Source organism: Trachemys scripta, chromosome 1 (assembly GCF_013100865.1).
Source record: "Trachemys scripta elegans isolate TJP31775 chromosome 1, CAS_Tse_1.0, whole genome shotgun sequence".
Classification (NCBI taxonomy): Eukaryota; Metazoa; Chordata; order Testudines; family Emydidae; genus Trachemys; species Trachemys scripta.
The window spans coordinates 311,939,551-312,011,639 of record NC_048298.1 but is presented as its reverse complement, the minus strand read 5'-3'; positions in this window follow the sequence as shown (position 1 = coordinate 312,011,639).

Genomic DNA, 72,089 nt, shown 5'->3' with positions numbered 1-72,089 from the left:
GCATGTGAGCAGAGTTTAGGTGGGGATCATCTTCCAGAAATGAACAGTGACCAATCTTGTCTCCCCCCCCCAACTCCAAATGAAAGACATCAGGGGATACATAGGTTCTGTGAAACAGTTCACTTCTTTTAGTAATAAGAAATATAATTGAGAATGGGCTCTAGCCACAAAGTTCAGAGACATATCTGAATGTCAACGGTTCTGGGGGTAACTGAATCCTGAGTTTTGGTTTGGAGTTAATATAAGTGACTGAACCAAAGATAATGATGATAAAAAAAAATTGGACAACACAAAACAACATACCTTGAACAACACTTTTATCAGATACTTTCCCATTTTGATTTACAAAACTTCAGTCTGGATGAGTTTCTCTTCAGAAAGGGATGCTATTTATCTCTGTGACCTTTACACAGCCCAGCTAGTATATAAGATTTGTAGAGAACCGATAAGGGCACATATTGTGTGTGTATTGTGACAGAAGTCTGAGTGGCAAATGGTTAGGAGCAACAATCTAGGCTCATTGTATAAACTATATTATATTAACATATTAAGTTATGTAAAGAGCAGGTTATTATGATTATTTATATTAATTCTCAGCAACGTGCCTGGTGCTGCACAGGACACAAAATGTGACACGTCCTGCCCCAAGGACCTATAATCTAAAAAAGCCAGACTTGCGGAAGGCAGATCCCATTGGGAAAAGTAGAAGCAGAAGAAACCTGATGTGGAGGCAAAGTTTGGGATTTTTTAAATCATATTAGATCACTTGGTAGCTCTCATGAAAGATGTGAGCTTTTAGGAGATGCTTACATGAGGATATGAAGATGGCTTGTCAAATTGGGATGCTCAAGGCTTCTAAGAGTTACCCAGGATACAGGCGGCTGATGGGCCAGCCAAGAATCTAGCCATATGCTCTGCTCCACTCTCTCAAACTCTTGGCATATCCCCAGTATCTGCCCAATGCCAAAAGGCAGGATAGGTAGCATTGAACTGGCTACCACTGGCTTTGCATTATCCAAGGAGTTCCCTTTGGCTATCCCTTTAGGAAAACTTTTAGTCTGCTTTGCAATGATTTAACAGCACAAAACAGACAGAGTTTTGCCAAAAATTGAACCCCAGTGACTAGCAGTACACTACTCTGGTGAAAAGTTTGTGTAGTGATTCTTAATGACTATATAATGAATAATTTGTACCTTTTTTAATGCTTACCTCGAGGCTAAAATGCTCATCCCAGTTACATATAAAGTATGGTAAAATACAGTCTGTGAAATCACTATGAACTGAACATGGTTTGTGTCAGCCATTTCAAAGTTCAAAGGAGAATTTTTATAATCAAAGGAAACATTTTCATTTTCAGAAAGGAACATTAACATTCTTTCCCCCTCTAAAACATGGATATAACAACACTGAGATGGTAAAGTGAAAGTGATTTTTTTCAAAATATTTTGCTGTCTCATGGTCAAGGATCCGATTCACCCACAAACTATAATAATAAACAGCACTTCTCATTAAAATATTTTACACACTTAAATTAATTAATCCAAACAACAACGTTGTGATGCAGATAAGTATTTCAATCCCCATTTTACAGATGGGGATATTGAGGTATTAATGATAATGGCTTGCAGAAAGCATAGAGTAATCAAAGCCAGGATAAGACTTCTGGAGTTTGTAGCTCCAGTTCTTGTATTCAGAGAAATCAACAACATCGCTCTCTCTATTGTTCATTTCTCAAATACACATAAATGCTAGTGTTTGGACCAGCACATATAATAGTGAATTTAGAGATGGAGAATTCCAAGTAGGTTAGCTAGTGCCAGTACACAGTTGCTTCCCACTTTATATTCCCCAATGTTTCATGCAGTCTACTTTTAAATAAATGAATCTTCCTCCACTTCCCACAACTGCTTCAGCATTTGCTACACTTCAATTTTATATGATATTCAGCCTAAATACTCCTTTGTTTAGTTTCATCCTATAATAAAGTTGAACCGAGGATTCAGATGCTAACTCAGCAGTGCAGGAAAATGCACCAAATTGCATGTACAAATTCACTGAATCATCTCCTCACTATGGATCCCTCCAATGAGTATTTCTCATCCTTATTATTGCATTCTATCTATCTACCTCTGAATAGACAGAGGAAGATCTTACTCTGATAACTGTCTGTCAGAGTGATGAACTGTTCACTGTGAAGTGTGGAGAAAGTAAATAAGGAAGTGTTATTTACTCCTTCTTATAACACAAGAATTAGGGGTCACCAAATGAAATTAATAAGCATCAGGTTTAAAACAAACAAAAGGAAGTATTTCTTCACACAACGCACAGTCAAACTGTGGAACTCCCTGCCAGAGGATGTTGTGAAGGCCAAGACTGTAACAGGGTTCAAAAAAAGAAGAACAGGAGTACTTGTGGCACCTTAGAGACTAACAAATTTATTAGAGCATAAGCTTTTGTGGACTACAGCCCACTTCTTCGGATGCATATGCATATAGATAAGTTCATGGAGGATAGGTCCACCAGTGGCTTATTAGCCAGGATGGGCAGGGATGGTGTCCCTAGCCTCTGTTTGCCAGAAGTTGGGAATGGGTGACAGAAGATGGATCATTTGATGATTACCTGCTCTGTTCATTCCTTCTGGGGCACCTGGCATTGGCCATTGTCGGAAGACAGGATACTGAGCTAGATGGACCTTTGGTCTGACCCAATATGGCCGTTCTTAACTATAACTTTTTAGCTGGCAGATGAGGAACAATACCCCAAAATGAGAGACATAAGAAATATATGAATTAAGGAAGCTTAATGTTAGATGGCATTAGTTACCTTAATACAAATAAAAAGCTACAATCTCATTTTCCTGAATCATGATTTCTACATTAATAATGTACTGTATTAAAGGTGAGAACACAAGGTCTGGTTGGGTGTTAAATGCATTGAAAATGGGAGACAATTAAGTGTGCTGTGAGCAGCCATCTATTCCTGTAAAACAAACTGCTCACAAAAAGGCAGACGTGCATACAGAAATAGGAAGCCTGTACAATGCTGCCACTGAGAGCTTCAAAGCATTAAAAGGAAACAATCACTTCCCTGTACTCGTTTCCCCCCTCCCCAGTGTCTACATGACAGCCAGCCACATTTCTCAGAAATGTGTCTGTCACAAGTACAGCCAGGGCAAGGATTGGCTTTTAGAACCTTTTTGAAATCACTTGAGGATCATTTCCCTACTCAGTAGAAAATATGAAGAAATTAAGCAGGAACATGAGGCACAAGCATCTACACAGATATTAAATCCACTCTCACTTGTGAAATGCTCTAGTTGAGAAACAAAGCACTCAACAGTCAAGACACTCCAAATATCAAGGGGTCTGATTCTCCTCTCATTTACTCCATTATAATCAGGAATGACTGGAGTCAGTGAAATTCCTCATTGGTTTTATACTAATGGAGAATCAAGCTTAAGTTTTCTACTACTACTTTTACTCAGCACCATAGCATAGCCTCTATATGTTACTATATGTATTAAATAAATATGGTTGTGAGCTGCCAACACTGTAGTGTACCCGTTAATGAGGCATTCTTTAGCGAGGAACCATTAACAGAGAGTACTGAATTCAGGAAGTTATAACAGGTGTTCAGGAAAGCCCTTTTCAGGCCACTTTAAATCACTGTAGACTAAATGCCAGTTTTGATGTTTATTTAATGCATTCTAATAGGCATGAGTGAAAATGTTGTGTTTAAAAGTTTATAACTTTAGAAATACTGAGACAGATTCATTCCTGCATTCTGGCCCCATTGCACTGCTCTGGGCCATTAAACAGCTGGATCTGTTCAGCTGGGACACTCCTCAGCTGAAGCAGACCCAATGTAGCTGACCCTGCAGTCCCTCCACTATATGGCCCTAATATAGGAGGAAGAGAGAAGCATGACTGAGAACCATTATCAGTTGTTGTAAGTCAGAGCACCCTAAACTCACCTCGACATGTTGTAGTACAAGGAAAGCTGGTGCACACAATATATCGACTGCAGAAATGAACTGGTTGAGGGGACCACTGAGAGTTTTGAGACTGCAGATAATAAAAAAACGAAGTGATATGAAAATGGCTAGGGCAAGAGATGACACTGTTATAGAAAAAAAACCAAGAAAGACAATTGTGATGGTTTGGATATATGCCAAGAATGGATTAGGAAAGGATATCATACATGGAGATACAAACCCAAGTGCAAAGAACTAGAACTAGAGGAAGACCAAGGATGCCTTGGATAGACACATTTAAGAATGACACAGAACAAAAAGGTTTAAAGATGAGCAAAGCGGGGAAACTGGTACAAGACAGAAAGTGCTGGAAAGACTTCTTTGATTCCTGTCTGTCAGCTCAACAGTGACAATGGGACCCAATGAAGAAGAAAGAAGAAAATCACATTGGCCCCAAGAATCACGGAGCTAAAACTGACTCCCTGTTGGAGCCTTGTTCTGCACTGAATGAATCTTTGCATGAGGAAATTCTGGGCTACTATGCCAATTTTCTTCAAACTTGAATTGCTTCCTTCCTGGAGACTATGAAACAGACAAAATCTGAAGTTTCTAACCTACCTAAGAGAATCTGGACCAATCATCCAATAAGACAACATGCTCTGAGAGCCATCTGGGCCACCATACTACCTCCAAGTGTATCTCCATGGTATCACTTACAATGGGATGAAGTTTTAAGCCACAATTTAGCCTTGGTCACTTTAGTTAGAATTTAAAAGCATAAGAACAGACATACTGGTTAGCCCAAAGATCCATCTGGCCCAGAGTCCTATCTTCTGACAGTGGCCAGTGCCAGATGCTTCAGAGGGAATGGACAGAACTATTTCAAGTGATCCATCCTCTGTCATCCAGTCCCAACTTCTGGTAGTTGGAGGTTTAGGAACTCTTGGAGCATGGAATTGCATCCTTGACCATGCTGGCTAATAGCTATGGATGAACCAATCTGCCCTGAATGTATCTAATTGCTTTTTGAACTTTTGGCCTTCAAAACATTCCCTGGCAATGAGTTCCACAAGTTGACTGCATTGTGTGAAGAAGTACTTCATCTTATCTCTTTTAAACCTGCTGCCTATTAATTTCATCAAGTGACTCCTGATTCTCATGTTTTGTGAAGGGGTAGATAACACTTCCTTATTCATTTTCTCCAGATCATTCATGATTTTATAGACCTCTATCATATCCCCCATCAGTTGTCTTTTTTTCCAAGCTGAACAGTCCCAGTCTTCTTAACCTCTCTTCATATGGAAACTGTTCCATACCCCTAATCACTTTTGCCATCCTTCTCTGTACCTTTTCCAATTCTAATATATGATTTTTACAACAAGGTGACAAGAACTGCACTCAATAGTCAGTTGTGGGCATACCATGGATTTATATAGTGGCATATGATATTTTCTGTTTATTATCTATCCCTTTAATGATTCCTAACAATTTGCTAGGGGTTTTTTGACTGCCACTTTACACTGAGCAGATATTTTCAGAGAATTATCCAAGATGACTCCAAAATCTCTTTCTTTAGTGGCAACAGCTAATTTACATCATTTTTATGTACATCATTTTGTATGTATAGCTGGGATTATGTTTTCCCAATGTGCATTGCTTTGTACTTATCAACATTGAATTTCACCTGCTATTTTGTTGCCCAGTCACCCAGTATAATAACACCCCAGGAAGTTGTCCCAGACAGTCAAAGTTAGATGTAGTAACATAGCATTTGGTAGCATGTGTTCTCAAGCCATACATGGGAAAAACAGAATCCAGTAAGTAGGGACATAAATGTCATGGTGAATCTAGCCATTACTCCAAAGATGTCCCGCAACTCCTTGCATTCTAAAGCCTTGCCAACATATCAGCATGATATGTGTTCATATTAGTTAATATTTTTTATTCAGATGAGGCAGTCAGATATGAGAGATCCACAGTTAAACAGCATTTCATTTATTCAAATGTCAGCAGGTGTAGGAGTCTGGAACTTGCTTATCCTGAGTGCTGTGAATTTTGCTTCACAGCTATGGAGATCCCCTAGTGACTTTCTATACACCAACACAAAATGTCATCTAATTAATGCTGTATTAGAGTTTTGACTCTAGAGCCATATGTACCTTACAATGTTTCAAGGCCATGCTCACCTCTCCCACATGTTTCCTTCTGCTCTGGAGATCTGACTCAGTATAATTTCCTCATGCAGACAAACACATAGTTGCTTTACTAGTCTTCTACTTTAATGGGTCATTGCATTCACATTGCATTTGTATTGTATTTCTGAAATATGCAAACACAATACCCTTTTTGCAAATACAAAACCTAATAGATTAGGAAAAATAATTGAAACTTATCTTGCTTGAGCAGGACTGGAGTTATTAATTCTAAACTGATCTTGGGGAATGTGTTTATCCTATTCTAGGAACATAGGGATAAAACGAGAGATTAGATATTTGTTGATATAACTTGTCCTTTTGGAAACAGCAATACAATTATGACCCTCCTGCGGCTCTGCACGTTCCTGAGGCTGATGTGGGGCTATACAACCTCTTCTTTTTTAAACTCTTGCAGAGGAGTAACCACATTGTTATATCATGAAGGAGGTTTGGAGATAAATGGCACAAAGGTTGCCAAGCACTTATCAGCTCTTTCTCACCATGAGCTATTCTTATTCATTATTTATATTGCAGTAGCACCTAAAAGCCCCAACCCAGATCAGGGCCCCATTATGGTAGACTGAGATGGACTACAGCATTGGCAGTAAAGGCCCATGCCTTGGGTCCCAGCTCCCAGAGTTGCATGATGCGATCAGAATCTAAGCTTTCCTTTAACAAAAAAAACCCCCAATATATTTCTAGACCTCCTGGATGCAAAGAAAAGTTTCAAAATGTGACTCAAGCATAATTGATGCTTTGCAGCCAGGCTGAAGCAATAGCACCAAGAGGTGCAAAATGCTCTATTCAGTCTTAACTCTAAAACCTGCTGCCTCCCCGAAGGGTAGGGTCACATCACAGGGGCCAGATCATGACACCAGGATGCCCTATATGTGTTATGTCTAGTCCCCCAGCTTGCCTTATTTTAACCTTGGTGCTAGGCATTGTACAAACACATAGTAAGAGACAGTCCCTGCCACAAAACTTTTATAATCTAGTACAGAGCCAAAAAAATAATAAAACCCATCTCTTCTAAAAACGAAAAAGAAATGAGAATGAAAAAAAAAAGCAAAATCTTGAGATTAATGGTTGTACATGGTGGTTTTTGCATGCAGAAAACTGTCATTTTTGACAAGCTGTTTCCAAGATGAATTTCCAGCCTGGGCAAATAAGGACAAATCTAGATTTTCCCCCGTGGCTAGAATTTTCACATGAAGACATTATGCTGTGTCAGCAGGTGGAAAGTCACCATTTTACTTTGGATTAAATACAGTGTGATTCTCAGTGCACAGCTTCACTATGGAGCAAAATCAGCGCTGCTGCATCAATTTAGCAGGCCTGGTGAAGGCGTGATAAATCAATGGGAGAGCACTCTCCCGTCGATTTCTGTGCTCCACCTCCCCGACAAGGTAAGTTGGCAGGAGAGCAACTTCCTTCGACACAGCACAGGGTAGACACTGCACTATGTGGATCTAGCTACGTCGACTTCCGTTATTCACATAACGGAAGTAGCGTAGCTTAGATCGATTTACTGCGGTAATGTAGACCAGGCCTCAGACAAAAATACAGCTCCTTTCACATGCACTTTTACCTTTAAGTTCAGTAATTTTCACAGCACTCTTCTATTCACATTTTAGCGTACATTGATTTTAGCTACAATTGTGAGCAACCTGCTGTGAGATTGATTGGAGAAATCTGATCACCAATTCCTTTTATCATCTGACCCTCATTTCCCCAAAGGATTAAAATATTATTATACATTCACCTTGCTGAGGGGAGTAGTTCCTAGTGAAGGTAATGGAACTCATCATGCATAAGGTAAACAGGATGTGGCTCGTGTATAATCCATATGCATTGCAGTATGTGTGTACAAATTTAGTTGTGATCTAGGGTTCATTTCTTCCTTCTTGTGTGTAGTAAACTACCACATGTGAATCCCACCTCGCTGTTAGTTCCTGAGCATGTAATATATATATGTATGGCTTGATCCTGCAAGATACCCTCAGTTCCTTGGAGGTGTAGTGCTCTTATTATTGCTGTACTGTTTCATAGCTCTCAGGAGTGGACAATGCCCATCATAGTAAATATAAGACCCCGAAGGGTGTACAAGTTAATTTCAGACATGATGTAATAAAAGAGAGTCACTAACACAGTAGGAAGGGACTGAGGGAAGACAGACAAGACAAGAAATATTATTGTATTTATTTAGAAAGGACTATAGGAGAGTGTTCTGCAGCCTAACACTGAAGGAGCTTGGCTTATTTATACCAGCAGAATATTCAGCCCTCTGTTTAGCATTTATAATTTTGTAAATCAGTGATTCTTAAACTTTAGTCTATAGTCCATTGGAGGATGGTAGAACACTTCCAAGTATCCTGCAGAACCATTCTTGTCACAAGGTGAAGTATCTTCATTTAAAATATGGGATTTGATTCCACAAGGAGCTGACCAACAACTGTGACGTACTGAGCATGCTCAAATCTAAATGAAACTCATTTCCAAGAAACGGGTAAATCAAATACATTGTTATTTAATGACAGTTTTATTTATACTGGAAAAGAAATTGCTTCACTATACACTATGTTGGCCTTTGCAGAATAACTACAAAATCCTACTGTTGTAAACTTAGTCCTCCTTATCCCAAGTTGATGGAGCTATGCTGATTTACATCAACTGAAGATCTGACCCAGGAAGAAATGTCTTCCTGGGAAATATACAGAGCTAAAGAAACTGACAAGACTTATTAGATTCCTCATTTCTGAGGGACCTTCACTTTCGTGTTCTGAGATGTGATGCATTTTTATTAAATACACTGTCATATCACAGTGCAAACTTGTATCCGAGTCGCTGCCTCATTTTGAAATAATGTTTTTCCATATATGTCCTTCCTGTTTGAATACAGTGTTGGTATTTTGGATTATTCCCTGTGGCATTCTGTACCTGAAAGCAGGACTCTGGAACCCCCGTAGTCACCACTGTCATATAATTATGATATATGCCATACAAAGCATGCCATGTAAGATATCATATGAAAGGTCATAATCTTCTGAAACCAATTGTTCTGTCAAAATATGTATATCATCAGTGTGTATGAAGTTATGAGATGTTGCTATATGATTATAATTGAAATATGTTGTAAGTTTGAGAATTATCTACTGCCAGTTCTCCAATGACAACAAAGGAGGTGATCCACTCCCAGGAGGGTGCTACATGACCATGAATCAGCAGGGGAATTGTAAACAAGGGATTCACATGGCTGTAAGAGAGGCACCACACAATGGGATTGTTCAAACCTGTGACTCAGCAAAGCCAACCAGGACATGTCTGGGCTAGTGTCCACCAGGCACATGGACTGAGGATATAAAAGAGGGGACAGTGGCATTATGCCTTTGACTTTCTCCTCCCCCACCCATGCTAGAAGCAACAAGAACACTGGAAAGACAGGTATCAGGGGGTAGCCGTGTTAGTCTGTATCTACAAAAACAACAAGGAGTCTGGTGGCACCTGGTTGCATCAGATGCAACTGAAGAAGTGAGGTTTTTACCCACGAAAGCTTATGCCCAAATAAATCTGTTAGTCTTTAAGGTGCCACCAGACTCCTTGTTGTTTTTACTGGAAAGACAAAGACTTGAACTGAGGAGACTGGTACCAGGCTTAAAGGGGGGGGGGGGGGGGAGAAAAACTGCTTGATCCAAATACTGTCTAATAAGGTTTAAGATTTAGACTGTGCGCTTACCTTTTATTTTTATTTTTTTGGTAACTATCTCTGACCTTTTGTGCCTACTATTTATAATCACTTAAAATCTACCCTTCTATAGTTAATAAATCTATTTTATATTTTACCTAAAACAGTGTTTTGGTTGGGAAATCTCAGCTCAGTTTACAAAGGCTAGTGTGTGTCCTCTCCACATCAAGGGAGGGGCGGACTGGGTAATAAACTTTTACTGATCAGGTTTCTGACAGGGCAAGATGGTATATTCCAAGGTTGGGGACTTGAGAGATTTGCTGGTGCCTTTCTCTGTGTGATTTGTGAGTGGCTCAGGTAGCATTCATGCAATTTAGATGGGTGTGGGGCTTCACATGCTGTTGTACTGAACGATTACAGTGCCCAGAGGGATTTGCTGCTTGTCACTAGCAAAGCAATGTGAGATACAGCCCAGGCTGGAAATTTAAGGGAACAGAGTGGTACCCAAGTTCTAGGTTGTACCCTGGGAATCCCATCACATTCCCCTTCCTTAACACATCTGCAAATTCCAGATTGAACCATAGTTATGTAATAATGCTGGTGAAGACATCACGTGATGCAACGAAGCAAATGCAGGGCCATAGAGCACTGGCTTTTTTTCATTTCCTTCCCAAGGCTGTTAGAATTTCCTGAATACTTCACTGTTCCAGCATTTTTGCATTCTCTGAACAGACTCTTCTTGACTCAGAAACTTCCCTAAAAATATCAAGCAGCAAAAGAGAAAACAACCCACTTGTACATCCATGGGAGTGGGCTGAAACACTGTCAGACAAGCTATTTGCTTGGACAACACTCAATATGCTCAACCACCTGCTGTGTGAATGAGCTCAGACACTGAGAACTTCTCTAACAATGCGCATGATCGTAAAATAAATTTTTAAAGGCAATCTCAGCATTTCTGAACAGATGGATGAAATAAAAGGACATCTCCTCAATCAAGAAATCCCTGGCTGATTTATTCTTAGTAATAATACTTACCACTTACTTATCTTCAAAGTACTTTGCAAACATTAACTAATGCTCACAAAAACCCCTGTGACATAGGTAAGTATCATTATCCCCTTTTCACTGAAAGGTTACATGACTGAAAAGCCACACACAATGAATCCTTTCAAAGTCAGGTTTAGGATTATTGCAACCCAGTCTTATACTCTCTCTTTATATGGAGTGATACATCAGTTTAACAGATGACAGATATGAGCACTAAGGAAATTGAATTGTCGTTAGAAAAAAATGATTATTTACCGTAAGAAGTGCAAGAAATCTATGAACAGCTAAGAACTTCAAAGTTGTCAGAAAGCTGCATACTAGAGGTGGCCAATAATTCACTGTGAATAATATTAGCTGAGAATTTTGGCAATTTTTCCTTGAATAATTATTTGTGAATACATTTAGTGGTGAATTCTCCACTATACTGATACCTTTAAAATCAAGATTAGATTTTTTTCCCTAAAAGGTATGCTCTAGGAATAATTTTGGAGAAGTTCTATAACCTATGTTCTACAGAAGGTCAGACTAGATGATTCCAATGGTCCCTTCTAGCCTTTGAATCTATGACTCTATTTTTTTTCCAGTGCATCTGACTGCAAATGAGAAGATAAGGTGTTATTTATATTATGGTAGCACCTAGAGGCCAAAGTCAAAATCAGGGTGAGTGGAGCCAAAAAGAGAGACAAAGCAGGCTGCTTGCTAAAACAGAGAGCAACAACTCACCCCACCTAGCTCTAGGCTCACTTTCTGTAGATTAACTCAGATTGCATGCTTCCCTACAGAGCTTCCTAGCCTGCAAGCAGGGCCAGGAAACCCATTAAAGTGATAGCTTGTAATAACATGAATAAGAACCAAACAAAATAATTTTCTGATGATTTGGAGGCATGAAATAGTGCACTGGCTAACTGCGTATGTAAGTGTGTATGATCATATCCTTGTCCTCCCCTCTCCTGTCTCTCCTAGGGTTTGTCATGCTCACTTGTTGTGCCTTGTTTAAAAATTAGATTATGAAGTCTTTGGGGGAGGGACCATGGCTTACCACATTAAGAAAGGCAGAATTTCACCAGATGATCGATCGACTCCTTGTGGAATAAGGGATGAAACGTAAAGGCTCAGCTGAATGTTTCTGGAGGTTTGTGTTGTGTGTTCTGTCTCTTGTTCTTCCCACATTAGATCTTAATGTCTATACCTGGGAACAAATGCACTCAAATTGCTACTGGTTGAGGTCCTGATCCAAAGTCCATTACAATTAATGGGAGTCTTTCAAATGACTTCAGCAGGCACGGGACCAGGTCCTAAATGAGTACTAACTCCATACTGCATTTCCACTGCAGTAAGCAGGCAGTAAATCTGATTAAACTAGATCTTTCTCACAAATAAGCTCCTGAAATGTAACCAACATCTCGCTTTTGTTGAAACTGATCTGTACTGGCCCACAGCTGGGCATATTGTTATCAGTACCAGTGAACATTTGGATTCAATTTGCTCAATGCACAGCAGTTTATTTGAGAAAGAATCACATAAGCAGTAAGAGGTTATATAATATGTCTCCCTAATAAGCCTCAGTTCCCCAAGCATAAACCCTCAGTAACTATGTTGGCCTTACACAGTATTATGATTGGCAAACAAAGCAGGTATAGCTACCAGTCCTAGATGGGGTTTTTCTTCTCTTCTCTTTTCTTCTCAAGTACTTGATCTGTCAAATGTCATCCTTGGTTATCCCGAGGCCCTATGGTTCAAAAGTCCTACAAAAGTCCCTCGTAGCAGGGTTTTGGCTACCCTGAGACCTTCTGTCTTACAGTGTCATGGACCTCTTCAGATGTTAATTGGGGAATTAACTGACTAACTCTGCTTAGCATTTATACCTCTTGTTCTCAAAGGAGTCACATCCCTGCTTTCAGGGGCAGGAATTGTCTCTTATTCAGTCTTCGTACAGTGCCAACACAATGGGGCCCTGTGCTTGGTTGGCCCCTAGTCACTATCATAATAAATCAAATAAATTCTCCTCCTCCATGTCCTACATCACCTTTTGAAGTCTACTCATGGAGGGACATCATAGCAAAGTGTGAGCTCCTACTGCTAAGAAGTATTTTGGGATTACTCACTAGCACTTGGTCAGTCAGCTAGCCCAAGTTCAGCTCAGAACCAAATGAAGTGTGAATCTGAACTAAAGAGCAATCTGAAAAGAATTTACAGAGATATTTAAGCATACCAAAAACAATGTGTCAAAAGTTGGCTGGCCATTTTAAAGGGATATCGGTCTCAGCCCACCTGTGACTCAGCTGATTTGCTTCCCCAGGCAAAGAGAGTGAAGAAGTCACATGATAGATGGTCATGTGACTAAACCAGGCCTCTGGGGGCATAAAAACAGACCTATGGATGTTCAAAGTTAGGACTGCAAAGTGAAGCTGCCGGATGAGAGAATCTCCTGCAGTGGTCTCTGCTGAAGGATGTCATGGCTTGATGGAAAGCCCTAGCTGGAGGTTTTGTTTCCCTTTTGGGGAGGAGGCAAATGAGACAGGCCAGGCCAAGCCAGGTCACATTCTCTTCTTCAGAGGCTCAGAGAACACTAAGAGCAGTACCTCAGGGAGAAGGGGCTGTGCTGATCTTAAGGCTGGGGTGGAAGGTTTTTTGTGTTTATTTTTTGAAATTTATGTTACTAAACTGGACCCTAAAAAGGGATGTTATTGGAATTGTGGAAGCATTTTTGTGAGTTTATTGAGAAACCCAAAGGGGAAACTGAGACAGGAAGCTGCAGTATCAACTCTGACCATGAGAGGGTGAGTAGGAGGCAGCTGACCCTGTTACACAATGTTACCACAATGTCTATATTGAGCAGGCTTAACAATATTTTTGGCACAGATATAACACAGTATGTTCAGTGTTTGTAACACAACCTAGAAAAAAGTCTATGACACTTATTAAACCTGACATCACTAAAGGCCTGATCCTCTAAAATTAAGGTAGGACTTGTTCTGCCAATTCATATTATTTTTGCACAGAAATGGCCCGCACAATTGATCTTTTGAATCACCAAAATTCATTGCACTATTCAACCCTGCATGTAGATTTAGGTCAGAAGTAGGCAACCTATGGCATGAGTGCCAAAGGCGGCACGTGAGCTGATTTTCAGTGGCAGTCACACTGCCTGGGTCCTGGCCACCGATCTGGGGGGCTCTGCATTTTAATTTAATTTTAAATGAAGCTTCTTAAACATTTTTAAAACCTTATTTACTTTATATACAACAATAGTTTAGTTATATATTATAGACTTATAGAAAGAGACCTTCTAAAAACATTAAAATATATTACTGGCACACGAAACCTTAAATCAGAGTGAATAAATGAAGACTCAGCACACCACTTCTGAAAGGTTGCCGACTCCTGATTTAGGCGCTTAGAGCGAGCAGGAGAATAAAACTTGAAAAGATTTATGGGAAATAAGGGGAAATATATTCATAAGTCACAAATGGACTGCAAAAGCCTGGGTTCGCGTCACAGAAATACAAGACAGTTCATTAGCTTGACAGACAGTGCTGGGAATGAAATGGAATGGTCAGGCATCACTAATGTGATTAACTCACTTGATTTCATGGTTTAAAAAAAGTAAATGAGTTGTCCCAAATGTGATTTAGTGTTTTAGTAACTTATGCATCATGGATCAGTAAACACTTGTTGTTGAGGGTTACCTTAACCTTGAAATATTTAGGCTGTGAATCAGATTTGCTTTGGGAAGAAAGGTCTTGTTGCAAATTCAAATTCTTGTTTCAAAACCCTCTTGGTTATACATTTTGTATTCTGAGGCAACTGGACTGGTAAAGTTTTTTTTTTCTAGTCTATCTAGCTAATTCACATTCCTATATCACACCCATCACAATGGTATCTGAGGTCCTATAAGTGATGTATGATGCAACGTGACTAGCCTCTGTCATGTGTAGATCTTTTTATAATCCACTCCCCCCGCGTAAGTCACCATCTCTTCTTGCCATTTTTGAATGTGTGAATGTGAGTAGCGAAAGGTTCATTTTTGGCAATAGGAAGCCCTTATGCCCTCTTATTATATGTACTCATATCTCTGGGACAAGTCTGGCATGAGAATTCAAAGCATGAGTAGAGGAAACATGCTCTCCTAGCTGTTAAATTGTCCAGATGTGAAAAGTTACAAATCCCAAGTAAACAATTCCCCAATTCTGGATATCAGTCTCTTGTGTCATATAATCTGATTAGAAATCCCATTGCTTAAAAAATAGAGACATGGCCAATGAGTTCCATGTACCTATCAAGCCATACAATGCTATACTGGCTATTATGACACCGTCTCTAACTGTAGAACAACTAATGCTGACCTGTGCTGTAGCACAAAGAAAGTGTGGAGATCTACCACAGAGGATCATAAAGGAAACCATTGAGGAACCTAAAGCTTGGCCAAATTACCATGTGACTGTGAGAAGTTGCTAAATTGGCCCACAATAGTAGTTAGTTATAATCTTAATTACTAGGGCTGTCAAGTGATTAAAAAAATTAATCACGTGATTAATCGCGCTGTTAAACAATAATAGAATACTGTACCATTTATTTAAATATGTATGGGTGTTTTCTACATTTTCAAATATATTGATTTCATTTACAACACAGAATACAAAGTGTACAGTGCTCACTTTATATTTATTTTTGATTACAAATATTTGCACTGTAAAAAACAAAAGAAATAGTATTTTTCAATTCCCCTATTGAAAGTACTGTAGTGTAATCTCTATCATGATGAACTTACAAATGTAGGATTATGTACAAAAAATAACTGCATTCAAAAATAAAACCATGTAAAACTTTAGAGCCTACAAGACCACTCAGTCCTATTTCAGCCAATTGCTCAGACATACAAGTTTGGTGACAATTTGCAAGACATAATGCGGCCCACTTCTTGTTTACAGTGTCCCCTGAAAGTGAGAATAGGTGTTTGCATTGCATGGTTGCAGCCAGTGTTGCAAGATATTTACATGCCAGATGTGCTAAAGATTCATATGTCCCTTCATGCTTCAACCACCATTCCAGAGGACATGCGTCCATGCTGATGACGGATTCTGTTCGATAATGAGCCAAAGCAGAGCAGACTGACTCGTGTTCATTTTCATCATCTGAGTCAGATGCCAACAGCAGGAGGTTGATTTTCTTTTTTGGTGGTTCCACATCGGAGTGCTGCTCTTTTAAGACTTCTGAAAGCATGTTCCACACCTCATCCCTCTCAAATTTTGGAGAGCACTTCCGATTCTTAAACCTTGGGTCGAGTGCTCTAGCTATTTTTAGAAATCTCACATTGGTACCTTCTTTGCATTTTGTCAAAACTGCAGTGAAAGTGTTCTTAAAATGAACATGTGCTGGGTCATCATCTGAGGCTGCTATAACATGAAATATATGACAGAATGTGGGTAAAACAGAACAGGAGACATACAATTCTCCCACAAGGAGTTCAGTCACAAATTTAATTAACGCATTATTTTTTTAATGAGCATCATCAGCATGGAAGCATGTCCTCTGGAATGGTGGCCGAAGCATGAAGGGGCATATCAATGTTTGGCATATCTGGCTCGTAAATTCCTTGCCACACTGGCTACAAATGTGCCTGTTCTCACTTTCAGGTCACATTGTAAATAAGAAGCAGGCAGCATTATCTCCTGCAAATGTAAACAAACTTGGCTGAACAAGAAGTAGGATTGAATGGACTTGTAGGCTCTAAAGTTTTACATTGTTTTGTTTTTGAGTGCAGTTATGTAACAAAAAAATCTACATTTGTAAGTTACATTTTCATGATAAAGAGATTGCACTACAGTACTTGTTTGAGGTGAATTGAAAAATACTATTTCTTTTATCATTTTTACACTGCAAATATTTGTACTCAAAAATAATAAAACAAAGTGAGCACTCTACACTTTGTATTCTGTGTTGTAATAGAAATCAATATATTTGAAAATGTAGAAAAACATCCAAATATAGTTAATACATTTCAATTGGTATTCTGTTGTTTAACAGTGTGATTAATCACAATTAATTGTTTTAATCACAATTAATTTTTTGAGTTAACTGCAATGAATCTACAGCCCTATTAATTACTGAACCCATTTTCTGGTTTTTAGGGAGGACAATATACAGTGTCCAAGCGTTCTATGCTGTAGATCTCCAGAAGACTAGACACAGACTCAGATAACAGTCAGAATCACACTGAATACTTCAAAATTTGCAAATAAGAGAATTTACAATGCTGAAGCTTTGAAAAATTGACCTTATCATTAACTTTCAGAATACAACTGGTGGCTGCTTTGCCCCTCTCTTAGACTTAGATAGGGTTACCATATTTAAACATTAAAAAAAGAGGACACTCCATGTGCCCTGGCCCCGCCCCTGCCCCTCCCCGGCCCTGGCCCAACTCCGCCCCTTCCCTGCCCCAACTCCGCCCCTTCCCAAAGTCTCCGCCCCAACTCTGCCCCTCCCCTGAGCGCCCCGCATTCCCCCTCCTCCCTCCCAGACACGTGAAACAGCTGCCCGAGAGCTACCAGCTTCACAGTTTGCCGGGCAGCCCCCAGACCTCCAGACCCTGCGCCCCCGGCCGTGCGCTTCCCCAGCGCAGCAGCAGCCGGCGCCCAAGAGGGGAAGCACCAGGCCGGGGGCGCAGGGTCTGGAGGTCTGAGGGCTGCCCAGCAAACTGTGAAGCAGGTAGCGCTCGAGCAGCTCGGCTCTTCAGCTACACAAAGCTGAGGTGTCTGGGGGGAGCAGCAGCAGCCACCACCGGGGGGAATCTGCCTGCAGCTCGCAGGCTGCCAGAGCCGCTCTAAGGTAAGCAGAGGACTTGGGCAGGGATGCTGGCAAAACAAAGCTGGGAGTATTTTCCCGGACATGTTCGGCTTTTTGGCAATTCCCCCCCAGACGGGGACTTGAGGACCAAAAAGCCGGACATGTCCGGGAAAATCCGGACGTACGGTAACCCTAACTTAGAGGACACAATAGTGGAACAGCTCTGGGCAGAGGCAAAATACATCATTCATGCCATGAGGGAGAAGGTTGTAGGGATGAGGTTGTATCCAAAAAGGAAAGACTGGGTGAGACCAGAGATCAAAAACCTATCAAAAAGAAAAATAAATGAAGTATATAAAGAACACCTGGAAGCTGAAGATTGCCCCCTGAACAGAAAAACAAATACAGACAGCTCAACAAGGAACTAAAAGGAATGGCTAGAGAGAGCAGGTGAAGACATCGAAAAAACACTTTAAAAAAAATCAATGCAAGAGGGCTTTTTCAGAAAATTAGACTACTATCAACGAAGCTGACACCTGTAACATGTCTGCTAATAGATAAAGATCAAAAGAGGGAAAGAATATTTTCCTCAGTTATTGAATGTCAGTAGTCCTTGAGGCCATCAACTGCAAAGGCAGCCATGAAGAAGAACACATATTGGAAGTGAAAATTGAAGCCACAATCAGGTCCCTGAAAAATAGCAAGGTATATGGTCCACATGGTCTACCACCTGAAGTGTTAAAACATGGTAGAAAAGGCTTGGTCATGCTCCTTTGCAAACTATTTAACCTTATTTGGATGAAGGGTGAAGTCCCTGAAGACTCAATCACTGTCCCACTTTTTAAGCAAGGTGACCTGACAAATAGCAACAACTACAGAGGAATAAATCCTATGAGCATTCCTAGCACGCTATTCTGATTCCTGGCTGATTGAAAGGAAGAGCAGAGGAAATCCTTTCAGTCGTAAGCTGGCATCAGATCTGGATGTTCCACTGCCAATCAGATATTTGTTTTTTGTTAAATCTCAGAGAGACAATGAGTTCAACAAACCCGTTTTGCACATTCATTGACTTTAAGAAAGCACCTGAATACATTAACAGATAGCCTATGTGGGAAGTACTCAGGTGGTATGATTTTAGCAGCAAGCTAATCCAAATATTGCAGAGTCTGTACAGCACAGCTTTACATGCAGTAAGAGTCATTGGGGAGCTGACAGGGTGGTTTGAAGTGAAAACTGGAGTCAAACGGGGTGCATACTCGGTCTAATACCTTTTGCTCTGTACTTAGAAAACATCTTGTCCAACTCCTTTAGTACCAGTGAAGAAGGCTGCATGATATTAGGGCAAATGATCAATCACCTTGACTTCGCAGACAATAATCCTAATAATGCCTATGGAGGAATACAACCAAGAAACAGCAATTAACCTCTGCACAACAGTCAGAGAATGGGGATTAAAACTGAATGATCAAAAGACCCAACTAATGGTAACATCAAAAATCAAGAAACAGGCTAAACAAGTCATTAACAGTGTAGACACTGAACAAGTAGACAGCTTCTGCTACTTGGGTTTCATTATAACATGATAACTGCTATGAACATGACATCGTCAAGTAGGTAGCTGCTGCCAGTAGAACATTTGTATGCCTGAATCAAAGCTTTTAGAACCTTAAATCGGTGTCCCCAACAACAAAATCCAGATGATATACATTGCTCCTTGTACTCCTATTCCTTTGAGGTTGTGAAACCTGTGTAATGACAACACATCTAGAGCAAAAGCTGTTAACTTTCTAAATGAGTTGTCTGTGCCATATCTTAAGCATGACAAGGCTAGATAGACTAAGAAATGATGACATCCATGGAAGACTGAAAGTGCAGTGCATGACTATAATCATCAAATAGAGCCAATTACAATGGTTTGGCTAGGATGACCCCATACTGAATGCCTAAAATTGTTCTTTATGGAAGAATAGCTGGAGAGAGGCCAGGGACTTCCATGGAGACAGTGGTATCATAAGTATATCAGACCATCCAGGCAACCCCCAACAAGTTCCAGTGGTGGTTCAACATAGATGTGGAGGGAATCTCCTCAGAACCTATCCAACCTTAAGGATGGCGCAGGAAAAAGGAAATGATGAATGAAGACAAATGTCCAGATCATGAAATACAGGGATTTTTTATTATTGAGATTCTTCTCTATATTTGACCCAATGTCTAATATTATAAAACTCTCTGATAAGTTAGGAAACAAACCATATGCACTCTTACTAGAATCTGTAATAGATTTTTTTGATAATGGACTTTGTTAAAAAAGCAAGCAGACAGGATTGTAAAATGCTTTACTTTGGCAAGTTTGAACTGAGATGATGGAAGAGCAAAAACTACCCAGTATACACTCGACAACTGAGTGTGATGTTTTGAATGCTCTTAGACACACTATGTTCCGTTCTCCCCTGCATTAGGAGTTTGAGACCCAGCTCAGTGGGAAGTTAATTGAAATTAATGTGCGTTAGGAATCTAAATACATTTGAGTATCTGGGCTTGATTGCTGTATTAATTGTTACAAGTTTGGTTACTTTGTGAAAGTGGCGTTTGTGAAATGGCTCAGGAGAGCGTATTGGTAAAGGAAGCTGTGCTCGGGCACCCCAAAATCAGTGTTGTTTATTATTACACATTAGGAAATATTTATATTCTTTCCTCAAAGGACATAGTGTTACATCCCTTCACTTCTTCCTAAAATAGTCACAATCCTTACATGGTAATCTTGTTAAATGTGTTGGCTGTTCAATTGCATATCAGGAAGAAGGGGTTGAAGGTTGGAATGTAGGATGGATGGGCAACTTGTAGAAGACTGAACAGTGCCATAAGGAGCAGGAATCCTTTACCTATAAAGGGTGAAATCCTGGTTCCACTGAAGCAAACGGGAGTTTTGCCAATGACTTTAATGGGGGCAGGATTTCAGCCAAAGTGCTTTAGACAGTGCTTTATGGACAGCTGTAATTTACAGAACAGAAAAATTGACACTCACCAAGAAGACAAAGCACAAACGAAAAGCTGCACAATAAAGCATGTAGAGGCAAAACAAAGAGATAAGAGAACAAAAGGAGGTGAAGGACATCATGAAAGCTGTGAACAAGTAGTGTTGCAGGCAGGAAAGACAGAAGATGTGCTCTGATGGCAGAATGAATAGCTGAGTTCATCAAGGGCTGTGATCGAGAACAATGGAGAAATAAACTTCAGATATTTACAGATCATACATGGCTATGATACCCTATGGTAAATTCCTTTGGTAGTTCTATGGTGGCACTTTTGTCTTGCAATGAAGTAAAGGTATTTGTGAACATAAGCTAATGATTGCAGTGTTTGGATACATATCGCAGTTTACATATTAATAGTATTGTTTAGATCAATAAATGTGTTTATTTGAATATAGTGTGTGGGTGTGTGCGTGCGTGTGTATTTAGGTATAGGGATATCAGAAGTTTCACTCAATTTACCAGAAACCATCATCCTGGGTAGTGTGAAGAGGCTCACTCTGCAGTACAGTAATATCCTGTTAAACAGAGAGGTCTGATGACTATATTACTGTATAACTTTTCTCTCATGTTTATCATTTTGTCTCTGATATCTTCATGGCAATGATTTATAAACCCTTTAACTAAGTACATTTTTTTAAAGTGTGCACATAAATATAGGTAAAATATTTGCTTTGTTGTTATATCTGTATATATATTTCCATTACCCAATCACTGCACACTATTTAAGCACCATGCAAAACCCACAGATGTCTTTATACCTTGGAATGCACCATTACCTCCCATATGGAAAGAGAGGGACAAATTCACAATTGGCACAAAGTAAGACAGGAGTCCCCAACATGGTGCTCGCATACTGGCCGGCGGACGAGCATCCGCCGAAATGCCGCCGAGAAACAGCGTCATCCAGAGGCGTCGCTGCCTCTGGATGACGCTGCTTCTCGACGGCATTTCGGCAAATGCTTGTCCGCTGCCACGGTCCTCCGTGTCTGGCACCCACCAGACGAAAAAGTTTGGGGACCACTGAAGTAAGAATTCAGTGGGGTTGCACCTATTTGGGCCCAGAAAGAGAATTGTACTCTTGAGGTTCGATCCTGAAAGGTATTGAGTGCTCTGGGACTATTCACATGCATAAAATTTAGCACATGCTTAAATGCTTTGCTAAATCTGGGCCAGAGTGCTTAGGATTGTGCAGGACCAAGACACCATCATAAAAAAAATGCAGTCAGGATTACAGTTTGTACATATGGTCATGGTTTCCATCAAGAATAACTCAGTATTTTATTAGCAAATAATGAGGCATTGCAAGTATCTAGCATTATCTGGCCATATTCTTACTTAAATGGCACAAGTGGATTCTGCCAATTCAGTGATCAGCATTGCCTTTAAAGAAAAACAATGGATAGCAGTGTCCTTTTTTACAAATATTGCATCCCTGAGTGCTGTTATGCATTGGAAAAGAATGATAAACCAGCTAGATGATGTCATTACCATCTCCATGGTGCTGTCACAATGTAAAAACTTATTCAATATAGCTGCCTATTTAATAGCACAACCAGCTCTCACAAGTTCAGATGATTATTAGAGCCAGGACAATCACCTGGAGCTGTGCCAAATAGATTTGGTATTCATTTTTGTAAATAATATTACCCATCCCAGTCCTGTGATAAGAGATTGCATTAACTGTGTGATATTGGGGGGGAGGGGAGTGGTGCAGCATTTATAGTGTCAATGGAAAAATCCATGAGAACATAGATGATAAACTGTGCTAAATAAGCCATGACTCTGATGCAGTCAAGAATGCCCTTGGTCAAGCTGCTGAAGAACAAACTTGCTATAGTTAATCCATTTGCAAAGCATTGGAAATGGAAATAAATGCTGAAAGTGAGGGTATGGGGCTTTCCTGAGTCAAAGGATAACAATTAATGATTTCATTCTGGTTGGTATTTCTACTCTAGGAGCTGATCTACACTGGGGAGGGGGAGATGGATCTAAGCTACGCAACTTCAGCTACGTGAATAGCGTAGCTGAAGTCGAAGTATCTTAGATCGATTTAACTCGGGTCCTCATGGCGCAGGATTGACGGCCACGGCTCCCCCGTCAACTCCGCTACTGCCTCTCGCTCTGGTGGAGTTCTGGAGTCAACAGGGAGCGCGTTCGGGGATTGATTTATCATGTCTAGATGAGACACGATAAATTGATCCCCAATAGATCAATTACTACCCGCCGATCCGGCGGGTAGTGAAGACGTACCCTAAGTCAGCCTGATTTCTCAGCTGGGCTGTAATTTCTATCTGTCTAGATATTTATATGTCACCCCCTTATCACTGTAATTCCTCCATGTCTTGCAAGCAATAATGAATTTATCCGCACAATCAGGCAAGGGAAGCAGTATTTGTCCCCCTGTGAAGCTAAGAACTGAGACTTAAGTGACTTGCCCAAGATCTCAAAGGAAGTCTGTGGCAGACCCAGGAACTGAACCTGATTTTCTGCAGCCCAGCAGAGTATTCTAACCACAAGGCCACCCTCCCACTTTCTAGGGCACACTAGAAGGAAGACAAAGGAAACAGCTTGTTCCCTTTGCTCCTTCCTGTTGCAGCCTAGCATGTTCTCAGGAGGGTTAGCCCGTGCTAGATTTCACATTTTGCTGTTTGCCTCTACTGGGTGTCCCGGATCAACCACAGTGTGAGAGACCCCACTGCTGGCCAACATTCACTGCCGCTCCAGCACAGGAGCACTCCTAGTGCTTTGAAGCCCTGTTACTGCCAGACTACCACACTGCTGGCATGCGTAGTTCTCCTCCCATGACATAGGTGTAAGCTCTGACCATATTTTTGTTCTGTGTTTGCACAGCACCTGGCACAAGAGGGTCCTGGTCCATGACTGGGCCTTCTAGGTACTAAATGTAATGATGACAGTGACCCCGGTCGCCGGCGGGGGGGATTGAACTGGGGGCCTCTGGAGCTTAGTGCATAAACCTCTACCACATGAGCTAAAAGCCAACTGCCTGTTAGCTAAGGCAGTAGAGCAGACTCATTTAACTCTCTCTCTAAGTGGTCTTGGTGCCACTAGATGGGACAGAACACCCCACCCAGAAGGTGTGTGGGTTACACTAAGGTGATACTAATAATTGGTGGATGGTGCTCCCCTGCTGCTTGAAGGTAGCTTGGCCACTGCAAAGAGAATTCTCCCTCCTTTCCTGGCGTTCTACCAGTTACATTGCCCTCAGGACTGCAGCAGTACAGCATTTAGAAGGGGTAGCCCTGTCTTTCTTCCACTGAGCCCCTGTGATTGCAGTGGACTCCTCCTGTGCCCTCCTCTTTACTCATGTAGCTCCTTCAGTGACTGGGGGTGTGTCTACACTACGAAATTAGGTCGAATTTATAGAAGCCAGTTTTATAGATATCGGTTTTATACAGTCGATTGTGTGTGTCCCCACATAAAATGCTCTAAGTGCATTAAGTCAGCGGACCGCATCCACAGTACCAAGGCTAGCGTCACCTTCAGGAGCATTGCACTGTGGGTAGCTATTCCACAGTTCCCGCAGTCTCCGCCGCCCATTGGAATTCTGGATTGAGATCCCAATGCCTGATGATGCAGAAACAGTGTCGAGGGGGGTTCTGGGTACATGTCGTCAGGCCCCTCCCCTGCCATCAGAGCAACGGCAGACAATTGATTCGCGCCTTTTTACCTGGGTTACCTGTGCAGACAACATACCACGGCAAGCATGGAGCCCGCTCAGCTCAGCTCACTGTCACCATATGTCATCTGGGTGCCGGCAGACATGGTACTGCATTGCTACACAGCAGCAGCTCCTTGCCTTTTGGCAGTGGATGGTGTATTACAATTGGTATCCGTCGTCGTCGTCGTACTCCTCAGTGAGTTCAATCAGAGGCACCCGGGAAAGTTCTTCAGCAGATTCCTCTAAGAAATACTGCACCAAACTTTCCACGCTGGGCATCTGATTCTTGATGATGATGGCTATCAATCGTAGTACATCATTTTCTGCCAAGCACCCAGAAGATGCTGATGGCTATCAGTCATGCTGCACTGTCTGCTGCCAGCTTAAGATGTAAAAAATAGATGGACCAGATTTGTTCTTTATTCATTTGCTTTCCCCTCCCTCCGTGAAATCAATGGCCTGCTAAACCCAGGGTTTTGAGTTCAATCTTTGAACACACATTCTGTGTGACAGTTGTTTGTGTTTCTCCCTGATGCACAGCCACCTTTGTTGATTTTAATTCCCTGTACCTGTACGCCATGTCGTCAGTCGCCCCTCCCTCCCTCCATCAGTTTCGCGCCTTTTTTCAGACCAGACGCCATAGCACTGGGATCATGAAGCCTGCTCAGATCGCCGCGGCAATTACGAGCACTATGAACACCATGCGCATTGTCCTGGAGTATATGCAGAGCCAGGACATGCCAAAGCAAAAGCATGACCAGCCGAGGAGGCGATTGCAGCACGGTGATGAGAGTGATGAGGAAATTGACATGGACATAGACCTCTCACAAAGTATTTGGACATTTAAAAGTGCGCTGGCGCAGCTAACTGACTCGGATAGACATTAGCGAAACCAATATCTCCATTGTTATTGCTGCTTGCTGTGCGCTCCACAATATCTGTGAGAGTAAGGGGGAGACATTTATGGCAGGGTGGGAGGTTGAGGCAAATCGCCTGGCTGCTGATTACGTGCAGCCAGACACCAGGACGGTTAGAAGAGTACAGCAGGGTGCGGTGCGCATCAGAGAAGCTTTGAAAACCAGTTTTGTGACTGGCCAGCCTACGGTGTGAAACTTCTCTTTGTTTCTCCTTGATGAACCCTCCCCCCCCACCCCCGGTTCACTCTACTTCCCTGTAAACCAACCACCCCATCCTCCCGTCCCCCTTTGAGCACCGCTTGCAGAGGCAATAAAGTCATTGTTACTTCTCATTCATGCATTCTTTATTAATTCATCACACAACTAGGGGGATAATTGCCAAGGTAGCCTGGGATGGGTGCGGGAGGAGGGAAGGAAAAGGACACACTGCAGTTTAAAACTTTAACACTTATTGAAGGCCAGCCTTCCGATGCTCGGGCAATCATCTGGTGTGGAGTGACTGGGTGGCCAGAGGCCCCCCCACCGTGTTCTTGGGTGTCTGGGTGAGGGGGCAATGGGACTTGGGGAGGAGGGCTGTTGGTTACACAGGGGCTGTAGCGGCAGTCTCTGCTCCTGCTGCCTTTCCTGCAGCTCAACCATACGCTGGAGCATATCAGTTTGATGCTCCAACAGCCGGAGCATCGACTCTTGCCTTCTGTCTGCAAGCTGATGCCACCTGTCATCTTCAGCCTGCCACTTGCTCTGTTCAGCCCACGATTCATCCCGTCACCTCTCCTCTCATTCAAATTGTGCTTTTTTGCACTCTGACATTGACTGCCTCCACTCATTCTGCTGTGCTCTGTCAGCGTGGGAGGACATCTGGAGCTCCGTGAACATATCATCCCAAGTCCGCCGTTTTCTCCTTCTAATCTTCGCTAGCCTCTGCGAAGGAGAAACATTTGCAGCTGGTGGAGGAGAAGGGAGAGGTGGTTAAAAAAGACACATTTTAGAGAACAATAGGTACACTCTTTCACGTTAAATTTTGCTGTTCACATTACACAGCACATGTGCTTTCGTTACAAGGACGCATTTTTCCTCTTATATTGAGGGCCTGCGGGTTTGGTGTGAGAGATCACTCTCACAGTGCCAGGCAACAGAATTTGGCTTGCAGGCAGCCATGGTAAGCCACAGTCTTTTGGCTTTTTTTAACCTTCATAACATGTGGGAATGGTTTCAAACAGCAGCGCCCTCATTTCCCATACCAAGGACCCATTGGGTTGGCCATTTAAAATGGGTTTGCAATGTAAAAGGAGGGGCTGGGGTTTCCGGGTTAACATGCAGCACAAACCCAACTACCCCCCCACACACACACACACCCAATTCTCTGGGATGATCACTTCACCCGTCCCCCCCACCGCGTGGCTAGCAGCGGGGAACATTTCTGTTCAGACGAGCAGGAACGGGCACCTCTGAATGTCCCCTTAATAAAATTGCCCCATTTCAATCAGGTGACCATAAATGATATCACTCTCCTGAGGATAACAAAGAGCGATAAGGAATGGATGTTGTCTGCATGCCAGCAAACACCGGGACCATACGCTGCCATGATTTGTTATGCAATGATTCCAGACTACGTGCTACTGTCCTGGCGTGGTAAAGTGTCCTACCATGGCGGACGGGATAAGGCAGCTCTCCCCAGAAACCTTTTGCAAAGGCTTTGGGAGTACATGAAGGAGAGCTTTCTGGAGATGTCCCTGGAGGATTTCCGCTCCGTCCCCATACACATTAACAGACTTTTCCAGTAGCTGTACTGGCCGCGATTGCCAGGGCAAATTAATCATTAAACACGCTTGCTTTTAAACCATGTGTAATATTTACAAAGGTACACTCACCAGAGGTCCCTTATGTGCCCTCAGGGTCTGGGAGCTCGCCTTGGGTGAGTTTGGGGGTTACTGGTTCCAGGTCCAGGGTAATAAACATATCCTGGCTGTTGGGGAAACCGGTTTCTCCGCTTCCTTGCTGTGAGCCCTCTTCATTGTCTTCATCATCATCTTCCTCGTACCCCGAACCTGCTTCCCTGTTGCATTTTTCTCCATTGACGGAGTCAAAGCACACGATTGGGGGAGTGGTGGCTGCACCCCCTAGCATCGCATGCAGCTCCGTGTAGAAGCGGCATGTTTGCGGCTCTGCCCCGGACCTTCCATTTGCCTCTCTGGCTTTGTAGTAGGCTTGCCTTAGCTCCTTAATTTTCACGCGGCACTGCTGTGCGTCCCTGTTATGGCCTCTGTCCTTCATGGCCTTTGAGACCTTTTCTAATATTTTGCCATTTCGTTTACTGCTACGGAGTTCAGCTAGCACTGATTTGTCTCCCCATATGGCGAGCAGATCTCGTACCTCCCGTTCAGTCCATGCTGGAGCTCTTTTGCGATCCTGGGACTCCATCATGGTTACCTGTGCTGATGAGCTGCGTGGTCACCTGAGCTCTCAACGCTGGGCAAACAGGAAATGTAATTCAAAAGTTTGCGGGGCTTTTCCTGTCTACCTGGTCAGTGCATCTGAGTTGAGAGTGCTGTCCAGAGCGGTCACAATGAAGCACTGTGGGATAGCTCCCGGAGGCCAATAACATCGAATTCCGTCCACACTACCCCAAATCTGACCCGCAAAGGCTGATTTTAGCGCTAATCCCCTCGTCGGAGGTGGAGTAAAGAAACCGGTTTAAATGGCCCTTTAAGTCGAAAAAAAGGGCTTCCTCGAGTGGACGTGTCCAAGCTTAATTTGATTTAACGCTGCTAAAGTCGCCCTAACTCATAATCTAGACCAGGCCACAGTGAAGCAGTTTACAAGATATACATAAATGTGGGTAGACAAGTCTGGCAGCATAAGGGCTCTGCTGTCTGTTATGGGAGTACCATCTCATGGCAGGGCCAGGCCTTCTGCTAAGGTAAGTGGTTGGTGCAGCAACCTGTGTTGTGAGCTCAGCACATAGGCGCACCAGCGTTCAGAGCAAATACAAAGGGTTAGCAAAATGGCCACATTTATGACAAGTTCCCTCTGAATGCTGGACAGACTCTGCCTACATATTGACTTCTTCAATTCTCTAACAATTGCATAGGCTAGCCATGTGTTATGCAGCTTGGGTCCCTTTTTTATGCTGTTTTCAGCATGTCCTGCTATGAAATAATCTCCTTCACTGTTTTTTGACTACCCTCTTCACTGAAAACCTGAATTTGCAATTTCTTATCTGCTGCTTTGCAAATTTGTAGGACTTTTGAATTTAACTCTGACTCAGAGCAGATGCTTACGTGTTTTCCCATCGCTTCAGGTACCCTCTAAAAATAGGACCCCATAAATTACACAGAATTAATCTCACTGCTTTTATTCACAATTTTTTTTTCTAAAACTATTCAACCAGTTCGACAACCAAATGCCTCACCTTTCGTAGTGGTGTTGGGTCAAAAGAGCAGTGGAAGAGCTTGGAAGCAGCCTCATGGTGATCAGAATGCTGGGGTATTTTTTTAAAAAAGGGGGAGCATGAAACACCTGTTCTTGGGGCGAGGGATCTGGAGGAATCTAAGGTTTCTGGGACAGTTGAAGCAGGGTGAGCTTAAGCCTGGGATGACTATTTTTGGGGGGTAGGGGGAGGCAGAATAAAGAAAAAACAGCAAGCGAGCACAGGCAGCACCTCCCCCCCTCCATGAGCGCTGCTGTGAGCAAGCCAAACGGACAGTGGTGGAAACAGCTGGTGGAATCTGGAGGGAGGCTCCCCAGCACTGGGAAAGAGGTCAGTAGTGAGCAAGGCAATAACTGGCACTAGAAAAGATTGGACACAATAAATGGGGGGTGGGGGTGAGCAGTGGTTAGGGACCCCAGCATACATGTTGCATTGGAGGGTGCTAAAAGGGAGAAAGCCCAGTTCACGGGGAACAGGGAAGAGATAGTAGGAAAACAGAGATGGCAACAAAAGGATCAGTACCTGGAAAGAGGAAAAGATAAAGTAAGAACAGTACAGTTACACAAGAGGAAAAATAACTAAAAAGTCTCTAATCTAAGAACTTTATTAGAAAAACATAGTTAGAAAACTGAGAAAAGTAAAACAAGAATGAAATAAGCTGTAATAAGAGAAAAATTGTAATTCAAGAGACACAGATTTAAGAATAAAGGAGACGTGAGCAGTAGCAAAAGAAAGAAAATAGTAAGGCCTGTAAAACAAAACATCTAGACAGCATCTTAAGCTATACAAGGTGAAGTGACAAGAACAGGGAAACTGTCAGAGAGCAAAGGGCCTGTAAACCAGAAAGGAGCAGAGGGATAATTGTTCAATCAAGAAGCCAACACATAGCATCATGGCTTTATTTAAGCTGGAACTCAAAACAGTAAACAGAGATTGCACAAGATGATTGCTCACAACTCGATTGCTATCAGCCCTCCAAACTCAGGGCTTTCAGAAGCTAAAAGCTGAAAAAGGAAAGCATAACAGTGGGATTCACATTCTAGTGTTTTGTGACTTCTAATTCAAAATTCTGTTATTTCATAAGTGTAAGTTGTTACTTATAAAGTGAGTTTAATTAAGATAATAGTTAAAATACAGTAGATAGCAGTAATAGATGACAGTAGTTTATGGTGTAAGCCTAATAGTAGTTCCTACTAAAACTGATTTACTTGTGATTATTCTCCACTTAATTGATTTCTACTTTACCCCCACTGATTAAGATAAAACATAATTTGGCCTCTAGATTGCCTCTGCCTCTCTTTATTGCTCTTATTCTGAACACCTGCCTATCAGGCTTGTTATACATGCATGAAATAGAAAGCATAAAGCCCCTGGCCCAAGAACCTTACAATCTAATTTAAGACATGATGTAATGTGTCAGAGCATTCAACAGTGGGATTGATGACTAGGAATATGGAACAGGGAGGATGAAGGTTGCAACAATAAGATTACATGTTGACTTGTGATTACACAATTCTTGATGGTTCTGCTATTTAAAAAATATTATTTTATGTGCTTTTTATTATTTTCCTTTGCCTCTTCTGTCCTGCACCTGACTGAGGAAGCGAGTCTTGAGGAATGGTCTGAATCTTATAGGTGCAGAACAGTGATTTTGCTCAATGTATTTGTTTAGGAACAAAGTATGGACCCTGAGCCTGGAACCCTTTTCACACACAGTGCTCAAGGCGACCACTCTCTCTTCATCCACATTTCACCTCAGACTAGGGCAGCATTTTTCAAAGTTCGGGTCGCGACCCAGTACTGATCGTGGCATGTCAGGCACTGGGTCACTCTGGTCAGCACAGGGACGGTAAAAGTCCAGTTCCCAGCCAATGGGAGGGGTGGTGTCTGAGGGCGAGAGCCACACGGAGCCGCTTGCGCGCCTCTGCCTAGGAGCAGGACCTGCTGCTTGCCTCTTCCAAGGCGCAGCACGGTCCGCAGTGCCAGGACAGGCGGGAAGCCTGCCTTAGCATCCCCACTGCACCACTGACTGGGAACCACCCCCAACCCCACACCGCAATCCCATGCCCCAGCCCTGAGCCCCTCCCAACCCAGAACCCCTTCCTGCACTCCAAACCCCTCATTCCCAGCCCTTCCCCAGAGCCTGCACCCCCAGCCCAGAGCCTGCACCCCCTCCTGCAGCCCTGCCCCAGCCCAGAGCCCCCTTCCACACTCTGGACCCCTCATTCCTGGCCCCACCCCACAGCCCTCAGCCCCTCCCACACCCCAAACCCCTAATCCCCAGCTCCGCTGAGTCACAGGCATCAACAATTTTCTTCAATTGGGTCCCCAGAAAAAAAGTTTGAAAACCTTTGGAATAGGGTGATTGAATTGCAAGTGTGAAAAATCGGGACAGGGTGGGGACAATAGGTGCCTATATAAGAAAAAGCCCCAAATATTGGGACTGTCCCTATAAAATCAGGACAGCTGGTCATCCTACCTCAGACCACACTTCTGGTGCCAAACTTACCAGATGCCCCACCTTAACTAATTGTGTTATTATACACATCTTAAGAAATACTTGGAATACTCAGTGATAATCTTCTGTTCCCCCAGAGAAGCAGCCTGTCACCATGCATATTTTTGTCTCTCCTTACAGAACCATGGGGAAGGGCAGTGTATTGCTTTGGGTTCTGTACAGAACAGACTTAGCATTTAACAATTACTCTGTGTATCTTATTTCTAAGAGAGTCCATTAATGGCTTCATAGTCATGTTGAACTAGAGCAGGGGTCAGCAACCTTTCAGAAGTGGTGTGCCGAGTCTTCATTTATTCACTCTAATTTAAGGTTACGCATGCCAGTGATACAATGTAATGTTTTTAGAAGGTTTCTTTCTGTAAGTCTATAATATATAACTAAACTATTGTTGTATGTAAAGTAAATAAGGTTTTAAAAATATGTTTAAGAAGCTTCATTTAAAATTAAATTAAAATGCAAAGCCCCACGGACTGGTGGCCAGAACCTGGGCAGTGTGAGTGCCACTGAAAATCAGCTTGCGTGCTGCCTTTGGCACGTGTGCCATAGGTTGCCTACCCCTGAACTAGAGTCATGGCAAGAGAGAAAGCTGGTGTCTCTGAAAGCAGGGTAGCAGAGCCACTCCAGCAATTCCATCACTCCTTGAAGAGACAGATATGTCAACAATGCCACGTGATCAGTGCTGAGGTCAGCTCATATCGAAGAGACTCAAGAGAGGTTTTATCTCCATTCATCACCAGAAGATCATTGACAACTGTATGAACATTTCATTTGCACCAGCTAGTGCTGTCTCTGTCCTAAATCCAAACCTAAAATCATACAGATGTGGACCATTTTGTGTAGGCATGAAGATATCGGACTCTTGGGTGGCCTGATCTGGTGTTCTGGGACAGGAATTTGGTGTCCAAGGGCAGTGGACAAGATATGAGCATGCTCTTCTTCCCCAAACTCTATCGTGCAAGGACACAGACATTAGCTCATAGAAAACAGGGATATTGTCTAGTCCCTCCTTCTTGGTCTTGTGGCCTGTTGTGTCTTTTGCTCTTTATCCACCAAATGAATATTAAGAAACCACACAGGCATAGCTGAGTCCCAAATAACCATACTAACTAAATATACACAAACTGCAAAACCTAGCTACACATGTACTGATGTTCTGGCTGGTTTCTGACTGTTTCTAAACATAAAATACAGTGAGCACTACTAGAGAGCTCACAAATTATTTAAAAAAAAGAAGAACAGGAGTACTTGTGGCACCTTAGAGACTAACAAATTTATTAGAGCATAAGCTTTCGTGGACTACAGCCCACTTCTTCGGATGCATAAGTGGGCTGTAGTCCACGAAAGCTTATGCTCTAATAAATTTGTTAGTCTCTAAGGTGCCACAAGTACTCCTGTTCTTCTTTTTGTGGATACAGACTAACACGGCTGCTACTCTGAAACCTGAAATTATTTAAAGCCCCTCTACCAAGCCACTACTTGGCAAAAGAGCAATTTTATCTCTAGATAAACTTAAGAATCTGATTATTTTGTTTCATATGTAGAATATAACTTTAAAGGGAAGAAATATGGATTTTTTTTATAAAAGTAAAGCTAGTAGCTTTTTAAACCCTGACTGTCATTTTCAATGTATATAGTAACCATTTGAAGCTATCAAATGTTGCTGTATTGTGTTTTGGAGAAAATTATTTTGCTCGATTCTTTATTAACAGAAAAGCAAGGCATTAAGTTACGCAGTGAGATCTGACTTTAAAGACTGACATGAAAATGAATATGATTACTGTTAGAGATAAGATTGAGCAGCCAGTAAATGTTATAATTTTATGATTCTTTTGTTTAAAAAAGCCTTATTTTAGGCCTTAGTATCCTTGTGAGATATGTGGTTCAGTGTATCTATAGTTCTAAAAAACTGTGTGATAGAAATTCAGAGTTAGATAATATGAATTCATTAAACCTTTTCAAATGGTACTATGCAGAAAAACATATGCCACCGACTCTTATGTACTGTTGCTCTGAAGCATTGGCATAGAGGTTTAAAAGGTCTTTTAAAAGTCTGATAAAAGCTGGGTGTTTTATGGAGAAGGTAGAGAATCCTATCTTAACTTGATCACTTCTGCACACAGTCATAAAACACCAAGAGCAGCACTACAAAAAGGAAGTTAGAAAGATTTTCTGTTACTGTTATAGTATAATGGTATCCGCTAATAGCTGTTACTAGTATATATAATTCACCCACAGCTGACATTTCATTTCACTGTATCATAATACTTGCAATTAATATGTCTCAAGGGGCCTACTTCTGCTATTGACCACCTCCATCTATGCAGAGCCCCAATGACTTAAGGGGCGGGGGGGTTGCATGGGCCCATGCAGGTTTTTTCATAGGACAAAAGCTTAAATTTGCAAAAACTTGACCATGCTCTTGACGCTTCTTTATTTTATTCCTGTTCACCCCCTTTTTCCTTATTGCATCTTAAGGGACTGATTGTTCAGTGTTACTGAACAACCACAATTCTGACTAGTAGTGGCTACGCTCAGCACCTCTGAGAATCAGGCCCTTATGTCTACATTAAAAGGTTGTGTAAAAAAACTGTGAAGTTAATGGGAGTGTGTAATGGCTGCACAATAAACAGCTGAACAATTCCTCAAGAAATACATTGTGCACTGCCACATTTTAACACACATGCAGAAAAAAAATCATGATCCTGATTCTCTTACACTAGGATCTCTTCACAGAGTTTTGACAGTATTAAAGGGATCTCAATGTACGTGAGAATCAAGACCAAGATGTGTAATTTTGTCCAGCTAATTTGGAATTATACTAATCTCTTATTTGAGCCCTTGCCCTACACTGCAGCTGTTATTTCCTTATAAAGAGTCTAATTAATTTATTCCTGCAGTATCTGTCTAAGGCAATATCATCAGCCCTAGTAATTAATATCTACTTGTATCATTCTATGAATGTCACTTGAATGGAGTTCTTCAGGTTTTTCCATGATTATCATTTCTAGGGAAAACACTTCTTTGGTTTCCACAGTATTTAGCATATTTTTTCATGGGGTTTTGAAGCGATGGCAAGATTCTGTTTGAATTCAGAAAAATGAAGTGAAAGAAATTCTCTCAAAATGGAAATGAATGCATATCTTATACAACAGTAGTGTAATATAAAGTTTCTGGTAGACATGTAATGAGTAAATCCAACAGCACTGAGCAAAACTGTTTGGAAAGTGTCTCACCATGTCCTCCATCCCCCATGGAAAATGTTGACTTTTCAGAGACAAAATCAAAAACCAAGAACTTGTCGGAAAACTAAACATTTCTATTTGGAAATATCTTGCAGTGTTTCATGGGAGTTGTAATGAAGGTGCCTCATGCCCCCATTCTCCTGGCTGCACTATGGGCTTCCCTTTTGCTGAGTCACAGCAGTGCATCATGGGAGTTCCTAGCTGTGGTATATCATGGTTGATGAAGTCCACCTGGAGAACCCAGTCCATAGTTGAGAATGGAGGCATGAGGTACCCGAACTACAACTCACATGAGACTGGTTTTGTCCAAAAAAATTGGCTTAATGTCAAAAACTATTTTTGATTTGGGGATTTATTTATTATTTAATATAAAAATGTTGCTTTCTGAGGAAAATTTACACACTTTTCACACAAAAATGTTTAGTTGAAAACTCACATTTCTGCTGAAAAACAGTTTTGACAGAAATTTTTCAACTAATCCTAGATGTGAGTGCAGATGCAGAATGCCATTTCAAGAAAGCATTTAGTTTACTCTATAGGATTAGAAACATGCGTTTGAAATATTGGAAAAATAGAAATAAAGAGTAATGAAAATCAGACCTCCAAAACCTTAAAGACTTATAAAAAGAGTCTTGCTTCCTACACGTAACAAAGCCATGTCTCCAAATCTATCCCAACTTCTCATTCTGCAAATGACACCCTTTGGTATCCACCATCGAATACTCAAAAGGAATCCTCAATAATACAGTGAGAAGATAAAATCTGACTCTGTCCCGAGGGTTGCCAACTCATAAATTGGCTGACAAGAGGTCATTTATTTTTATGGACGTTTATGTTTTGCTATTGTTCCAGACAGTGCTTCACTAACAAAAATAAAAGCCATTGTATTATGAATACAATTGCAGCCAATTTTAGTTCTGCATAACATTTCTTTACATGCTACTTAGGTCGTTATTTATTTATGGCCAGATTGTCAACCCCTTACTCCTATGAGTGACTGGGTACTAATGTGAGTATTCCCATTTAAATCAACTGGAGTAGTTGTAAAGAAGGTATCTACTCAATGTTAGTCAAGCACCCAGAAACTTGACCTTCACAACATTTCATCCTTTTCTTGGTAACAAAATATCTTAAGCCATTTTGTATTTCTTTAACCCATCATGAAATACTATTTCAATGTACTACTTTGCCAAATGTATTCAGATTGAGTAATGTCTTATTCCCACTGAAGTCAATGCAGATTCTGCTCAGTAGGAGTGAGCAGAGCAGACTATGGGCCTGAACATTTTGCTATGATAGATCAAGGCAAAAAATTTAGATGATGCTACTTTTATATGTTGATGTATTATAATGCTGGGCATTATCTGTAGTGATCCAACCCCTTTAAAATAAGGCAGGCAGAGTGCATATTAAGTTTCACAAATGTATCCCATTTACATTTGAAATCCCATAGGCCTTTAAAGGTCTGATCCTGCATGGTACCATGTGCCAGTGAGTGCCCTCAAGTTCCATTTGTTTTTATGAGACCTAAATGTGCTCAGCACTTCTGAGGAAGCTTCCAGCATCTTGCAGAATTGAGTCTTCAGTGGGAAACTCATTAAAAGCAAGTAAAGAACTGTAGACAGTTTCACAGATCCAAGTCCTTCACAACAATAAAGGAAGATAACTGTGCATCCACAGTTTTCAACAACCCTTTGTGTGCACTGAAAGCAGGGAATTAGATTAGAAATCCAATAACAGAGTCTTGCATATGAAAGACTGTATCCAGTTCTGTCCCTCAGCAAAATGAAGCTATTCTCTCTAATCCTATGTCTGACTTTCTGCAAAATAATAAAATTAATCTGTAAAAATAGTAACCCATTTAACTAGTTAAAACAGGATAATCAGAGATGGAGGGAGTTGCCAATCAGCCATTTTTATGGACACCAGGTATTTTTCCAGGGACTTCACAGACAGGATCATTTACTAACTGCTACCCCAACCCACCTCTTTATCGACTGTCTAATGGACACTTGGTTGTAATTGTTCACCCTGCAAGTACCTTCACCCTACCAACACTACAAATACTAGCTGCAATAACCTCTTTTACATATTTCAGGTAATAAGATAAAGACCATATGTATTTTACATAGTGTGACCGGGATCCCAGGGGAGCCAGCTGAGGTCACTCAGTTAGGGTGAACTGCAAAGAATGGGGCAGACAATCCCCAAAGCTGGTGGATATTCCAATACTTAGATTTACCAAGCCAGGACAAAACAGCTTGCGTTAGACATCACTAGTTACTCAGAAGTCAATAACCCAGTTCCCTTAAATTAACCCAGCCTCAGGCTTCCACCTAGGCATCCAAGTCAGATATGATGAGGAGTAATGAAAATCTTATTCACCATATAAAAGAAAAGGTTCTACCAAGCCCAAAGGATCAGACACATTACCTCCCACGGTAATGAATATTTCCGATCTTACCCAAATAATGCTCACAGCAAATTCTTATTAACTAAACTAAAATGTATTAAAAAAGAGGAGAGAGAGAGTATGGTTAAAAGATCAGTATACAAACAGACAGGAGTTCAATTCTTGAGGTTCAAATTCATAACAGAGATGGTGAGCTTTGTAGTTGCAAAGAGTTCAGACTTTAGTGCATAGGTTATAGTCCAATGTCCAATATCAAATTCAGGGTGTTCCAGCTTAACTGGAATCTCAATCTTGTGAATCAAACTTCCCTGATGAAGTTTAAGCAGATCTGAGATTAAAAGGATTGGAATCCAAGAATCTTTTATACAGTTTTCTAGCATCCACTTGACCATACAGTCCTGGATAAACAATAGGCTTTTGATGTAATCTTCTGTTTTCTAAGCACCACCGGTAATTAGTTACAAATTAACATAGGGCAATTTATCCATTAGGCAGACTATCACAAACTTTAAAGAGACATAGACAATGACATTATTTCACCCAAGATTCATCTAAATGTTAATATTCCCTTTTGATCTCTGAATTAATAGCTATAGTGACAGACTAATAGCTATAGTCTGTTTACATGGCTAGCATCTAAGATACACAGAATTAGTATCACTTCTAACTTCTAACAATATAGGTTTGCATTTCAAAGTCCTAACCTATCTACCGTGAATGGCCCTAATTACCATTCACATACCTTTCTAAGATGACTTTAAAGGTTGGCTTTGGGTCATTCAACCTGCAAGCTTTTTAACCCTTTCTGGCCATGTATTATACTTTGTATAAGATTTGTTGCAATTATATAACAGTGGTAGCAATAGTGATTTGCATGGTTATATTTTATTTACACAACATCAGACATAGAAAATATAGGAGAGTGCATATCTGAATACAACCTACTTCATTTCCAGTAGGTAAGAATTTGGAATAATATGCCACTGACTGATAGTAATAGCTAAGGAAATCCAGATCACACCTCCTTATGCACCATAGACACAGATCAATGTTTCATGCAGGATGGCAGGATACAGGAGCTGGGATTCCTTAACTCTGCATTTCCATGTTTTCAAATTGGCTTTTATAAAGAGTAACCTTAGCACTTCACAACTTTCTAACAACTGTTGTATACTAGTTGATATTTAACTAGACATCCTCACACTACTGCTGAGAATTTACCTCACTATGTCCAGCTTAACCAAGGCTTTTACCTGGGAACAAACTGATCTGTGATGTCAGACCTGTCAGTGCCCTTCAGAGATCATACTGAAATTCAGTATCTAACAGAGACTGTAAAGTGCTGGATTCACATATGCATCTTTCCCACTATGTGCATTAAGTTTAAAATCCACATCCCACTATCCCATAATAGTTGGTCAAGGTGCTGAGGAGATGTGCACATCTTACCTTTGGTCCATGGAACAGCTGCCGAGCTGCTCCCTGGAGATTATAGTGGTCCAATGGCTGAAGTAGCCTATATTGAGCATTTACAAGGGTCCCACTACAGCCATCCCCAATCTTTTAGCTGCATAACTGCAGCTGTGGAGGATAGGACCAGATTTGTCCCTACAACAGTAAATGCTTAATTATTGTATATTTGATTAATTAATTACATTTCTGTCATGTCTGCAAAAGTCCACTGGCTCCATAGAGAGCTGTATAAAGTCTGTCATGCATTATAGATCTTGATGGGGCTTGATGGATCCTTTAGACATTCAAAGGGTGCAGCCCTAAAGGTGCCGAATATCTCCTGAGAGATGCTAAGAATCTTCTGCTCCCATTGTATTGAAGATGTACTGCACCTCTCTTAATGTCCTTTGCACCACACAGGAGTGTTCAGCAGATTGCAAGATCAAGCCCTATATTAACTACAGGGCTACAATAAGGAATGACAAGAACCACTATAGAGAAAGATAGTGGTAAGCAGAAAGAGGGCAAGGGAGGGAAGACAGCAAAGCAGAAAAACATAAAGGCTCTTTCTGAGTCTTGTGTACAGGATGCAGTATATCCTGAGAAATACATATCAGCATTGCATTAGCATAGCTAGGGACAGTTGCATATAAATCACTGGTTAAATGGATTAGACTGGCAAATGAAATAAAACATTGAAAACATTTTATGTCAGGTTCCCTACAACTGCAAGGAGTAGTGTTTTAAAGTCTTTGAAGTGTACTGCACCACAAAATACATACCACAAGAAATATTTCAGCAGCTTTCCATTCAGGTCACATTCATCATGATTAGTTTGAGGGTGCCTAACATAGTCACTCTCGTCATGTGACTAGGCTTGTATACAGGCATCAGCTGGAAAGACAGAATTGAGGATGCAACAAAGGAAAAACGCTATATACTTTTTATATACGATCAGCTGAGGGTGTGTTTTATTTGTAGTTAATTCACATACATAAAAGATCAGGTCTCTTGCCTTATCTTAAAAGCTAAGGCAACAACAATCAGACATTTTTATGTATAAAATTTTATAAGCAGCATAATGTAATGCAATGTCAATTATTCTGTACTAGAGCGTACCAGAAAAGGTGCCATTATGATTTGAAGATAACAGGCCTAATACTTCCTCCCCATGCAGCCCAACTCAAAACTCCCAATAAAAGCACTAGGATCTTTGAGTCTACTACTCTTTGATACACACATAGCCAGACCCTCAAGATTATAGTCTCTACTTTGACACTCAAGCAGCACAAGGGGGACTTAAAGTAGCCTTAAGATAATAATGAAGGGTTTCCTCTAGTGTAAGGGAATCCTAGGTTGACATACCTGTTCCTGATCCCCTGGAAAATGGGGTGTTCTAGTCTCAGCCAGTGGCAGGGAGAAGGATTGAGAAGCCCAGAGGTTGAGCTCAGCAAGTGGAGCAGTTCTTTGAGAACCATTATCTGCTCTGTGCTAGTTAGAGTGGATGGGGCGGGGGAGACTGAAAGGATTCGTGAACTCACCTATGCCTCCCTCCCACACTTTGGGGTCTGATTCTTAATTTTTTCTTAGGGAGTTAGAGAGTTTAAGGCCAGAAAGGACCATCAGATCATCTAGCCTGACCTCCTGTATAGCACAGGGTACCAACGAAACCAGGGACCTGCACACTACACCCAACTACCAGAATTAAACCAAAGTATAGCATCCCTCAAGAGACAAAACAATTGTGTGCCACAGGCAGAGAACAGGAGGGACTGAGGTCCAAAGCCCAAGGTCCCTGCAATAGCAGGGAATTAATCAAGTGAGATATACCCAGAAAATCCTAGCAAGTGACCTACACCCCACATTGTAAGGGAATGCAAAAAAACCCAAAGTCACTGCCAATCTGACCTGGTGGAAAATTCCTTCCTTCCACATATGGCCATTGGTCAGACCTTGAGCATCTGAGCAAGACCCAGTCAGCCAAGCACTTGATAAAGAGAACATTCGGTACAATCTGAGAACACCAGCCCATCCCGTCTAATGTGCTAACTCAAACTGAGGCCATCTCTGATGCTCCAGAGGGAGGAGAAAAAAAAAAACAGCCAATCTCACAACATCCAGAATACATTGGGGAATAAAAATTCCCTTCCTGATTCCTACAGATGACCCACTGAAGACATGAAGCATGAGATTTTAGGAATGTAAGACATGAACCGGAAGGGACTCCTACCACAACAAAAAACTCAGACACAATTCCACCCATAAATTTGAGAAGCTGTGTCTTAAAACTAATTAAGTTGCTTCCTTCAACAACTCCTACTGTGAGGCAATTCCAGAATCTCACTCCTCTGATGGTTAGACACCTTTAATTTGTAGCTTAAATTTATTCATGGCCTGTTTATACCCATTTGTTCTTGTGCCAACATTATCCATTTAGATTAAATAGCTCTTTTCTTCCTGACCATTCCCTTCTACTTCAAAGATAAGTGAACCCTGTTTTAGAGCCCATGGTTAATATGCATGTATATTTGAAAATGGTAGCTATGGATTTTATCTGTGAATACTAGCAACTTTAGTAAGATTGTTAGCTCTTTGGGCAAGGACTTTCTATTTGTTCTATGTTTGTATAGTTCCTAGCAGAAGTCCATGACAGTACGCAATACAAATAAAGAAGAAAATTGAGCATTCATACAAAAGCTATGATAGGTTGCTATTATAAATAACTTACTAATTATGATTGTCTCAACCAGGCATCACATGGGGCAACAAGATCTGTCAACTGAACAATAATAATAATTTACAGCAGGAAGCCCATTTGGTTCCACAATTAGTAGCTTAAACTCTGAGCTTTATTTATATCATGCTTCTAAATACCTGGAGAATTGGTCACTATCAGCAGTTAGGAGTTAGGTTGCTGGTTAGGCTTGCGATGAAGCACAAGGCAGTGGATGCTTTCACAAACCTCATATTCATTGTTAATAACTAAGATGATGGGGATTAATACTATTAAACACTGATTATGTTGCAAAATAATGAGAATGTGGGTTTCAGGACACAGCTGAGTACCTGCATTTGAAGGAAATATTTATTTTTACTCATCAAATGTATTCAATTACTGAAGAGAAAAATGACCAAAAATTCATCATGCAAACACTCAGATACATGAACAGTTGCAAAATTTCATAAATTATAGCTTTTGTTATAGTGTCACAGCCACTTTGGTACAGGTCTGTCGCATCTTACACGCATTTAACATGCGCGATTGCAACTTTACGCGGTCGGCAAAAACAAAACAAAAAAGAAGAGAAAAACAACAATTTTAATACTATACCTGTAGTGTGGGCGATTTCGCCCACCATTGAACTCAATGGGGTTTTGGCTATACGTGGTTTTCGCTTTACGCGCTAACCGCGGAACAGAACCCCCACGTAAGATGAGACAGACCTGTATACATTTTGGTGGAATGTGCACAAAATGAGGTATACAACTGTTAATGATAGAGAGCTAGGCATTAATTCTCTACACACCGGCTGAAAATGCACCTCACAGCTTCTGCAAGGTTTACATGACTTCACCATCCTAAAGCAAGAAGAATTTACTGTCAACAGCTCTAGGAGCGAGGAATTCTGTACATACTAAAGCAGGACCAATTTATTTGATGCATTTTGCCTTTTTCTGTCATTTTTTTATACCTGTGTTGTTGAACAATTGTGAAAAAACTCTTTGTAGCCCTTATTTTCCAACTAAATCCAAGCTGTACTGAGGCCTGCCAACATTAAGAAAAACTACTGTTTTAACTCTACAAGTATAGGGTTAGTGTTATAGTAAAAGCAGTTGTTCCCTAGTATGGATGGAACTATATTGGCATAAAGGTCCTTATACTGGGGAAGGTGAACAAGTTATATTGGTACCAGGCACCTTTCTACTGATATAGCTGTGTTCCCACAAGGGGGCTCGTGCCACTTTAACTGTTTTGGTACAACCATCATACCCCTAACCAAAATAGTTAAAGCAATAGAAAAACTGTATGTACACCAGGATTTAGGAGAGTGTCAGCTGCAGGAGGGAACCAGTTCTGTTCCTTGATTCAGAAGAACCACTCAGTCCTATCATAAGTTAGGGCTGCATAGAGGCAGTAATAACTTATCCCATTGGTATAAGGTTTTATGTGATACTGACTGGCCTTAGCAGATTGGAGATCCATCCCACCACCTGAATACATTTCAGAGGGGTTGTTTCAAATATACTTGTGACTATTTGTTATTTGTCATGTGACTGCTTAGCAAAGCCACATGGTAGTTATTTCTATGCCCTGATTTGACAATGAACTTTTGGGTTGGGGAAATCAAGGAGATATGAAGATGGACGCATAAACTCTTTGGCACCAAAATTTTCACAAACCCATTTGCACAAGTACTTGTGATACTAACATTCTCACAAACAAACGAAATCACTGGTATGAATGTTAGCAGAAATTTCGGTTAAAAGATTTGCAAGTATCATTCATACCAGTGATTTTAGGAGGGAGGGATAGCTCAGTGGTTTGAGCATTGGCCTACTAAAGCAGGGTTGTGAGTTCAATCTTTAAGGGGGCCACTTAGGAATCTGGGGCAAAATCAGTACTTGGTCCTGCTAGTGAAGACAGGGTGCTGGACTCCATGACCTTTCAGGGTCCCTTCCAGTTCTATGAAATAGGTATATCTCCATATATTTATTTTACTATTCATATAGAATGCACAAATTCACCTGAAAGAGTGCTGGCAAATACTTTGCTGAGCTCTAGCGCACAGATATATTTGTTGTGATATGTTAAAATACACCATGTCCAGACTTACCAGGAGAAATTATCCTTGTGGCTTCACCAGCTATTCGCAGTACAGTACATTGACTAATCTAAGAAAAAGGAAATCAAAGGGTTTTAAGTAGTTTAAAAATTATCCTTGACAGATTCTTATTAGATGATAAATGGCTTTGCAGCAAAGTACATCTTCTCCCAATGGGATAAAAATGGGAACTGTATACACAGATTGAGCTTCTGACTTTTGAAAGTAAAGATTCATCCCCTTAAATTGTAACTTCCAAAAAGCACTACATGGAATGATTTAATCTCACCAACTATCTTCCCCTTTTTAGCCTGCTATTGTGCAGAGCCCTCAAGGGCACTTCCTTCAAATCAAAATCCAAGAATCATGCATCAAGACATATCTGCAAGGTGTTATCCCCAAAACATCAGAATATTAACCGAAAGGGTAAGGGCAGCAGTATGTGCCTGTGCTACATGTTTTCACATCTTATCTTTCTGTGACCTTAAATTGAACCTGAAGTCTGCATTCAGTATAGATTAGGTTTGTCCTAGCATGGCTGCCTCTTGGGTTTACTCAGTGTGTAGTGCTGCATGGTTGATACCTGTTTGCTTTGTTGCTATAGATGCTGGCTAAAAAATGTCAAACCTAGGTGCCTAAAATTAGGGTCCTAAATCCAAATATAAGTGACCCCATCTCCCCAGGTCCTGGAACCTATACATTGCATTGAAGTCAATGGGAGCTGTGTGCATTCAGCCTTGTAGAAAATCAGAACGCTTTTATTTATGTTTAAATATGGATTTAGGCACCCTTGTCTTCACTGACACTTTACTCCTATAACTTGTGTAGCTATGATAAAACCTCAGGGGTCAGTGGGGTTTCAAAGGTATGGGTAAGCTTAGAATGTGCCCCATGAGGACCTCTGGCACAGTGCAGGTGCCTGTCTCTTTAAGTGTACCCCACCCAATTAGCTCTTGGGCTTCACCTCTCAGGGTGGAATCATACATTTCTTCCACACTCAGACCTGGTCCTAGGCTGCAGTACTGTGTGTACAACTATTCTCTCCCTCCATGAGCTTGAAACCAGTGCATTTCAGTGATCAGCACAGGCTTCTTAAAACAAAACAAAAAAATGTTTTTGTCCATAGGAACAAGGGATTTTGGAGAAAGGAATTAAAACAATGAAAGGCCCCCTTATATTTACAGTATATCTTACTTAGAGTATATCTATCCCTCTACAAGAGGATCCTGGTAGGTCTAAGCCCCAAACCCTGCACAACAGCTGCTGGGGTTTCCTTAACTCAGAACCTCTCTCCCACCTCAAGTCAGTGTGTGTGTCTTATAACTGACAAGATCTTCGTTCTCTGTCTATAAGCTTGCCTCAGACTCCTCCCCCAACTTGCCAAACTCAGCTGGTTAGTGACACTTGTCTTTAAACTTTGCTGAGAAATGAGTGTCTAGATCCATAAACACCCCTCCTGGGATCCATTTCATCACAACCCTGCTATCAGCTGAGTCATTGCATTCATATCATAAACATCACAAAAACACAGTCAAAATACCATATTCATAAATTACTACAGGAAAGTAAAATCTCTTGATAAAATGTAAATATTCTTTCCTTTGGCCTTAGAAATCTTTCCTTCTATTAGTATAAAATGTGTGCTATAAAGTTTATTGGTTCCATTCCTTGTCCATGTAGGAATTTTGCCATTGACTTCAACCCCAAGTCAGTAAGGCACTTAAGTACCTGCCTAACTTCAAGCTGAGTGTTACTCCTGTTAACAACCTCAAAGTCCAAGTTGTTGGCTCACTGGCAAGGCCCCTTCAAGGTGGTGAAACAAGTAGGGAAGGTTGATTATGAGATCTGGCAACCCAGGAAAAGGAAGTATATCCAGATATATCATGTCAACCGACTGAAGGCCTGGAAAGGGCAAAAGGGCCTCCTTGTCACCCCATTCCCCCTGACCCGGAGCTTGGACCTCAGACCTCAACATCACAAGGCTACTTGACAGTATCTGTAGGAAATGGTGTGCAGCCCGCACAAGAGTGACAAAGGCTCCAGCTGATCAAATCGTTCCCAGCAGACCCATGTGATGATCCACCATATAGACACCAAACATGGGAGGAAGGTATTCAAGAGCATACGGCCACTCCCGAGGAAGATGTGGGAGATGGTTCACCAGGAACTCCAGGCTATGATAGAATTAGGAGTCATCGAAGAGTCACATAGCAAGTGGAGGAGCCCCATCATGCTTGTGCCCAAACTGGATGCCACAACACAGTTCTGTATCGACTTCCAGAGGATAAATGCCATGTCAAAATTAGACATGTACCCCATGCCTTAGGTCAATGAACTGCTGGAAAGACTGGGGGCCTGCTAAGTACATATATCTCCTCAACATGATGAAGGGATAATGTCAGATCCCCTGGACAACCAAATCTAAAGAAAAAAAAACACCTTCACACAGTGGGGGCTGTTCCAGTTTAGAACAACGCCCTTTGGACTTCATGGGGCTGCCTCCACATTCCAGTGGCTGATGGACCGAGTGTTATGGCCACATGGGGCATAATCCGCTGCCAATATTGATGATATAGTAATCTACGGTGAGAGCTGGACAGAACACATGAAGCATGTGGCGGCAGTAATATGGGCTCTCAGGGAGGCAGGTTTGTTGACCAACCCAGCCAAGTGTTGACTGGCTGCCCAAGATGTCCCCTACATGGGGTGTGCAGGGGGAGGCTGGCTATGACCTTTGGGACGAGGTCCAAGCCCTAGCTAGCTGCCCTCTCTTTTCCACAAAGAGGCAAGTTCAGTAGTTTTGGGGATTAGCAGGTTTATCCCAAACTTCTCCACCCTTGCTGTCCCTTTGATGGAACTGGTAAAAGACACTGCAGCTAAGAAGATCCGGTGGACCAAAAAATGTGATAAGGTGTTCAGGGCACTACAAGATCAGCTATCCCAGGAATCAGTACTATTCCACCCAGACTTCTCAAAGCCTTTTGTTCTTCAAACGGACACCTCCAATGTTGGACTCGGAGCACTAAAGAATATGAAAGAGAAAAACACCCTGTTCTCTATCTTAGCAGGAAGTTGTTTCTGTAGGAAGTAGCCAACTCAGTCATCAAGAAGGAAGCTCTGGCTGCGAAGTGGGCTATGATACCACTTGTGGGGACAGCCCTTCCTCCTGGTAACTGACCACACACCACTCTGCTGGCTGAACTTGACGAAGGACCGTAACTCAATGCATTTTGCAGTGGTATTTCTCCCTACAGCCATATAAGTTCCAGGTGGTGCATCATGCAGACATGGAAAACAAAAATGCAGGCTTCTTTTCATGGGATAGGGGAACATGAACTGACCCCAGGACCCCACAACCCAGGTTCTAAGGGGAAGGGTCCCACCACACTGGAACAGAAGGGGTTAAAGGACAATACTGGGACCAGCTAGCCACACCCCTCCAACCCTGCAGAGCATGTTCCAACTGCAGATGAGGTTGAAAAGGGAGCAACCCCACTCAGAAGGAACCTATGCTGCAGGCTCCTGCCAAAGGGGGATAGAGACACCTCCCTCAAGTACCCGGAGTATATGCTGAGCCTGGTTGTGGCTGATGGTTTGGTTTTCTTTTCCCGTATCTGGGACTAGAAGTGAGGGACGCAGTTGTAGGAAGTGACTCAGGGAGGGTAGCTCAGAGGGTCCCCCCCCCCAGAGGTCAAACACTGCAGACCCTCCTAGCACACTGGGTCAGAGCTCGGTGGAGTGGGTGGGCCTGGATCAAGCCCATAACTTCTGTTTGAGCTAAGACATATCTCTGAGATAGATAATAGCTGAGTGCCTTCTACAGTTAGGATATTAGCCATATTATACAAGACGACTAATGTCTATCAATTGTGGTTTCTCTTTCCCTGGAATGAAATTGTGTTTGGTGAGGGGTTTAATAAGTTAACATGCTGCTTTTGTTCTTACAGAAGGAAAGAGAGGTCAAAGATTCATCATGGTAAGTGCACATCTGAAAATAATTGAATTTGATTTGATGTATAAGGGTCCCAAACTTTTTAGGTGTAGTTGCAGAATACTATTTGTTAGTATTTGTGAGTAGTCAAATAATGAATACAATATATCATTAATTCTATTTTGCTTTTAAAAATGATTGCCAAATGACAATTATAAATAAATTATTCCGCTAGCTGTGGAACGCTGTGCGGTGGAAGAAAGAAGAAAATGCCTTAAGAAACCCAAATGATTGTTTGGTTTGAAATATTTTACTCACAACTAATGATAGTGGTTTTAGCATAAACAATGAAAGGCAAGCATTCTTCGATTCATGTTCAGTATCTTCTGGTTGGACTGCATAGGAAACTGCTTGTGAAAGTCATCGAGCCAGCTGAAAAGGCTGCACCTGAATACCTGAACCTTCTGCCAGACTTTTCAGTTTCAAACACATTCAACAGGACACTTGAGTGCTCAGTGCCAGAGAAGTTCTTTCCTTTGTACTGTCTCCTGTAATTTACATGAAGTGTCTCCTTCCCCTGGTGCCCTTTCAAAAAAAAAAGAAAATCTTGTTGCCTTCAATTTTTAATCTATGGTTACAAATATATTGTAAGGTCAGGTTAATGTACTTAGGCTGTAGTAGTACGCAACTGCACAGTCTGTCTAGAAAAGGGTCTGGAAGGATCTTATCAAAACAGAATAGAGTCAGCAATCTTAGCTTTTGTACATTTTACAAATGATATCTGGGGATCACTCTAGGCTGACTCACTGAATCTTGGGGTTGCTTTTATTTCTGCTTTTGACTAGTGCCTGAGTTAGAGAATGATGGCAGTTAACCTAGGGCTTTTGATCAATCGTCTTTGGAATGCTGTGAGTGTGATTTTCTTCCCTCCCCCACCCCCGTTTCACATCAGTTAACCTGTGATTGGGAAGATAATTGCAATTTCTGGTATTTTTGTAGACATTATTTCTACTGGTATTCATCTATCCAGGGACACTAGTGTCCCATTTACTGTTCTATAAATGATGCCTTTTCTGCTGTTATGTGTCATTGCCTCTGGGCCTGACAGCTCCTTCTGACATGACCATCTTTTACCATATGTCCACTGCCACATTTCTTACACTTTACATTATTTTTTTCCTGGTATTGATCATGCCATATAACATATCAGCTAGTTCTTCAACTTGCTTAATTATTTATCTTTATCTCTTAGTCATGAGGTTTCTTTTGGGCTAGTTGATCCATTGGTAAAGCTATACTGGTCTAGATGTCTCATGGCTTTCTCAATGTGTGCATAAACTACATCCACTGTCTCTTTGTTGCCTACTTATCTGGAGATGCTTCTAACTGGACTACACATTATTTAATAGTCTCAGGTATATGGCATCCCATGAATATATTAATCAATACTTTTAAATTTATTATTGTGTTCTCTTCATTCACACTGCCAAAAGCATTATCCAAAAGCTGATCATCTGTCATCTCAATCCTTTCAACCTTCTCCTCTCTAATTTCTTACCAAGCTCTCTTTCAATCCATCCAAAAAGTTTCTTTAAAGAAATAGCAACTTGGCTCTTTGCACTTATGTCCAGAGCCTTCTCAAATCCCTTCATGGATTTCCCTTTACTTCTCTCTTCAAATGTAGCCTCCTTGTCTACCCCTTCAAGACCCTGAATAGTTAGCTCCCAGCTAACATGCTACCCTCCTCTCTTTTCATTATCCCAGCACCATTTCTGCCCACCCAAGTGCATGGTTAATCATTTCCTTCATGCCCTTTGTGAGGCTGGTTGACCAGGTCATGCTAGAGCGTATGCAGGTCAATTCACTTGTGTAGATCAAAGCAATTGTTAAATATATACGTCCGTATTCAGATGTTTAAACTTAATGAAAACGAATGGGATGTTACATGTATTGTTTTCACTTATCTGTTCCTGACATAATATAATAGCAAACATTTACAGGGTTAATACCGTTGTAACTAAATTACCCATCAAAGAAATCTTATGAAATGCTAATGAAGGACTTAAGGACTTTAACTGAAAATGCTCATTTCAAAGCAGGTGGCCATTATGTATATGGTCAGAGATCAAAAGTCTAAGTGTATTCCTCACTCTCTGTCATCAAAGGAAAAGCCCACATGGGTAAAGACACTGTCAGCTTGTTTTCTGTGTGAACTTACTATAAATATGGATTCAAAAAAAAAGATCCTTTATCTCTGAACTGTCTTGGACTCTTACAGGGAAGTACCAGATGCAAAGCGGAGATCCGCAGAAGTTATTCTGGGTACCCTGAAAAGTCTTTTGGGAGACTGGCAGTTTATTACATCTCTATCATCATTTGAACATACAAACTGTGATTCACCTGTGCATATATTTTACCTGATTTAACCTCTCAATAACTCATTTCTTTCTCTTAGCTAATATATCTGGTTAGTTTACTATAGAATTGGCTGCCAGCATTGTCTTTGGTGTAAGATCTGGAGTACCAATTGATGTTGGGTAAGTGACTAGTCCTTTGGGACTGGGAGCAACCTGATGTGGTGTGATTTTTGGTCTATGTGGCCATTATTATTAAGTCCAGTTTGTCTGGGTGGCAAGATATGCCCTAAGGGGACTGTCTGTGACTCCATGATAATACTGGTATAGTGATCCAGGCATTCACATTTTTAATTGGCTTGGTAAAATCTAATTGTAGAACATACCACCAGTTTGGGGTGTCTGCCCTTGTTTTCTAACAGTCTGCTCTGAGATAGGCACTCACAGTTGTAAGCCACTCCAGACAGCGTGACACCCTTATCCCACTTTTATCTTTGTTTCTTCTTCCATGCAGCCCTCTATGCCTGTTACTAGAGCTAGTTGAAATATGGGGCTTTCCCCCACCACCCTCAGAAAACAGAAAATACTTTTAATCAATGTTTCTTGCCAAAAATGTCTACTTTTCATTGGACCCTCAAACTGGGTTTTTGGTTTTCCAATTCAAACTCCATTTAAGGAAAGCAGACACATTCCATCAAGATTTTTGTTGAGTCAAAGACTCAGTTTTAAATTTGGAAAAAATAAATTTTGATGGAAAATTTTCAACCAGCCCTCCCGATAACCAGCTTGCTGCTGACCCATATGAAGCCTCCACGTGCACACCTTTTGAATATCTCTCTTTATAATTCCCTTCCAAAAGGCCTATAAATCCCAGTCTATATCACACAACCACAAGAACAATAGATGGTGTCATATCTTCAAACAAACAAGTAGAACTACAGGACACATACTGATTGTAACTGCTATATCAATTTGCATTTTTGTTTAGTCCCTTTCCCAATACCCTATTTCTTAATTATCTATTCAGATGGTAAGTGCTCTTGAGTGCGAACTTGTCTGAATATTTATGTATGAAGTGCCTAGCCCATTCTTGGTGTTATATAAGTACTTTGTATTATTTTCAGGATTGGGCCGATGAAGTGGTTTTCAGACAGTACATTTTTGATACACTCATTATAAGGTAAACTACTTGAGTCTCAAAAGCCAGACATATGATTGAAAGTGCATTCATAGCCTTCAAAATGACTATATGAAAATGGCCCTGTTTCACCCTTTTGGAATTATTCCATATCACAGTGAGCTCCATATCTAATTTGCTCACTTTGGGCTAAGCACTATTAAGCTCTGCCCATTGTAAGGGGTACTTACAGGAAGAGAACAAGGAGGCATTCTACCTCAGGGAGGGATGCACACTACTACACTTCAAGGGTTGCAGCCTGCTCCTCCCTGTGAGTCATTTGAGCTCCATGGGCCAATGTGTAAGAAGGATCAGGGCTATATTCCTCTTCCTCCTTGCTCTTCTCCCTTTGGGTAGGGTGACCAGATTTCCCGATTTTATAGGGACAGTCCCGATTTTGGGGGCTTTTTCTTATATAGGCACCTATTACCCCCTACTTCCTGTCCCGATTTTTCACACTTGCTATCTGGTCATCCTACCTTTGGGGACCTAGTGAAGTAGGAGCAAAGCCGTCCTTGCACTCTAGAGACTGAATTCTATTCAGCTCATATGCAGGCATGGTGTGACCTAAGCCATGCATTTAGAGATGAATCAGAATCAGGTCCTTCTTCAAGTACTAAAATGGCTTTCCTAATTGCCAGTCCTGCAAAGTCAAACTACAAACTCCATCTAAAAATTATGTGTGCTGTTTCTGGCTTGCGCAGCATAACCAGACAACCTGAAGTGGGATAGTTGATGGTTCTTTTGATGCTGAATGAGCCAGAAGAGAATCCCGCTCAGTTTACCAGAGTGGAATTAGTTTTGTGCTGCTCAGAGAAAGACAAAGGAGTGAAAACTTATTTTGCCAGAAAATTAGATCTGCTCCCTGGAGCAATGTATGCTAGCTGCCTGCCATTCCATCTCCTGGTCTCCCTTGCACCCAATCTCATCACCTCCCTTACTCTTCTCCTTAAACTCTCTCTCTCCTCTGGCTCTTTCCTCTCACAATACAAGCATGCTTTAGTCTCTCCCATTAAAAAATACACACAACCAAAAAACCAACCAACAAACAACACCCTTGACCCCACTGGCCTCTCTAGCTACTACCCCGTCTCACTTTTACCTGTAAGCTAATTGAACATGCTGTCTCAGTCAGGGCCAGCTCTAGGTTTTTTGCCGCCCCAAGCAAAATTAATTTTGGCTGCCCCCCCGTCCCAGCCCTGGGCTCCTCGCCGCACCCCCCTGCTGCCCCAGCTTTGGGCTCTCCCCACCCACCCCCCAAACCCCCTGCCACCCCAGCTCTGGGCTCCCTCATTCCCCCCCTCATTGCCCCCCACACACACCTCCTGCTGCCCCAGCCCTGGGCTCTCTCTCCCCCTCCCTCACCTGCACCCTCCTTCCGCTGCAGCCCCGGGTCACTGGTAACTCGCTCCCACGTCAGGTCATTCAGCATGAATTTTACATGTGCACGGAACACAGACAGGATTGATTCCCATATGGTTACAGAACTGCAGTAAAGTGGAACAATTTTCAGCTTTTGTGATTGGAGGATATCTGGATGCATATTATAAGACTGTCCTACATAAATGAGGAAAAGTTGAGGTGCCTTTATTATTCTTTTCTTCCACTCTTTCTTTCTATGGGGAATTTGCTAATGCAATATCACTGTCTTCCTTTTAAACAAACAAACAAACAAACAAACAAAAAGGCAATGGCTGTTGAAAATAGCAATTCCAGTCCTAATAACCACCGGGAAGCATTTCTTGCTCAATTTTATCCTACTTTTTCTACAGCAAGTTAGAGTGGATCAGTATATTTGATTTGGGAGAAAAGAAGTAACGGCCGCCCAAACTGAGCTTGAGCACTCCTGAATCTGAGGTGTTCAAATCTGGAAGGCAGGTGCTGGGGGGGGGCTGTGGCTCCGCGGGGAAGCACGGCAGCATGTATGCAGCAGTGTGTCTGGCACTACGTGGAGCCAGACATGCTGGTCTGAGTGGCACGATAAGGGGGCTGGGGGGGTTGGATGGGGCGGAGGTTTGGGGGGGGGCAGCAGGGGCAGGGAGAAGGGGGGGTTAGATGGGTCAGGGGTTGGGGTAGCAGTCAGGGGACAGGCAGCGGTTGGATAGGCATGGGAGTCCCGGGGATTTGTCAGGGGACAGGTAGGGGGTGGAGTCCTAGGGGGGAAGTTGGGGCTGTCTCAGGAGGGGGCAGTTGGGGACAAGGAGAAGGGAGGCTTAGATAGGGGGTGGGGTCCTGGGGGGCAGTTAGGGGCAGGGGTCCCGGGAGGGGGTGATCAGGGGACAGGGAGCAGGGGGGGTTGGATGGGTTGGGGTTTCTGTGGGGGACAGTCAGAGGGAGAGGATGGTGGCAGGGTGGGGCTACCCTCCCTCCCTGTGGAGTGTCCTATTTTTTGAATGTTAAAATATGATATCCCTACCCTTCAGAGTGCAGCTCTCCATTCATAGCAGCCTGCAGCATGAGGTCTCAGCTACCTCACTCCCTCTCCCTCTTTCCTGTTGGTAGTGGCCAAGGGAATGCTGGGAAATGTAGTTCTTTCCCTGCTCCAGGGCTGGCTCTATAGGCAGGGAGCTAACCAAGGAACTACAGTTCCCAGGGCCCCCTGTTGGTTCTCAGCTCCCGTGCTGGATCCCTGACGCCCCTGCAAATGGGCTGCCCCAAGCACGTGCTTGCTTTGCTGGTGCCTAGAGCCGCCCCTGGTCTCAGTCGCTAGCTGGAGGAGTTCTTCTCCTCCAATTCCATCCTAGACCTCCAATCTGACTGCTGTCCTTTCACTTCACTGCTCTTTCCAGCTCTCTAATGGCCTCTTCCCAGTCAAAGCTCTGAACCAGTACTCTGTCCTCATCCTCCTTGACCTGTCCCTCACCTCTGACATGCTCCTCTTCTTGAATTGTGTCTTCCCTTGGCTTCTGTGACTCTGTACTTTCCTGTTTCTCCTCCTAACATTCACTGGGCAGTTCAGCAACTTGTGACCATTTTTTAGTAAATTGCCATTCACAGCATGGCCATCTAATAGTTATTCCCAACCTGCATTTGAGTAGCTATGAGCTCTCCTAGGGGAGACCCAAGTCTGAACTACAAGTATGGTTGCTCACTTGAAGGGTGATCTATATGTGTGGATGATGCAAAGGAGTTTAAAGCTACTGGGGCCTCAGCATTTTGAAAATCAGCCCATTTATTTAGGTGCCAAAATCTGAATTTAGGTGCCTAACTCTAGGAACCCATTTTCAAAAATGTCAGTCATAAATCCAAATGAAAACTAAAGTATTGGGAGAGAAGGACAAGGTTTTCTGGGTAAGAAAAACATCAATACACTTCTACCCCGATATAATGCGACCCGATAGAACACGAATTCGGATATAACACAGTAAAGCAGTGCTCCAGGGCGGGCGGGGCTGCGCACTCTGGCGGATCAAAGCAAGTTCGATATAACGCGGTTTCACCTACGGTAAGATTTTTTGGCTCCCGGGGACAGCGTTCTATCGGGGTAGAGGGGTACCTGGAAGTTAAGCCAGATTTCCCTTCAAAGGGGCAACAAGTGCAGAGCCCCACACTGCATTGAGGTGTTTGTAGTCAGATCCATGAGCAGGAAGAGAGCCTGTAGTCAGTGAAAAGGCTCCAATTATAAGCACGTCTCTGGAGCAGAGATAAGATGTACCATTGATTGCTTGTACTGTTGATTGCTTGTATCCTTAATACAAAATGACTAAAAGATCTGGTTTGTTCCTCAATAAAGCTTTACTATTAAAGAAACAAAAAAAGCTATCTGATTATAATGAGATTGGGCACTCTTATCCTGAATCACATTTGAACAACTGACCTAAAAGTGAATAGTAAGATGATGCTGAGCATATCTGCAGAGCCATCCATTAACCTTTATTTCTATGTATTTCTTGTCTTCACGTCATGACTTCTATCCTTGACACAATTATTAGGAATATTGGTACTCAACTGGGTGACTCACTCAAGTCCATTTCTGTTTATTTTTTATCCTCTAAATGTAAGATCTTGTGGGGCTTTTTTTTTTTCCGAAGTACCAAGGATATGTCATTAACATTTTCCCACTCATCATCTAAAACAAGTTGACAATTTCAGTATTCCCCTATACACACTCAGAAATAGTTCTTGAATCATTCATCTAACAACCTTTTAAAATAGTCATTTATTATCCCGTCTTTGCGGGGAGGGGGTGAGGGGGGAAGTCACTGGAACACAGCCTCTCTTTACATCAAAATAACATTTATTTGCCTTTCTCTAGTCATTGCAATGACCACCTCATATTAATTTATTTCTAGTTTTAGATATTTTAAGCCACATAGTGCCAAAAAGCTTTTTTTTTTTTTATAATTTAGCCCCTCCCCACCCTCCACCACACACAGAGTGTTATTCAGTCCTCTGGCAATACTGAGTTAAATGCAGAAGCAATGTAATGTTTGACAAGGTAAACCGTATAAAGTGCTTAATCTTGCACAATCTATATGATGCATACTTGAAAAAGAGGTGTGGAATCCATAACGGTACTTCCATCAGATCTGAGCACTGGGAAGTTTCCTGTAGGTAAACACAAAGACATAATCCTAGTCTTGTTCTTGCTTCCCCTTAATGCTCAACATTTCATCACTATACATTTAGCTCAACATTGGCCTCTGAGGTTGGGTGTCTCAAGTTGGGCAGTCCAAAATTGTGGCACCCAAAATCAGAGGCTGATTTTGAAAATTTTGGGCATGTTATTTATTTAGCCAAAAAGTTAAAAGACTAAATGGATGGAAAGTCAGTCCTGGAAATCAGTGAACTCGGTGGACAGGGAATGTTCCTCAAGAACTCCTGCTTGTGTAATCTACATGCTTTTATACTACCACATTTTATTTTTCTTAAAGTACACAGAAAGGGAGAGCACCAGTGGAGTGGAGGTAGAGGGGCATTATTAGAATCATCTATGTTTATGCACATGCATAGGAAGCACAACTACAAGTGGCTAAAAAACAAGCATACAAAACAACCCAAGACAGGGGAAGGTGTGATGAAAGTTACTGACAGGCTCAATAATTGTTTAAAGCCATGTGAACGTCACCAAGGACAGTTTTATGTCTCAACGTGTTTCAACCCCACTAGTTGAGCCAGTCAGAGGGATTAGGGGAGAAGGCTTTACCTACAGAGGAGATAATTGGAGTATCAATTAACTGAACAACAGAAGATAAAACGCTAGAGTTACATTGGGGTTGTCAGGACTGGGCCTCAAAACCTGTAACATTTTGGCTACAGACAGGGGTGTGCACAAGGGGGAGCAAGCACGGGCACCCCCAAAAAGTGTCTGTGTGTCCCTGCAGATGGGGGAGGGAAGAAGCAGCAAGGCTGCTGGCGGAGCTCCTCCTCCCCTCCTCACCATCAGTAGCTTCTGTACTCTTGTTATGCTGTGTGTGTGTATTTGTAAATATTTTATATACTATGGGCCAAATTCTCAACTAGTGTAAGTTGTAACTACTGACATCAGTTTATACCATCTGATGCTATATATACTTATATGCATAAAGCAACAGAGGGCCCTGGGCACCTTTAAGACTAAAGGTGCCACAGGACCCTCTGTTGCTTTTTACAGATTCAGACTAGCACGGCTACCCCTCTGATACTTATATGCATAGTGCTTTCAAAGTAAAGGCTACATTTCTTACAGAGTTTAGTTTGTGACAGCCAGCTGTTTGGATAGGACATCACTTCCTTCTGCTACTCAATGCATTAAAATACTGATGGGAAGAATACCTCCAGGGAAAAGTACTATAGAAATTGAAATTGTACAGTACATTGTCTCACTTCAGCTCCAGTCTTCCTTTCTTAACATTTTTGAGATATACAATGTTAAATTCTAATCCCTGAGGCAAATAATGTTGCACTAGCAAGAAAAATAAATAAAAATACAAATTTAAAGGAAAGGAAATGGTGAGTACTTCTTTGAGCCCTATGACCACTCAGTATGGAACTGACCCAAAACCTTATAAAATCAATGGGAATCTTTCCACTGACATTAATGCAGGGGTGCTGGAACAATTTGATTGAGAGCCACTCAATCAAGCTGTAAACCCCGATTATGATGGAAACCACGTCAAGCCAGGGGGTGCAGCAGCTCCCCCAGGATCCCTAGTTCCAGCACCTATGCATTAATGGGCTTTGGATCAGGCCTATTGTACCTTAATAGTGCACTCTGAAAGCAGGTGGGAGCTGGCCAGTTTTACAATAACCTTTCATATCAATGTTCAGCACACCACTGTTGGAAACAATTCTTAAATACTGTGCTCCGATGAAGATCTCACTACACTTGCAAAAATAGCATATGTTGGGATCTTATAAAGATTATTATGGAAAAACTGATCAGAAATTATTATGCTATTATTTATCAATCTTCCAAAACATGGGAGGGAGATGAGCTCTGTAGAATTGAATTTTCCAGCACCACAAATTATTGCTCTATTGCATCAGATAGTAAGTAGGTAACCAAAACTAGTGAGTAATATCATGAATGTGGCAACATTCCTAGCAGTCTTAAATTAATTACCTGGTTAACTATTACAAAGGATTTTTTTTTTTTTAAACTGAGAAGCTCGGTCTCTGAAAAAGAAGTGTAACGAATTAAAAAATGACTCCAGAGGGTAACCCAGAATAATGTTTTAAGAACAGTTGCAAATTAGTATCCACCTGGACTAAGCAGCAGTCCTTGTAAGTTAGGTTACATGTCAATATGAATTAGGAAAAAATCTAAATGTTATCTTTATTTCTGTGCTAAATGCACAACTGCAATTCATCTGAAGCTTAGTGACTATGTATCAATGCATATTTAACCATGGAGTACAATATGTAATTTAGAACTTTCAAAATGTATAGCTCGTGACCACTGCTGATCCTTCCAATTTTAAACTGAAGTGGGCACCAAAGATGGGGCTAGTACTGGGCATGCCCACAGCCACCATACACAGCACTAAAGTAATGGGAAGCTATATATATTTTGGAAAGCATTTCATTGTTGCATCTGGCTTCTCTTGCTATGACAAATCTTTGACAATATACCACTGTAGCTTTATATACCATTCTAAAGTCATGACTCTCTCAATAACACAAATACCGCACATTAATCCACAGGATGCATTTGACGATTCAAAGCTAATACTAATCTTTCACAATTCACCAGAAGTTGTAACCACAGCAATCTTTTTCTCTCCCTTTCCACTAAAGCAGCAAAGTGTGACATCACAGCAATTTTTTAAATGTTTCCCCTCGCATACATAATGTCAGCTAGAGCAGGGGTTCTCAACCTTTTCCTCTCTGAGGCCCACACAACATGCTATACAAATTCCACGGCCCATCTGTGCCACAAAAAAACTGTTTTTTATAAAAGCCAGAGCCAGTGTTAGGGGGTAGCAAGCAGGGCAATTGCCCAGGGCCCCATGCCACATGGGGCCCTGTGAAGCTAAGTTGCTCAGGCTTCAGCTTCATCGCCGGGCAGTGGGGCTTCAGCTGTCTGCCCTGGGGCCCAGCAAGTCTAATGTTGGCCATGCTTGGTGGACTCCCTAAAACCTGCTCACAGCCCCTCAGTGTGCCCCGGACCCATGGTTGAGAACCACTGAGCTAGAGGAAAGCTGTATGTAAGTGTAACCACAGCATCATCCTTCTTGGGTAAGTGGCTGCAATTTTATACGCTGACAAATCTATTTCAGGAAAATAAATTCCAACCTTTCTCCTCTCTAACACCCTCTTGCTCTTTCTTTCACTCATTCACTTCCCCTTCTCTCAATTCCACATTCATTTATTCCCACTTGCCTTTCTTCATATGGGTCCTGATTCAAAAAAGCATTTAATTTGCAGTGAAGCATTTAAAAAGCTCAAGTTTAACTTTGAAGTCTTTAGGACCTGAATCAGGGCCCCATTGTCACCTACCAGCCCTGGACAGTCAGACCTGGTGGTGGAAACAAGAGTTCAGCCTACCAGTTAGAGCTGGGTGCAGGTTGGGCAGAGTCCAGGAACAAGCCGAAGGTCAATGCCAAAGGGACAGAAGACAAATGCCAGAGCTGGAGGGTAAACTAGAGTCATAATACAGAGCCAGAGCCTGGGATCAGATGTATCAGATACGTAGATGAACACTGTTTGTGGAGGAAGAGTCAACATGGCTTTTGTAAATCTATTACAATTCTCTGAGGGGTGGACAAAAGATAATCCAGTGGATGATTCAGAAAGCCCTTGACAAGGTCCCTCACCTAAGGATCTTAAACATAAGAACAACCATACTGGGTCAGACCAAAGGTCCATCTAGCCCAGTATCCTGTCTTCCGACAGTGGCCAGTGCNTAGAAAAAAGATAATCCAGTAGATGATTCAGAAAGCCCTTGATAAGGTCCCTCACCTAAGGATCTTAAACATAAGAACAACCATACTGGGTCAGACCAATTGTCCATCTAGCCCAGTATCCTGTCTTCTGACAGTGGCCAATGCCAAGTACCTCAGAGGGAATGAACAGAACAGATTATCATCAAGTGATCCATCCCATTGCTCATTCCCAGCTTCTGGAAAACAGAGACTAGGGACACCATCCCTGCCCATCCTGGCTAATATGAATTTATCCATGAATTTATCTAGTTCTTTTTTTAACCCTGTTATAGTCATGGCCTTCACAACATCTTCTGGCAAAGAGTTCCACAGGTTGACTGTGCACTGTTTGAAGAAATACTTCCTTTTGTTAGTTTTAAGCCAGCTGCCTATTAATTTCATTTGGTGACCCCTAGTTCTTGTGTTATGTGAAGTAAATAACATTTCTTTATTTACCTTCTTCACACCAGTCATGATTTTATAGACTTCTATCATATCCCCTTTAGTCATCTCTTTTCCAAACTGAAAAGTCCCAGTGTTATTAATCTCCCCTCATATGGAAGCTGTTCCATATCCCTAACATTTGTGGGGGTCCCTCTTCTGGACCTTTTCTAATTCCAATATATCTTAAAGGAAACTAAGCAGTCATGGGATAAGAGGGAAAGTCCTCTCATGGGTCAGTAACAAAGTGTTGGAATAAATGATCAGTTTTCAGAATGGAAAGAGGTAAATAGCAGTGTGCCCCAAGGATCTGTACTGGAACCAGTGCTGTTCAACATATTCATAAATGATTTGGAAAAGGGATAAACATTAAGGTAGCAAAGTTTGCCAATGATACAAAATTACTCAAGACAGTTAAATTCAAAGCACTCTGATGATTTACAAAGGAATTTAACAAAACTGGGTGACTGGGCCACAAAATAGAGGAAATTCAATGTTGATAAATGCAAAGTAATGCATGTTGGGAAACATAATCCCACCTATACATACAAAATGTGGGGTTTAAATTAGCTTTACCACTCAAGAAAGAGAGCCTGGAGACATTGTGAATAGTTCTCTGAAAACATCTACTCAGTGTGCAGTGGCAGTCAAAAAAGCTAACAGAATGTTAGGAACCATTAGGAAAGGGATAGATAATAAGACAGTAAATATAACAATACCACTATATAAATCTATGATAGGTCCACACCTGGAATACTGCGTGCAGTTCTCATTGCCATGTCTCAAAAAAGCTATATTAGAAATGGAGAAGGTACAGAGAAGGGCAACAAAACTGATTAGGGGTATGGAACAGCTTCCATATGAGGATAGGTTAAGACGATTGGGACTGTTCAGCTTTGAAAAGAGATGACTTTTGGGGATATGATAGAGGTCTATAAAATCATGAATGATGTGGAGAAAGTGAATAAGGAGGTGTTATTTACCCCCTTCACACAACACAGGAACCGGGGTACCCCAATAAAATTAACAGGCAGCAGGTTAAAACAAACAAAAGAGAAGTTCTTCTTCACATAACACAGTTAACCTATGGAACTCATTGCCAAGGGATGTTATGAACACCAAAAGTATAACTGGGTTCAACAAAGAATTAGATAAGTTCATGGTGGATACGTCCATCAATGGATATCAGCCAAGATGGTCAGGAATGCAATACCGATGCTCTGGGTCTCCCTAAGCCTCTGACTGCCAGATGGTGTGACTGAATGCCAGATGGTGTGACTGAATGGATCACTTGATAATTGCCCTGTTCTGTTAATTCCCTCTGAAGCATCTGGCATTGGCCACTCTCAGAAGACAGGATACTGGGCTAGATGGACGACTGGTCTGACCCAGTATGACCATTCTTACGACCAGTACCAGAGAGAAAGAAGCCAAATGCCAGAACCAAAGGGTCAACCAGATGTATAACCCAGAGTCAGAGCAGGGATCAAAACCAGGAATCTGAATCCAGAGGGGAGCAGGGACAGGAAACAGAGACTGGAACATGTTGGAACAAAGCAGGAGCAAGGTCTAGAACAAGGGCAAGCACAGCTGTAGGCATGGAACACATTAAGCAGCCACACAGTTTGGTTCCATTTTGCCTTCTCTCTTTTCTTGTCCTCATTTTTTTCCTTTCAACTCCTCCACTTCCCTAAAGCCTGTCTACACCTTAGTTTTGTGGACAAAAGATAAGCTGATGATCAAAAACCAAATAATTACATCACTTGTGCATATTCACACTATGCTCCTTCTGCTCGACTGTGAGAGTAATTCACTGTGGGTAGCTATTCCACTGTGTTATTTGCTACCTTTTTCAGCTAGGAGTTGTGGGAAGGTGGAGTGAATTGCAGTGTATCATGGGTGCAGGTTCAATGGTCCATGATGCAGTTCTTTCTGTCCAAGCATTCTATCAGCTTCCGACTGCATTTCACAGCATTTTTCATTGGCCCCCGTTTACTGTTTCCTGCCACCTCTGTCTGAAAGGATGGATCGCACACTGCTCTCTACTATTGTAGGCACTCTTATGAACACATTGTGGATGGTCATACAGTATGTCATGCGCTCCCAATCTGAACAGGAACCAGAGTTGCCTGACCTGCTGTGTGCCATGGAAAGAAATAACACCAGATTACTTTTGGCATTCATACAGCAGCTAAACATAGTGGACCATCGCTTTTGGGCTGAGGAAACAAGCACTGAATGGTGGGATTGTATCGCTATGCAGGTCTGGGATGATGAGAAGTGGTTACAAACCTTTTGGATGCAAAAAGCCACTCTCCTGGAACTGTGTGAGGAGCTCACTCCAGCATTGTAGCACAATGACACCAAAATGAGAGCTGCCCTCTTGGTGGAGAAGCACATGGCAATCACTGTGGAAGCTGGCCACTCCAGACTGCTAGTGCTTGGTTGTGAAACAGTTTGGAGTTGGGAAGTCAAACGTTGTGGCTGTGTTAAGACAAGTGTTCAGGGCGATTATTCTTATCCTGCTATGAAGGACTGTGACTCTTAGTAATGCGTGTGAAATAATGGGCAGCTTCACAGCAATGGGATTCCCTGACTGTGGGGGGGGCGATAGATGGCCTGCATATTCCAATTTTGTCCCGGACCATCTTGCGATGGAGTACATCAATAGAAAGGGGTACTTCTTTATGGTATTGCAGGTGCTTGTGGATCATCATGGGTGTTTCACTGACATCAACACATCTAACCTTCTCTCCCAACCAATTATCCTCTTCAATCAACTCAATAAATCAATCAAATTTCCCCTATCTTCTGTCATCACATTAATTCACCTCCATAGAACTAGTTATCTTCCACTATTGAATCTGAAATCATCAGAGACCCTTAAAGTGATCTTTAATTTAATAAATTTAATATTCTAAAATAATTGTTAGTTACAATACAATACAATACAGACCAAATAAACTATTTCACACCATCAAATCAATGCAAACCCTTCCACCAAACTAATACATTCACTCCCCAATCAAATCAATTCACCCTCACTCCCTCTCTATTCCTAGTATCCTGCTACCATCTTTCTCTGGTGGCTGAGTCAGACAGAAGCAGCAGAATATGGCTTCCCCAAGCCTTAGCGGGTGACTTCAGGCACATTCCCACTTGTTAGTAGGACCAACCCAGGGAACATAACAATCACGTTCATGGGATGTTCTTGGGATTGACTCTGTCCTTGACTATGTATGTCTTTTAATATCTTCATAGTCATTTATTACATCTGATTCACTTTCTATACTTTACATCACCGAGGGCCCGTCTACACAGCAGTTTACTGTGTTGTAAGCCAGCGAGTGAATCTATAGTGCACCAGCTTGCTGCAGAGTAACAGCCCATGTGAACACTGCTACAGTGCAGCAAGAGTCCTCGAGTGCAGATTGGTGTGAAGCCCCCTGGGACATTCACGGCACTGTAGCAGTGTCCACATGGGATGTTGCTGCACAGCACTCTGGCTTGACACACAGTTACATGCCAGGTAGACAAGCCCTTAGGTGTCATTTTTTTGTTGTGGGTAGAGGGAAGGGATGTTATCTGAATGCATTTCATATCAGCTGAATACAACCCTATATTAATAATCAATTTGTTTAGTAATATTTCATCATATTACTTCAGTTTTGATCCTAGAAAATATTTCAAACAGAATTTCACATTGCAGTTATTTCATTGTCCATAACTCTGAAGTAAAATCTGCTTTCCCCAAAGACTGTGATGCATTACATTTGAAATGCATAATGACATTGATCCTGCTACAAATAGGAGAATGTTCAGCAGAGAATAGAGGCTCAGAACCAAGTATTCTTGATTCCCCTCACATACACTGTATATGTGCTCAATCTCTGTACAAATACATTCATATATCAGAGTGGTAGCAACGCTCTTTCTCAAAAAGGAATAAAGCAATTTTTAAAAAACATGCTTAGCTCAAGAATAAAGTGTCTGAGGAAAATTGCATGCAGCTTGAAATAGAATGGAGGCTAGTGATGAGGTTAAGGTAAAGATCTTTTCCTGGATAGTTATAACGCTATGGGCTAGACACTGGAGACAAGTCTCTGTGCCTGACAGGTATGTATTTCAGTTGTGCAACTTTGCGTGACCAAACTGAGGTTGGATTTTTTAAGCGTGTAACGCACACAGACTGACTGATGACGATCTGCCTGTTTGTTAAGCGTAATATCTTTAAAATGGAGGTTCTCCCTGCTCTCATACCCATGAAGATCCATTGTCACTTTTTGGAAGACCAAGGGTGAAGTCCTAGTCCCATTGAAGTCAATGGCAAAACTCTCATTGACTTCAGTAAGGTGAAGATTTCATCCAATGATTTTTTTCATGTTGTCCTGGGTGGAATGGAGTGAATTGTTCATAGCAAATAATATATCAGATGAATGGAGCTCTTAAAAATATCTATGAATTTGTTCATTATTGAAAATTGCTTACTGTACACTTTAGAAGAATGTATTTCAGCGAATGGGATTGCTCAGTTGGATAAGGATACTCACACACATAAGCATAGAAGTGGGCCCTTGCTTGCCTCTTAGACACCTATAATTACATAACCCTTTTTCATTTCTTTTAAAAAATCCATAAGGGTCTATGGTTACTCACATGTGTAAATGTTTGCACAATCAGGGCCTAAAAGAGGACATACTAGCTGTCCCTTCACTTATACAGATGTAAACCTCCATCAAAGTAAATGGATTTACCATAAGGCAAAATTAGTGTCAGTGAGGGAAAAATCAGTCTCAGAACTTGCACAGTATGGTCTAGATTTCAATTCTGTTGAAATCAATGGAAATTCTACCACCGACTTCAGCCTTTCCCATTAAACCAACTCAGTCAAATCTTAAAGAATCTGCTCTCTGTAATAAGATAAGAACCAGCGAGTATAAATATAACGGAACTTGGTATTTTATATAAAACCATTTGTCACAAAGGACCTGCAAAGCACATGAGAAGAGAAATGAAAGGAGGAAAACAGCTATTCAAAATTAACATCTAAGACCAGTTCTCTCTCTGACAGTTAAACAAATGAGAATGCAGAACTTCAGAGAAGTCAAATATTTCTAGTGCTTAAATGACGTATGTGCTTAAGTGATTGCTAGATCAGGAGCTTACGTGCTCTGCACTTTGGAGGTTGAACCTCTTATTTCCTCTCTCAAGAAAGAAACAAAAAGTTTTTCACCGAAAAGGCATTGTTCAAATGTATTTCTAAAATGTTCTCATCTTTGTAATGGATAGAACATAGATCTTTCGAGCAATCCTTCATATACTCTTTCATTACAAAGGAAACCAAAAGTTTTCATTTTAGACAGAGCCAAGGCCTCAGTGATTTTTGACCGAAAAAATAATGTGATTAAGAATCAGCAAATCCAATCTATGCACAGCATCCAGAATATCTGAAGGAGAAGATCCCTTTAAAATCCACATCCAAACTGTAACTGGACTGCATTCTTTGAGTAGGAAAGATTTAGCCATTTGAATATCAAATTCATTTTGGATGTGGGAAGATTTAATTGTATCCATTATTTAGGTATAAGGAAATTTCACTGATTGTTTGGACTTCATGAATCAAATCTGAGGTCATAAGAGGGATTTAAGTGGTGCCAGGACTTTATAATTCCCTCTGGATGACGGTGAAATTCACCCTGCTGGTAAGTGGTGAACAGGCAAATTAGGTCTGGCTATTCATCAAGGCAGATGTAAATAGATGATTTTGTTCTTCACTTTTCTTCAGTTCTTTTAGGAAGTTCTACTCCCCCCAAGTCCAAGTATAACCTGTAAGAATACAGAGTGCATTAATTAAATCTTTATTACATAGAAAGATAAATGCATCCTTAAGTACCTCCTTGTATAATAATGTGCAAGGAACTTATAACTCTTGGGGACACTAGAGTAGTGAAGTTTTAATCATTTAAACAAGGTCAGATATAATTCAAACCCTGCTATCTTGATTTTTTTTAAATGTTTAAAGTTCTAAAAAAAATGTATGACTTAGTAAATTAATATTTTTACACTCATTTTCCCTAATGTTACATTAGCTTTTCATAGCATCTTCCCCAAACTGATGAGTACTACAGCAACCTTGTATAAATGGATAAATCCATTAGCGATGGCAGACTTCATATTTACTATAGCATTTAGTTTTGCCATTTATATTATGACATATGGCTTGATGAATGCACCCCGTAAGGCCTAATCCTATGAGGTGCTCAGTGCCTCCATACTGTGCAATTTGATGTAACATAACTTACTAGTAGAGATGGTCAAAGTTTTTCATTCTAAACATTTATAGGTTTTGGGGGTTGTTGTTTTTTTCCCCTCCCCCTGTTCTTTCCAGTTTCTTTCATTTTTTTCAGCCTTTTTAGTGGCAAAAGCTAAAAAATGGGGAGGAGAGAAAGAACAGCAACAAAATGATAATAAATTGGTTTTGATTTTCTCATGTTTATTGAAAATCCACAATATTTTGCCCAAAATTTCAAAATCTAACTTTTTAAAAATCTTCTATAAAAATGCTTGCCATTTTTATTAGGTATACATATTATTGTAAAGTTTCAAAGTACTGTATTAACATATATTAATGAATCCTACCAAGATCTGTTGTTATTACCCCCATTTTAGAAATGGAGCAACTGGGACACAAAGAGGTTGCTGTCAAAATTTTCAAGTCAATGGGACCTCTTGGGCTTGGCACCTTTGAAAATCAGGCCAGCTATTTAGATGTCTCTTTATGGATTTAGATGACTAACTTTAGGCAGCTGGGTTTTAAAATATTGGCTTGGGTTTCTTTTATCTTTGTTCTATCTGTATTTATAAATGAGATTTGTTGGTGTTTACTTGCAGTAAGTAAAATCCTTATTTGTCTATCTATTAGAATCTTCCTGGGGGAACCAACCTTCAAGTGTATTTCTAAGGGCTTGCCTACACTGCCACTTAAAGATACTGCTGGTGGTGGCTCCAGCCCAAGCTATACTTCGTGACTGACATGGCTGATCAGGTCATTGTTGAGCAATTTGTCCACCCTGATGGAGGGCCTGGGTTCGTCAACATTGACCCACCACCACCCTGAGGGCAGCAGGGGCTTGATGGAAGACTTTCTGGCCACAGAGGCTGGCGACAGAGGCTGCAATGCCAGCCAGGAACCCCCTACGCTCATAGAAAACCCTAGCCCCAAGGCCACTGCATGACCTGATCCAAGCTGTGACAAGGGCTGTAGCAGCAGACACATTCCACAGACCACCCTGGCATCCTGGGGAGGCCCCCTGGCCACAAATCTGAGCCCACTGGATCAGCTGCAGAACCCCAAAACCCAGTCCAGCCCATTGGATGTTGGGTCCTTTTTTACCTGCAGCCACTTCGTCCACCTCCAGCAACAATGCCTGGCCAAGGACTGCATCTTTGGCCAGGACTACACTGGGGAGTCCCATGACTACCAATGGCCTGTCACCAAGGTGACTGTCCGGTGGGCCTAAGTGGGAAACAGGTCCCTGCCCTGGTAGATTCAGGCTGCAGACAGACCCTTGTGCACCTGAAACTCTCTCCTCCAACTGACTTTTCACTAGACAAGATCCAACTCCTGTGTATCCACAGTGACGTGAAGTCCTACCCCAGTGCTCAATCCCCCATAACCATGGATGGAATGACCAGGGTAACGACAGTGGGACTAACCCCAAAGTTTCCCTACCCAATCATTTTTGGACAGGTCTTGCCGGGTTTTACCAGAATCTTACAGGCTGCGAGCCTCCGAGGCCCACGTACCCAGACAGCCCTCGAGGGAGACCCCCTTGAAGACCTCCTCTCTCGGGGGGAGGGATAGCTCAGTGGTTTGAACATTGGCCTGCTAAACCCAGGGTTGTGAGCTCAATCTTTGAGGGGGCCTCTTAGGGATCTGGGGCAACATCAGTACTTGGTCCTGCTAGTGAAGGCAGGGGACTGGACTTGATGACCTTTCAAGGTCCCTTCCCGTTCTAGGAGATAGGATATCTCCATTAATTTAATTTTAAAGGATGAGGGATCTGAGAGGGCCAAGCCATGCGACCCACCAGCCCAACACAGGGGCCCAGATGCCCCACAGAGAGACAGTCTGCACACACAGCCTGTGGAAGAAGCACCCCCAGACATAGCTGCTGATTTCAATTGGGACCAGAGAGAGGACCCCGCTCTCAGCTGGGCCTATAAACAGCTGGCCTATGTCAATGTAGGAGGTGACAGAACTTCATTGAGCAATCCAGTGGCCCTGGTTTAAACTGACCAGAGATTGCATTGGGTCGACTGAGACCCTTGAAACCAAGAGCTCCAATTCCAACTCGTCGTGCTCCAGTGTCATGGGCAGGCTGTTCTGAAACTGGCCCACGACTTCTCTGTAGCTGGTCATCTGGGGCAGGAAAAGACCGTGGCTCAGATCTTGGCCCAATTCTTCTGGCTGGGGTTGCATTGAGAGGTCAAGGACTACTGCACATTTTGTCAGCTTCCGGTACTGCAGAGGGTGCAGAAGGCCTGGCTGGTCCCCCTGCTATTGGTCAGGACCCCCTTTAAGAGGGTTGCAATGGACCTGATGCGGCCTCTCGCCAAGAGTGTCTCCAGGTTCTGCTATATCCTGGTGATTATGGATTGTGCCACCCATTTCCCCAAGGCCATCCCACTAAGGAACGCCACTGTTCTGAACCATCGCAGTGGAACTTTAGAAGATCTTCACCCAGTTGGACCTGNAACCAGGGAGCTTGGACACAGACCTTCAAACCCAGTGACCAGGTCATCCTCTTACTCTCCTTGTAGGAGTCCAAACTCCTAGCCCGAAGGCAGGGCCCATACGAGGTGATCTGCTGGGTGGGGCCTGTCACCTAGGAGATCCAACAACTTAACTGATGGAGGAAGCAGCAGCTGTACCATGTGAACCTCCTGAATCCCTGGCACAAGCAGGAGGGGCTGCTGATCACCTTCTACCCCTCCGAGCCAGTCTTGGGTCCCCATGGCCACTGACTCTGAAAAGCCCTTAGTCCGAGACACCCTCACAGAGGAGTGGTGGAAGCAGACGAGAAGCCCGTTGAAGGCCTCTTCCAGGACTTTCACAGCCTTATCGGGACAAACCACCCTGGTCCAGCACACCATCTTCATTAACCCTGGGGAGATAATCTGCGAGGTGACATGACCCCTCCCATGACAAATGCAGGAGGTGGTAGTGAAGAATATCCAGACGATGATGGACCTAGAGGTCATCGAGAGGTCCCAGAGCAAATGGAGCAGCCCCAGAGTGCTAATCCCAAAGCTGAATGGGACCCTTCTCTTCTGCATCGACTTTCGGAAGGTCAATGCCAATAGGGTCTGGCACAGTGTTCCCATTCAGTGAAGGGTTCACATAATTTGCCAGGAATCAAAAATAATCTATGGAAGCCTTGCATTCCCCAACCCACAGATACCCATGTCAAATCTTAACAAAAGATTCAAAAACACATATTTAATTTTTATTACTGAGCTCCCTGGCCAGGGATGTGTGGTGAAATCCAGGTATGAGTGTCATTTCCAAAGGAAATGGAATGAATTCACATCAAGATACAGTGTAGGCACATTGACCTGGCCACCCAGATTATGTTATGCACATTTTAAAACTTGTAACATCCAAACCAGCATGGAATCCCAGATTTCTTTCACCATTCCCAGAAGCTGTGCTGGCTGGACATCATTTCGGAATTCTTTCTAACATCTGTAAAAAAATATGTAACATATAAAAAAAAATGTTATTCCAAGGTGCAGAGAGGCCTCAGGGACGAAGGACATTAAGTGGACAGTATACCTGAATATCACACAAAGTCTCTTTTGGAAATCCCAGTAATACGGTCCCATGCAAAATGTGAACACCCACATCTTAGCTGATCTAAGAACTGGATAATTTTAAATCAGTCTATGCATCCACTTAGTTCTCTAAAAAGTCTATGCACCTGGCTATTATTTTTAGAACATCAAGAAAACTGCTAAGCACCTTACAAAACAAACAGACACATACTATTACCTGAAGAGTTTACAATCTAATTAGAGAAGATATGCAGTCAATAGGATACCAACCAGTTTGGGCAAAGCCCTATGGATTTCTAGTCCATTCTTTGTATGTGCTGAAAACCATGCATCTAGATCTACACTGTGTATGTATGTTTTCTGTATACACAGAAACAAAGAAAGGTTCAGTTTCCCCCTTATTATCCACTAGTAGAGAGAACATGATCTCCCACTTCTCTAAACAAAAAAGACTTTCAACCAACTTAGCATCAAACCATTCCTTTAGATCCCCCACCACTACATTGTGCTATACCATGTGACAATAGCATTGTTTTCAAGCATCAGAGCAGATCTTAAACTATATGCAACAAAGAGTAGGGGAAGAATCAAACCCCTTGTACCTTCACTGACCATGTTACATCTGAATTTTGGTTTTAAGTGCTTTACAGCATTCAGTGACATTCACTGTACATTAATTTCTCATATGGAATTCTATATTTAGGTTCATTTAAAACTGGTGGATTTTGTCAAGGTAATGGGTCCCTAATGAATTGTACAGATACATGTTAACTACTTTTTATGTGAAATAATTTAGAAAAGAACAGAATATCAAGGGGAATATCTGGGGTTAGGCCGAGCTGAATCCAATTGACCCAGAACCAAAAATGGAACATTTTCCCCTAAATTAATTAGGATGATGAAATTTTAGAAAGGGGACCATGTACTATACGAACATAATTTTCAGTGAAAAGAGCAAACTATGTGATCTGTCATCTATTGGGCAGGAAGGATGATCTAATGGCTGTGGCATTTGACTGGAACTGAAAAGACTTGGGTTTGCTTTGTGGTTCAGCCAGATGCTTCCTATACCTGCATAACTTGCTTTATCTACACTTGGGTCTCAGTTTCATGACCATAAAATGGGGATACCCATTCTCCCCCTCACAGGAGTGTTGTAAGGCTAAAACCCATTAATGATTGTGCGGCATTATAAAGATGAAAGTCATAAGCACTTTGCTAGTTTTCCTGCAGAGGATCTATGAGTTCTAGGTGACACACTAGTTTTAAATTATATGGCCAGAATTATGTAGCTGGGAAGCCCTGTTCCCTAAACGCAAACACACTCCCATGTAGGTCTAGGATAATTGCCTGCATTATTTTAATATTATATTCATTTGATGTTGCTCCCAATTTTCAGTGTTCTGTAGATTTTGTTAATGAAAACTTAGAAGCTGGGGAGGAAAAACTGGAAATTTAGAGGACTGGGTAGAAGACAACTGAGTGTTTTGGCATCTGGAAAAGCTTGAGAGGCCGATGATATTTCTGGCAATTGGGAAGGTGATACAGGACATCTTCTCCCCCACCCCTTTTGGGCAGGGAGCAGAGGTGATGCTGACTTGAAATTTGGGGGTGGTGAAATATGAATTCCTTGTTTCATACCATAGCAACATTTGTCAGCAACTAGCTGCCACATTGCACTCTAGAATATGGGCAATTATACTCACCATGATTGGTCATCTCTTTATCTGGATGTTCCTACTAAAATGACCAGCACTGAAATAGATATTAAAAAACCCTAAATAAATTGTAATCCTTAGAGGTTTCTGAGTTAACATCCCATTGAAATGAAGGGGAACAGTTCCCATGTTTACTAGAGCTAATGTTTCAGGCTGTCTGCAGACTCAGGCAAAAATCACTGCATTGGTTTACATTTGAGTCTCAATTTGAAAAAATTATTTTCACTTTGCTTACATGTATATTTGTTGGTAAGAAAGGAATAGGATTCTTCAAGAATTTTAATGCCCAAATGACATCTGTATCAACCCAGTGGGTTAGAGGGAAACAAATAGAAACAGAGTGGCATAACTTGTCATCATTTCATAGTAGGCAATTTCAGGGTCTTGATCCTGCTAAGAGAATTGCATGGTCAGATCCCTATGCCCAATTGGAACCAGGATGAGGGTCTGTGCAAAGGTAGGCTAAAGCCCACACAGTTGCTGCAGGATCAGGACGTAAGATTCTGGATGAACATGTGTCCTAGGGGCTGCCTCTCATCTCCTCTCCTGCATGAAGAGGACAATCCTGATGTGTCTATTTTTGAATTCTGTGAATATATATTAGTTGATACCTCTGAGGCTAGGTTTGAGGGATTGTTGGTTACTCCTGTCTTATTTCAGATATTCATGTATTGTTGTTAAAGGGGAATATATTGGTTTTCCTCTTTATATCCAGGGAGATTTTTAGCAAGTGGTACATAGGCCTAATGCTAGCCCCCTACACAGATGAGAATAAGCCACCATTGTCATTCCTATCTCTTCTGTTCTAAGAACTATCACTGTGACTTCTACATCCATTACGGGTAGTTATGCAGGCAGTGTGGAAAGATAAATGATGTAATAAAATAGCAAGACAGCAAGAAAAACTGCACCATATTTAAAAAGATAGTTTAAATCTATGTTTAGAGACACAAGGGGTGAAGTTTTATATTGTAAATGGGAGGGGGACATCATCATAATATTGAAAAACAACTACAAAATAAATTGCACTTATTAAATTGTGTTGTAGCTAGAATATGATCCATATAAACAAAGAACAAATATACCATCTA